Here is a 70000-nt window from a genome sequence, read left to right as displayed (position 1 = left end):
ACTGTTGTTTAATGGGATTCATTCGTGTGGACAGGGCTGTGATCTTTGAGTTAGCCGTTTTTCTTTCGCTATCATTATTTTGGACCAACCACAACAACCACGATCAACACCAACCACGATCACCTCAACCACCAACCACGATCAACACCAACCACAACAACCACGATCAATACCAACCACGATCGCCTCAACTACCAACCACAATCGCCTCAACCACCAGCCCCAATCAACACCAACCACCAACCATGATCGCCTCAACCACAACAACCACGCCGCCTCAACCACCACGCGTTTTCTACCTCGGCACACGGTTGCTAGAGGCCTGGCCTTCATCGAGGGAAAGCAGGCGGCCCCTCGTTCCCCCCTCCCCCGAACGAATGGCGTCTCCACGGTGGATTTATAGGCGTGAGGAAGGAGAGACAACTACCGCGGCAGCGCGCGTCCCTAATTTGGCGGGAAAACGCTTCCTTCTGGAAGTTTCCCGCATGTTCTGGAAGGAAGGGTGGGAGTTGAGAAGGGGTGGGGCGTGGGTATGAAAAGGAGGAACACGAGCGCGGAAAAAAAGTGTGGGAGAGTCGTCAGCAGGAACGCGAGCGCTGAGGAGAATATATATATATATATATATATATATATATATATATATATATATATATAAAAATCTATCTCTCTCTCTCTCTCTCTCTCTCTCTCTCTCTCTCTCTCTCTCTCTCTCTCTCTCTCTCTCTCTCTCTCTCTCTCTCTCTCTCTCTCTCTCTCTCTCTCTCTCTCTCTCTCTCTCTCTCTCTCTCTCTCTCTCTCTCTCTCTCTCTCTCTCTCTCTCTCTCTCTCTCTCAGGATTGTGAGCGAGGTGGTGCTCCGGACCGAGGGCTCTCTGGGTCGGTCATGACGAGAACGGGCGAAGGAGGACGGAGCCCCAGGAAATCACCACACGGTCACGTTTTCCTTCCTTCTTTTTCTTTTCGGGGTTTTCGTATGAGAGATGTGGCGCCGTGTCCTTAACTAAACCTGTTTAATTGTACATAATAAATAGACAACGGTTGTAGTTCTTCTTCTTGTGCTTTTGTTGATTGCATTGCTTTTCTTTGCCTTGCATAAATGCATGCGTGTTTCACCTTTTCCATTGCATTACTGTGTACGTGTGTAAATAATAAATGTGCGTGTTTAAATGTTACCCGTTCGTTGTGTCCTCTTTCCCCAATTGAACCGCCGTATTGCTCTCGGAATTTAGCGGGCTTTTAAATAGCCGATAATAATAGAATCGGGTCCAACGAGGCCTGGCGATAATACACCGCTCGGTTATCCCAGAACGGAACGAACCGCTTAAGTGGTTCGTGTCCAAGCAGGCCTTCGTTGAGGTACGGTCTCTCGGTAGTCTGCCCGCGCGAATACTTAGGTATATCGACAATTCGGTGATTGACCCTGTCGCGCACGGGTAGAGTGTTGACGAGGCCGTGGTGTGCGCTTGGAGCACACCCGTGACTGGTTTTCGGCGTTGTTCCAGAAAGTCGCGACTGAATTGTCCGTCCGGTGGGCGAGACGGCCGCCATTCGCTAAAGCGGCTGTTCGCACGCTGGGTGGGCGGCAAATTCGAAACAATATGTTTATACATCTATTTTTTTATTATTTATTTATATGTATATATATGTGTAATGTATTTCTATAAACACACACACACACACACACACACACACACACACACACACACACACACACACACACGTTTACAAGAAGATACTCAGGTGCACCCAACGTGCATACATACATAATAAATATCACCTGAACATATATATATATATATATATATATATATATATATATATATATATATATATTTATTTATTTGATGAAGGGGATTGTGCAAGATATTTATTTATTTGATGAAGGGGATTGTGAAAGATATTTATTTATTTGATGAAGGGGATTGTGAGAGATATTTATTTATTTGATGAAGGGGATTGTGAAAGATATTTATTTATTTGATGAAGGGGATTGTGAGAGATATTTATTTATTTGATGAAGGGGATTGTGTGAGATATTTATTTATTTGATGAAGGGGATTGTGAAAGATATTTATTTATTTGATGAAGGGGATTGTGAGAGATATTTATTTATTTGATGAAGGGGATTGTGTGAGATATTTATTTATTTGATGAAGGGGATTGTGAGAGATATTTATTTATTTGATGAAGGGGATTGTGAAAGATATTTATTTATTTGATGAAGGGGATTGTGAAAGATATTTATTTATTTGATGAAGGGGATTGTGAAAGATATTTATTTATTTGATGAAGGGGATTGTGAAAGATATTTATTTATTTGATGGAGTGAATTGTGGTTGCATTCTACAAACAGCTAAATAACTCAAGTAAATCAAGAATTGGTGATGAGAATGAGCTGTTTGTTTCAAAGTTTATCACTCTCGTAATTTTTTAATGTAAATCCAGTAAAATGTATAAAACAAAAGGTGGAAGAGGTGTGTGTGTTAGCGTTGCCTTACAACCAGTTTCAATGTAAATGCCATTGTCATAAATATATTAAATAACAAAAAGGCTCTTCCGAACTGAATACAACATGATGCTCACGTCATGCACATATGTGAACGTCATGCGCATATGCACAGCATCTAATGTATAAAGCTCTTTCAAACCAGACCGTCTCACTCACTCACTCACTGACTCACTTATATAAATGTTTAGTACCTCATAGGTGGGATAGAAAGTTTGATTTTGCATACTGATGCAAATCAAAGCCAATAACATGGAAAAAAAAAATCACAAAAACATCGGAAATTGTTCGTAAACGAAAATATCCTCGGATAAAAGTCTGCTGATGCAGCCACAGTCTTCACACTGCAGGTCACGTGAGCCAAGACAATGGAGCTGACAATGGAACTGGTTGTCAGGCAGCAGTAACAAGTCCCGCTTCTTATTTTTTTTAAATAACTTTTGCCATAGTTACAATTAAAATTACTATGTCTGTAAACTTTTCAAGAAAGACTTCATTCTAATCAATAATTGTTGATTTACTTGAGTTATTTAGCTGTTTACAGAATGCAAGCACAACAGGCTTTTAAAACAGTCGAAAGAGATTCCGGACTTTTTACATGAGAAAGGAAGCAGTTTCAAGTGATTTGGATGTCTGTCGCTTAAGTATTGATATGTTATAAAATATTGCTAATTTCGAAGTCGTCGTAGTAATTGGCAATTTGTTAATTACCAAATAATCGTTGTAATGATAGCACACTTTAAATATTGCATATTTAATTATCACTTGGCAAAAAATATATTTTTTGACAAGTATGTTTATCACCTCCGTTTGTTTGTTAATTGCCGGAATCCTTTGGATTTCAGAAATTATGTTGGTCGGTTGTGTGTGTCATTCTGTCTGTCTGTCTGTCTGTCTGTCTGTTTGTTTGTGTGTTTGTTTGTTTACCCTGGAGCAGCCACACCGTTTCAGCGATCATGACCAAACTGGGTGCAGACGTCGGCCATGGTCCAACTTAGACACTTGTCGTTTATGGTGAATCTCGGTCAAAGTCAAGGTCATCGAAAAACCAAAATTCTTTTCGCAATAACGTCCGCTAAAATTTTCGTATCGACTTCAAACCAAATCCAAAATGTGCATCTTCCAACACTGCATCCAACCATACGTCTCATTGGGGTGTCATACCAACACCGTTCTTAGCGGTTGGGGGTCGAATGTCAGGGGGGTCGGGTCAAAAATTTCACATTGCGATAAAAACGCCATTTCAAGTCCGATTGACTTCCAAGTTATGATCATGACCAAACTAAGTGCTACAACTCATTAAACAGTAGCACTATCGACTTATAAGAACCAAATTGATTTCCAGGTTTTTCTTTTTTCAGAGATCATGGAGATATGACAGTTATTCTGGCAATTCCTTGCTCAACGAGAAATTTCATTTGTTTGTTTGTTTGTCCGCTCGTCTCCAGCCCAAACAACTTAACCAATTGTTCTGAAAATTTCAGAGATTAATGTCACCGATTCTGCCATGGTCCCACAATGAAGTTTCGTAAAATTCAGTAGATCAAAAAGGTCTACATGGGCCAATAGGCGAATTTGAGCCAAATTTTCTAAAATCCTCAAATTTCATCCGATTGACTTGAAATTTGAACAGGATTTTCATATCAGGTCAATGAATTCAACCAGCTGTTACGTATGAGGGTAACAAGTCAAAAGGTTAACATAGGCCACAAAGTCAACCCAACATCGGCCAAATTTTTTTATTGTTTCTAAAATTGTCAATTTTCATCTGATTGACTTGAAATTTGAAGACCATTTACATATCAGGTCACTGAATTAAACCACCTAATATTTTTGAGGTCACCATAGGCCAAAAGGTCAAAATAGACCAAAAGGTCAACATAGGCCACATTTCTAAAATCCTCAATTTTAATCCGATTAACTAGAAATTTGAAGAGCATTTGCATATCAGGTCACTGAATTTAACCACCTATTATTTTTGAGGTCAATATCGGCCAATAGGTCAACATAGGCCACATTTCTAAAATTGTGAATTTTAATCTGATTGACTTGAAATTTGAAGAGCATTTGCATATCTATCAGCTTACTGAATTTAAGCACCAATTACTTTGAGGTCAGCATAAGTCAGAAGGTCAACATAGGCCAAATTTCTAAAATTGTAAATACATATCCGATTGACTGAAATTTGAACAGGATTTTCATTTCAGCTCACTGAATAAAACCACCAATTATTTTTGAGGTCAGCATATGCCAAAAGGTCAACATAGGCCAACGGTCAGCAACTTACGATCACCTTCTAAAATCCTCAATTTGCATATGATTGACTTGAAATTTGAATAAGATTTGCATAGCAGGTCAATGAATTCAACCACAAATTATTTCGAAGGTCAAAAGGTCAACACAGACCCAATTTGTAAAACTTATAGATGGGGCCAACTCTATATATATATATATATATATATATATATATATATATATATATATATATATATATATATCACTGATGAGCCAAAACATTATGACCACTGACAAGTGAAGTGAGTAACATTGATTATTTTGTTACAATGGCACCTGTCAAAGGGGTGTGATATATTAGGCAGCAAGTGAACAGTCAGTTTTTGAAGTTGATGTGTTGGATGCAGGAGAAATTGGCAGCAGAAAAGACCTGAGTGACTTTGACAAGGGCCAAATTGTTATGGCCAGACGACTGGATCAGAGCATCTCTGAAATGGCAAAGCTTATGGGGTGCTCCCGGTCAGCAGTGGTGAGTACCTCGCGACAGTGGTCCGAGGAAGGACAAACCACAAACCAGCGACAGGGTGTTGGGCACCCAAGGCTCATCGATGCGCAAGGGCAACGAAGGCTATCCCGTCTGGTCCAAACCGACAGAAGGTCTACTGTGGCACAAGTCACAGAAAATTTTAATGGTGGTTACGGGAGGAATGTGTCACAATCCACAGTGCATCGCACCCTGCTGCGTATGGGGCTGCGTAACCGCAGACCAGTCAGAGTGCCCATAATGACCCCTGTCCACCATCGAAAGCACCTACAATGGGCACGCGAGCGTCGGAACTGGAACTTGGAGCAGTGGAAGAAGGTGGCCTGGTCCGATGAGTCCCGTTTTCTTTCAGATCATGTGGATGGCCGTGTACGTGTGCACTGTTTACCTGGGGAAGTGATGGCACCAGGATGCACTGTGGGAAGATGACAAGCCAGTGGAGGGAGTGTGATGCTCTGGGCAATGTTCTGCTGGGAAACCCTGGGTACGGCCATTCATGTGTCAATTTGACACATGCCTCCAACGTAAACATCGTTGCAGACCAGGTACACCCCTTCATGGCAATGGTATTTCCTGATGGCAGTGGCCTCTTTCAGCAGGTTAATGCACCCTGCCACACTGCACATATTGTTCGGGAATGGTTTGAAGAACATGATGAAGTGTTCACGGTGTTGCCCTGGCCTCCAAATTCTCCAGATCTCAATCCGATTGAGTATCTGTGGGATGTGCTGGACCGACAAGTCCGATCCATGGCAGCTCCACCTCACAACTTACATGACTTGAAGGATCTGCTGCTAATGTTATGGTGCCAGATACCACAGGACACCTTCAGGGGTCTTGTAGAGTCCATGCCTTGGCGGGTCGGCACTGTTTTGGCGGCACATGGAGGACCAACAGCATATTAGGCAGATCGTCATAACGTTTTGGCTCATTAGCATATGTTTAATGTATATATATATATATATATATATATATATATATATATATATATATATATATATATATATATATATATATAATCATCATCAAGACCCAACCACATTTCTCACCTGTGAATGGAGGAAATAGCCAATCGGCTCTCACCGAATCGACTTCACCTTGGAGGCTAGGATTATTTCAATAATTAACTCCACCCACACTCCTAAAGCCAAAGCTGCTGCATAAAGCAACCCAAGAAGGCTGACACAAGGTAAGCGCTTTGCTGTTTCAAACCCTTCCCAGAGTTTCAAACCCTACACCTTGTGTAGGTCTTCTTGGGTTGCTTTACACAGCTTCTTTGGCTCGAGGAGTGTGGGAGGGGTCAATTATTTATATATATATATATATATATATATATATATATGTCATTATATCTCAAAAAGTTTGGACAAGTTGGTGAGGTGACAAGAAGAAGCGGATTAGATCTTGGTTCGGATCCAGCCCATCATATGCCTGGTGTTGGCTTAATGGTTTGGGTGGTTGGCTTGTAATCCTAGGATCCTGAGTTCAAATCCGACTTGGCTGTTAAATTAAATCCAGGTGGGGTTGACTCGGCCTGTCATCCTTCTGAGGTTGGCAAAATGAGTGCCAGCATGCTGGTATACTGTGTCAGAGTGGTGACCTGTCCAGGATTATATCCAACAGCCAAGGAGACTGCTTTGGCAACACCAACGCTCTGTTCAGAGTGTGGTCCCAATGGATGGATGGATGGAAGGATGGATGGATGGATGGATGGATGGATGGATGGATCCAGCCCATCAGTATAATACAAAATGTGAACTGTTCAATCTGGCAGAGGTATGCGCTCTGCCGAATGCTGTTCCACTTCGTTCTGTTTTGCCAAGTGTCGCTCTACGAGTGATTTTTCATTTTGCATTCTTGTTCACATGACTTGCCATTATGAATATGCAACATTTTTAGTTTGTCTTTTGGCTTGCATATCATCGTAACCTGGTGCTCTTGAATGTAAAGATCTTTCACAAGCCATATAATCAAATATATTGTTACAGTTGTGGGGGTAGATGGAGGAATTTCATCGCAAAGTTAGGATTGTATAGAGTTGCTTGATCCGTGGACATGCAGGAGACATCACAATGTAAATTAAGTTGGGAAACTGTGAGCTTATGTGGTTCTTGTCATCACATGGGGGGGGGGGTGGGGCGGTGCTGTGTTAATTAGGTAGGGATTAAGACCAATTTCCCCCATATGTGATTGCCCCCTGTGACCTTCTCCTGCATTTTTGTATTTACAAGTCAGTCATGAAGTGTGTTTTTATCACAACCACAACCATAGCAAGAAGCAAGCAAAATGTTCCAAGCAGGCAGAAGCCCCGCCTTCCCGGTTTTCTTGCCGACAAGTCACACCCGGAGGTGGAAGAAGGGTGAGATTTGGAGAGCAGAAAGGAGTTGTGAGAGGAACGTGGCTGGGACAGAGGATCTCGCTTTGCTCTCCTCTCGGCACGATGAAATGGCTGTGTGGTTCTCATGTTCGTGCTGGTGAATTTGCAGCATGCTGGGTAAGACGCTAGCCATTCCTGTTCAGCTGAGTAGCGAAGTTGTACGATGATAAGAAAGAAAGGAAGAGGAGTGCATCTCTCAGTAAACTCGTCGTTATCCCGTTGTGTGTTGAAAGAGGAAGGTCGGCGATCGTTGTGGGCAGACCTTGTGTAAGAGAGGAACATTCGCACATTCCATCGATGAAATGCCTGGTGTTGGCTTAATGGTTAGGCTGGTGGGCTTGGGATCCTACGATCCTGAGTTTAAATCTTGTTCGGCTGTTGAATTAATAACAAGTGGAGTTGACTCTGCCTGTCATCCTTCTGAGGTTGGAAAAATGAGTGCCAGCTTGCTGGTTTACTGTGTCGGAGTGGCGACTCGTCCAAGATTGTGCCCAATAGCCGAGGAGACTGCTTAGGCAGCACAAACGCTCTGCACCGAGTATGGTCCCCAGGGATGGATAGATAGATCGACGAAGAGGCTGCACGGCATTTTCTGAGCCTGGCATTGAATACTGCCTCACAAATTACCTCACATACGTTTCTCGCGCAGGACGAGGCGGCTCGATCACAGAGTTCAATCGAGACCATCTATGGACTAAGCTAAGTGGCAGAATAAAGGGAGGATTTTCTTTTGTTTCATTTTTTCCTTTGTCTGTATTCAAGTCCGTGTGTGGAGGCGCCTCGACTTTAGGCTTAATTTACTTCACATATTATTAGGGTACCCTGTCATTCTGACAGGGAACCTTATTGTTTTTCTTCTGTTTATTTCTTATTTATTATTTTTCTTTTTCCGCCGGCAATTTTGCGGGTTCTTTCGCTTTAAAAATCATTTTCTCAGGAACGGTAAGTCCGATCGACACGAAATTGAAATCGACGTAAACTTCACAAACCTATTGGCCACGAGTAGGGAATATAAGTTTGTTAATTTCTAATTGATAGGTCACATGGTTTGACAGCCATGTTGGATTCATGAAAAATATTAAATAATGTTTTCTCTGGAATCACATAACCTATCGAAGCGAAAATTTGCAACTATCATCCTCCATGATGTCTGCATTCATAGTAAAAATTAAAAATTATGACATCACAAGTCACATGGTTTGGCGGCCATCTTGGATAGAAAAACTGACCTTATCCGATTTATACGAAACTTCACACACTTGTTAGGGTCCCCGATGGGAAGCTGAATGTAAATTTATGATGTTATAGGTCACATGGTTCGGCAGCCATCTTGGATTGAAAATGAATAAATTTTAAAAATCTTGTTCTCCAGAACGGCAAGACAGATTGAGACGAAACTTTACACATATATTCCCCATGTGGTGCTTTCTCAAGTTTGTTAATTTCTTCTTGATTGTTCACATGGTTTGGCAGCCATCTTGAATTTACCCTAAAACCTTCAAACATCTTCTCCAGAACGGCTGATCTGATCAAGGGGAAACTTCACACACATATTGCACATGAGTAGGGAATACAAGTTTGTTAATTTCTAATTGATAGGTCACATCATTTGGCAGCCATGTTGGATTTAAGAAAATATTAAATAATGTTTTCTCTGGAACGGCTCAACCTATCGAAGCGAAAATTTGCAACTGTCATCCCCCATGATGTCTGCATACATGGTAGAAATTATGCCTTCACAAGTCACATAGTTGGGCAGCCATCTTGGATAGAAAAACGAACCTTTTCCGATTAACACGAAACTTCACAGACATGTTCCACGACACAGTTGAAAGCAGAATCTAATTTTTTTGTCATCTCATGTATCTCATGTTGTATCAAGGGCCAAGGTCTGGGTAGTGCATACGAGTAGTGAATATAACTGTTAATTTCTAATTGATAGGTCACATCGTTTGGCAGCCATGTTGGATTTAAGGAAAATATTAAATAATGTTTTCTCTGGAACCGCTTAACCTATCGTAGCGAAAATTTGCAAATGCCATCTTCCATCAATTCTGCGTACATGGTAAAAATTATTACATCACAAGTCACATGGTTTGGCGGCCATGTTGGATTTAAGAAAAATATTAAATAGTGTTTTCTCCGGAACGGCTTAACCTATCGAAGTGAAAATTTGCAAGTCATCCCCCATGATATCTGCATACATGGTATAAATTATGACATCACAAGTCACATAGTTGGGTGGCAATCTTGGATAGAAAAACGCACCTTTTCCGATTAACACGAAACTTCAGACATGTTCCACGACACAGTTGAAAGCAGAATATAAATTTTTTTGTCATCTCATGTATCTCATGTTGTATCAAGGGCCGAGGTCTGGGTAGTGCACACGAGTGGTGAATATAACTTTGTTAATTTCTAATTGATAGGTCACATGGTTTGGTGGCCATGTTGGATTCAAGAACTATATTAAATAATGTTTTCTCTGGAACCACATAACCCATCGAAGCGAAACTTGGCCAATATAATGTACCCCCATGCCTGCATGCACGTTAAAAATTATGACGTCACATGTCACATGGTTTGGCGGCCGTCTTGGATAGAATAACGCACTTTGTCCGATAAAGATGAAACTTCACAAACGTGTTCCACTACACGATTGGAAGCAGAATTTAAATTTATGATGTCATAGATCACATAGTTCGTCTGCCATCTTGGATTGAAAATTAATAAATTTTTAAAATCTTCTCCAGAACAGCCATACAGATTGAGGCAAAAATTCACACAAACTTTCCGCAAGACATCCTTTCACAAGTTTATTAATTTCTAATTGATACGTCACATGGTTTGGCAGCCATGTTGGACTCAATAATTATGTTAAATAATGTTTTCTCTGGAACCACATAACCTATCGAAGCAAGACTTGGCTACTATAATCTAGCCCCATGCCTGCACATATGTGTCCAAGAGCCGCATTCTAAAGGTTTTGTCTTCACCAGAAGAAGAAGAACAAGAACTTAAGAAGAAGAAAACAACTTCCGATATTTCATCACATGCCTTGACGGAGCCAATCGCGAGACCAGTCATGGACGAGCGTCGTTCATGAGAAGAAAATAGTGCATTTACGAAATTACAATACATAAAATGGAATAATCTTTAAATAGTAACGTGAACTTTTCGAAACTTTAAAGCAAATGTCCAAATATATTTAAAAGTTCATGATAGACGCTCTCAAAAGGCACCCTCAATGCGAGGATGTGTACAAGTGTTTAGTATTTAAGGAGATACGGATCCTGTATATGAAATAGTCGAGTCCTAAAGGATCTGGAAGAAGAAGAAGAAGAAGAAGAAGAAGAAGAAGAAGAAGAAGAAGAAGAAGAAGAAGAAGAAGAAGAAGAAGAAGAAGAAGAAGAAGAAGAAGAAGAAGAAGAAGAAGAAGAAGAAGAAGAAGAAGAAGAAGAAGAAGAAGAAGAAGAAGAAGAAGAAGAAGAAGAAGAAGAAGAAGAAGAAGAAGAAGAAGAAGAAGAAGAAGAAGAAGAAGAAGAAGAAGAAGAAGAAGAAGAAGAAGAAGAAGAAGAAGAAGAAGAAGAAGAAGAAGAAGAAGAAGAAGGCCAAGCTCTCAATTTAATTTAACAGAAGAGTAATAAAATGAAGAAGAAGAGTAATGAAGAAGAAGAGTAAAAAATGAAGAAGAAGAAGAGTCGAAGAGAGAAAAAATGAAGAAGAAGAAGAGTAGAAGAGAGAAAAAATGAAGAAGAGTAAAAATTGAAGAAGAGAAAAATGAAGAAGAAGAGTAAAAAAAATGAAGAAGAGAAAAAATTAAGAAGAAGAGTAAAAAAAGAAGAGTAAATAATGAAGAAGAAGAGTTAAAAATGAATGAGAAGAAGAGTAAAAAAATGAAGAAGAAGAGTAAAAAATGAAGAAGAAGAAGAGTAAATAATGAAGAATAAGAGTAAATAATGAAGTACTAAAATAAGACATGCTAAAAATTATGACGTCGTCACATTGTGTGGCGGCCATCTTAGATAGAAAAACACACCTTTTCTGATTAACACTAAACTTGACAGATGTGTTCCAACACACGGTTTGAAGCAGAATATAAATTTGTGATGTCATAGGTCACATGGTTCGTCAGCCCTCTTGGATTGAAAATTTATAATTTTTTTAAATCTTCTCCAGAACAGCCGGACAGATCGAGGCAAAAATTCACGCACACTTTCCCCAAGACATCCTTTCACAAGTTTGTTAATTTCTAATCGATAGGTCACATGGTTTGGCGGCCACGTCAAATTTAACCTAAAACCCTCAAACATCTTCTTCTCCAGAACGGCCGGTCAGATCGAGGGGAAACTTCACGTACATATCGCACCCGAGCGGTGAATATAAGTTTGTTAATTTCTAATCGATAGGTCACACGGTTCGGCAGCCACGTCGGATTCAAGAACAACATTAAATATTGTTTTCTCCGGAACCACTCATCCTATTGTCCCGAAACTCTGCGACCGTCGTTTAAGTCTCACGTCGTATCGAAGGCGTCGTGTACGGGTACCCGGTCATCACTGCCAGCAGTTATAAAGTGGCAGTTCTAGTTATTATTACATTTTGAATTACCCTTGTAAATATTTATAGTTTCATTAAATCCCTGTGTTTATTTTACGTTGATCGTGTCCAGGTGTCTGTTGTGTGGTTAGAGTATAAACCCCTTGTGCTGTGCTTCCATCACTCCGCCAGTGCCGCCCTGCCCTACCCACGCGCGCCATAATCTCTGAGGATCACGTGTCCGCCTCCTAAGGAAAACCGCTCGTCGATCCGGGCTGGTTGGTGTTAACTGCCCATCCACCACAATTGGGCTGGGGGAGGGGGGGATTAACCGAACCGCCCAGACCTGCAACAATATTAAGATTATATTTATGACTAGCGGATGCTCCTGCTCTCTGGGTCAGAGTGCCCTTCTCAGCCGACTCTCGGTGGACAATGTGCGGCGGCACATTCCTATAAATACAAAAGTTTTGTCATATGTGAAATAAATTTTATTGATCACAACAGCATACTTCATATAATTTTGAGAAATAACACCTATGAGAATCAGAAACAAACATCCAAAAATTAAAAAACAAAAAGAATTTCAATTTTTTTTTATTTTTATTTCTTTGAAAAACACTTCACGGAAAACCGAAGTGGGGACCCCATGAGTATACCCTGAAAAATTCGGTGTCGATCAGCCCAAGCAAGGGTCTCGGAGTAGTTACCGGACAAACAAACCGCTCTGTTTTGTATATTAGATGTCCGCACGTACAATACACCCAAGTAGGACCCACTAGTATGCATAGAAGGTTCATGGATTTCAAACATTTACGGTACACCACAACTGGACACTCTAACTGTTTGAGTGATGTTGGCAACGATCGTTCCTCATGGGAACGTGTGCTGTTGGCCACAATCAAGGTCCCCATCATTGTTCAACAATCTGTATTGTTTGTTCCTATTTAAGTGTTTGTTAAATTGGATTATTTAAGCGTTTGTTCCAATGGTTGCCTCTTATGGATGCCTTATAAACAATAGATGTTTTATTCAGTTTGTCTGAAAAAATACCATATTTTCGTTTTGCATACTTGAAAAATTCAGCATTCAAACAGTTAAGGAACCTATAGACCACATTAGCATAACAAAAGGTACAAGTTGAATTAATTGATTATATCAAGGCCTTTGTGATGTGTTCAGATCAGCGCTGCATCGATTGAAAGTTCATGGCTTTGTGTGAGATGATTCATCATGAGGGCTCCATGGGTACAGAGATTCAATCATTAACTTTGTATGCATTTTATTCCGAACATTAATAATTATAATTGCCCCTAAACTCTTTCCTTACGTACGTTCTACCTCTTTGGTGTCACATTTCACAATTAATCGACTGGATAAGTTAAAATATAAAAAAAGTCAACAATATATTATGCGCGATCGATAACAAACATTCCTTTTGATGCTCTGCATTTAAAGTTTTTAAAAAAACTATCATAGTTTTGCATATGCAGGGAGGGCACAAGATCTATCTATCTCGAAGGTGACAAAACTCACAGGGATGAATGCAAGTGTTCAATCAGCGAGTGTGGGTGTGTACATGTTTCACATTACACGATCTTTTCAATTGTGCTAATATATAACTCAACTACTCTTTGTGAAAGCCACCTTGGAATGTTTAACGAGCACCAACAACCAATGTTGCAAGATGGGTCCTCCAGCTTAACGGCTATCCCATGTACGGCACACACAATGATCGATGTCTGTCTGTCTGTCTGTCTGTCTGTCTGTCTGTCTGTCTGTCTGTCTGTCTGTCTCTCTCTCTCTCTGTCTGTCTCTCTCTGTGTCTCTCTCTGTGTCTCTCTCTGTGTCTCTCTCTGTGTCTCTCTCTGTGTCTCTCTCTGTGTCTCTCTCTGTGTCTCTCTCTGTGTCTCTCTCTGTGTCTCTCTCTGTGTCTCTCTCTGTGTCTCTCTCTGTGTCTCTCTCTCTCTCTCTCTCTCTCTCTCTCTCTCTCTCTCTCTCTCTCTCTCTCTCTCTCTCTCTCTCTCTCTCTCTCTCTCTCTCTCTCTCTCTCTCTCTCTCTCTCTCTCTCTCTCTCTCTCTCTCTCTCTCTCTCTCTCCTGGCTTTGGTCATCCGAAGAACGTTTTTTGCCCACGTCATTAATGAACAGGCTGTCCATGTCTGACGTTATATTGAAAGTTTCCGTAATTTGTTCAGAGTACCAGCAATAACTCACGTTCTGTTGAAGAAGGACATCATGGGATCTTTAACACCTACCAACTCATGCTGGCAGATGGGACGCTAAGTTTAATGTCCATCTGAGGGATGGCACACGCATCTAATAAATAACATTCGTTGTCTGTCTGTATGTTCGTGTTTTTTTTTTACAAAGACCGCGGGGCTGACGAACAGCACATTTGGCACACAGACCAAGTCCGGCTTGGGGATTGTCTTAAGGGTATTTTGTTCCACCACCTCAGACTTTAAAGGCAACTTTTCCCTCTTTTTTATTTATATACAATCTGATTGGTGAACAGCTATCATGTGACACATAACACGGGCGAAGGTCAGCATATCCCATTAGCTGAGCTGTGTCTTCCACCCACCGAATGAACCACTAACCTGACTCCATCCACAATTGGGTGGTCGCAACACTACCGTTATTCTCAGGTTTTCTGTCTGTATGTTTCTATGTAATGGACAGCTCTGGAGGCCAGAGGAGTAAACCGATTTTGATGAAACTTGACTGGTAGGTTCATACCAGGATCTAGTTGTATGCTTTTGAGCACCGTTGCTATGGACGCCACCGGTGACCAGCAACGGGACTTTGACATTTTTGAAAAAATCCGAAAAATATTTATATATATATATTTTTTCGAAAATCAAAAATCGGCTTCCACGCTTTTATGCGCACTATAATCAACCTCTTTGTCAAAAATGTTCAGCCCGATCCGTCAAAAACTGTATGACTAGTATGCAATTATATAATATAGCAACCACCCATGTCGCCTCCCGGCTTGTTATAATCTAACTAAATAATACGTTCGCCATTTTCGTGCTGCGGTATGCTAAAACTATCTGCTACGGTAAGTGTTGTGGAGTATTCACAATCACCATGCCTTTCCTATGTTTTCCCTTCATTGTAAAGCAAGCATGAGGCCATATTTGTCTGTATATGGTGGGGTTTACAGCCCTTGAGAAGGCCCTAGCATGTGTTGGCCTTAGCCTTTTGGCTTTCAGTCCCCAATCGAGGATCATGCTTATACACTGCCTGGGTTTTTTATTTTCTGGGAGCGACCGTTTTCCCTTGACAAATTTTTCCCCACCTCTAAACTTCCATGTCAGTTGCATGGAAGCTTCACAGCCTCAACTTTGGCGACCTCGTGTGATCACTGGTGGTATGAACAATCAGAGATTTTTACTGCTGCGTTTAGCAGCATCTATCTACCCTTAGGCTCGAGCAGAAGCCGGCGTTATTACATTTTATGAAATGTGATGAATACTACTTATGTCCGACAGTACTATGCTTTGAATAGAGTTCCCAAATGAGACATCCAGCTCTTTGTGACAGGCCTCACGCACAATAAATAGAGATCTCAACAGTAGCAACATAAACCTTACATATAAACAGAATTCTGAATTAAACTTTCCAAGGTAAAGCCACAGGTTTTCACGAGTTTATGGATATTGCGGAGTGGTGCAGTTTTACAATAAAAGGTGTCATCAATACTTACTAATTCTTTCTGTTCGTAGAACGGGTATTCCAGCTAGATGATGAATCGCCATACACGTGGAACACCAGGGTGATAGTTTATAGCTGGGCCGAGATTCAAACACAGGTTAGACAGCTTAGAGATGAGTGAAGTACTCAGTTCTTAAAGACTGAGATGAAATGGTCATAAATAAATAAATGAATGCAGAATGCTGTTTTTAATTTTTTTGATTAAACAAATAATAATAGGCGTCCACAACTATCATTGATCATGTTGTGGAACGTCACCCAAGGCCTTCACTTTTAACTTTGTTTTCTCTACAACCACTTGAGTGGTTGATACAAAACTTTCAACATAGGAGCACCTACCCATCGATAATTTTTTAAAACAAAGTTTTATCATTCTTGGATGGAAAATACGGCCAGTGTTCTAAAAAAAAAAACTAATTTTTTGGTATAAATGGCCTCAACCTCGATTTGCTCGGCCTCAGACAAATTATTTTGTGCAATGCCATCCTGACGAGCTCGAACAAGGAAGGGCGAGACACGGGTCGTCGGCTCTGCATTCATCTACTTGTGACAATTTGATCTCAGCTTTGAAGATCTGAATACCCCACAGAGGCCACGAGCTTGGAGGCAATGTGTTGGCTTATTCATGCAAACGACGTTTGTGTCATGTTGCACTCAGGGTTGGAAGAGTCATTTTTGAATCATTTTATCCTGCCTGACTGCATTTTCTGCTATGTGACTCAATCTGTGCCTTGCTGCCTCATGAAGTTATGGGGATCAAAAAATAAAAATGTATTGTTACGGTTGGGCACCTTCAACGACTGTCATGTCGCCCAGTGGGTATGGGATAAAAAAGGTCCCTGCCACCGCTTGGTCAATTTACCTTGAATTGGCATCCACAAAAGCAATGACAGTGGTAGATCCGCAATGGATCCCGCTCCCGATACCCGCACACAATTTCATCAAACAAGGGTATTAAATAATACAGAAAAAGGGAGAAAAGCATGGCCAGGCAACGCTGATCTTAAGCAAATAAGGAACTATATACAACATGTCTCCAGAACCACAACTGTTCTCAAATATGCCTTATTCATTCATTCGGGGAAACACGGAACTCAGGAGGGATCGACTGGATAAAAGAAACCTGTTCCACACGGCAATGCCCGCACACGTGGTGTGGGTGGTGGTCACTCAACTGCTCATTCGGGCATGCAGCGGTTCAGTGTGGATCTCTGCTCACAGCCTTTCCTGGTAGAGGCACCCGGAAGATGGAGGGGAAAGGACCGGCAGCAGGCACTAAGACCTGGATGCAGACCCCGCTGCCTGAACCAGACCCAGCAACACGAACACAAGCAGCAGGTAGTGAAGGCCTGAACGTTGGGAGGAGAGTGAGAGTGAGTGAGAGAGAGAGAGAGACAGAGACAGACAGACAGAGATTTCTGTCCATGCATTTATTGTCCTGTGGGGCCCCTTGAAGCACTCGTGGGGCTGCTCATTGGACAGCCACCTTCGTGGCCTTTGGAGGAGCGGTGAATCTGCCTTTTCACTTGCCCTGCAAATAATCGTGGTCCTTGCTTGTTGGCCGTTGACAGACAAACAACAGGGAAGGGTTAAGAATGTATAGGGAGGTGAGGAGTGGGGGGGGGGGGGAGGCAAGGGTTAGACACAGAAACTTGAGCAGGGGGACTATATATATATATATATATATATATATATATATATATATATATATATATATATATATATAATTGACCCCTCCCATGTTCCTCAAGCCAAAGTAGCTGCATAAAGCAACCCAGGAAGACTTACACAAGGTAAGTGCTAAACACTGTTTCGAACCCTTCCCAGAGTTCCTCAACAATTATAAAGACATTACATAAATATAATATAAAATTATAAAGTACACACAAGACAATCCCAACGCTATACACTCCCCTCAGACACTGGACCGGTTTCATCACTTATTGGCGAATCATCGGCGATCGCGTCGATAGCAATGCATACCAATGAGGCTCTCAAGCATGTACCACTCGCAAACGTCAAAAGCAGTCAATATATAAAGAAAGACCCACCCACATCTCTCACCTGTGAATGGAGGGAACAGCCAATTAGCTCTCACCTAATCGACTACAACCAGGTGGTGAGGATTATATAAATGATTGACCCCTCCCATGCTCCTTTAGCCAAAGTAGCTGCAGAAAGCAACCCAAGAAGACTTACACAAAGTAAGTGCTAAACGCTGTTTCGAACCCTTCCCAGAGTTCCTCAACAACTACAAAGACATTCACATATAGTACACACATGACAATCCCAATGCTATGCACTCCCCTCAGCTACCTTGGGGATTGACATTCAACTCATAAAATACCCCTGGAGTTTAATATTTCCATTGTGATTCTGTTTAGTTCGGTTACCCATCCCTGTGTATCAGGAACAGGGAAATACATTGTGATTGTAGTTAGAACCTTCCCCATTGTTCTCCTCCTCATCCCCAAACCCTCAATCTCCAACTCGGTATTCAAACCTCATTCCCAAACCCTCAATCTCCAACTCGGTATTCAAAGCACATTCCTAAACACTCATTTTCAAACACCCATCCTCTGACACCCGTAACTGAAGCTCCATTCTCGTGCTTCATTTCCAAACCACATTCTCAAACCACTTCACCTCACCGGTACTTCAACCAAATAATTGCCATTCCAGCATTGTAATTGTCGTAACTCTCGCCGTTCCAGCACCCTATTAATTGCGGAATCAAGCAAAACACTCCCAAAGTGCCCTGCCCCCACACTCCGGGGACAAATCCCAGCGGCTGAATCACAGCGTGCCGCAGCCAATTGGTGTTGGATGCCGAAAGTAGATGTGATTGGAAACACAATCCAGGGACAATAAAAACCCCTAATGGAGTAGTTTGTGGATAGCTCATGTGCAGGTCAAGCACAGTGCAGTCCAGGAGAAGAGAGCAGTTCAAGCATGGTGCAAAGTGGGCCGGCGCTGAGGGCTGAGTTCCGAGTCCAGATCCTGAGAGAGTTCACGTCGTGAGCGAGGGAGACCTGGCCAGGTTGACCGGGCTTCCAGAGCGCCAGGCAGAACGAGAAGGCGCCAAGCGGAAGGTGAGGAGCTCCTAGCAAAATGCAAAGGCACCAAGCAGAGGCCGAGGCACTCCTAGCAGAATGCAATGGCACCAAGCGAAGTGTTCACCAAAGCACCAAGCGGCACGGGCGCTGACCAAGCTGCGATAGAACTGAATCTCACACACACCATGTACCCTTCCATCGTCCAGTGCATACACCTCATTGACTCACTGTTGTGGAGCATCAACTTGAGTCCAAACAGTTTTTTTCAGAGCTAGTACCATACAATACCCCATGACAGCACCCTTCCCACCTGCACCACTCACTCAGCTGCATCTACATCTTTTTGGGACCCACGTGGGCCAGCCGGCTCACGTACGGGTGAGAAAGGGGTCGTCCGTATGCCCCGACTTCTTCTTCTTCCTTGTTCTATCCCCTTTTCTATCCAATTTACTGGATGTATGAGGCTCCTATATATTGTTAGTGATAAGGTTGACTGTATAAGGGGTTCTTTTGAGTGCTCAGGGCGAAGACTGCTAGCATTCGGGGAATTGTCGCCAAGATAACAGTAGTGCAATGTCTGGCAGATAGGTCCAAAGATAAGAGTAGAGGGTGTTCAGCAAAGAATACCTCACAGGGTATGATATAGGAAGTGAAGCTGAGTCTCCACAGAACAATGCACAGTGAGTTGAAGTTGATCCGTCGTAGTCAGCTAATAGGCGAGTCACTGAACCTGTCCCGGTTTGCATACAGAAGACTCCCATTCCTCCTTCATTGGGTATGTCATTTCTAAAATTATATGCACCATTTGAAACAGAGCGTGGCAGCTCGGAATAACGTGTCAATGCTTTCTTGCTCTCCTCGTCCTCCTTCCATTCTCATACTGTCCTTGCATTTTTTTTTTTTTTACTGGTATTGTTGTTATTGATGTTGTTGTGACTTAACAATAAACTTAACAGCAAATGTAACCTTTTCCAAGCACAATTAAATGAATATACTGGTCCGTAACACTTTCAAAACACTTCTGCAGCACAGTACTTGGACAAAATATGACAGCATTTTACGTCATCACAACCAATCAAATTCGCTGCTCACAGACCCTGCCCATGTCCTTGTTTCCCATGACAGTGTGGGGGTAATGTGTTCTATGAACTCTCTAGTTATGATAATAATAATAATAATAATAATCATAACAACAACGACAATGATCAGTCTTCTTCGTTTGTATGCAGCACAGTAGTTGGACAAAATATTGCGGCCTTTTACGTCATCACAACCAATCAAATTTGCTGCTCACAGACCCTGCCCATGTCCTTGTTTCTCATGACAGTGTGGAGTAATGTGTTCTATGAACTCTCTAGTTATGATAATAATAATAATAATCATAACAACAACGACAATGATCAGTCTTCTTCGTTTGTATGCAGCACAAGGCTGCGGTAACATCATTGGCTCAGGGCACGGTTGGGCCCCTGATGCAATTGTGCCGCCCTCTGTAGGTTAGGGCAGGAATTTGGAATTTGGCGAGGGTGCTGGTGATAGCTCGCCTTCTCTTCATGAAGGACACCGTTGGATCTTTAACGTCCACCAAGTAATGCCGGTGGACGGAACGCCCAGTTCAACGTCCATCCAATGGACGGCACACACATTCATCAATCCTGCCTGTGAAACACCAGGATGACGGTTTATATCTCAACTGAGATAAGGACCTAAGCTAGACAGCTTAAAAGAGAGTGTGCGTACCTCTCGGCCCTCCTGCCAGCCTAATGAATCAGTGAAACAGCTGTTTGCACTTTGTGCAATCCATCATCACTCGACATTTGCATCACATCTGGCTGCCCTGGGCATGTCAAGACAGTGTGAAATCTTCCACAGAGATAAATAAACAAGGTGTGCGTGTTTAATCCACCCCACCCTTAATCTCGCATGACACCTTATTGCACACTCCCTTTCTTGTGCTCGATTCGTTTTCTTGTGGTGCCAGGGTCACATCCATAGATTACATATGTAAATATAGCAATAGGTGTTTTCCCTCTCCCCTCCTTCCACATACTGCATGTATTAGTCAGAACAACCGACACTCACTCTTGTATGAGTTGCTCTTTGTAAGTTAGTCTCCATTATTTAATACCACACTACCAGAACACCATCTGCAATTATATTTAAGCTTCAGACAAACAGAAAGCAGTTCTCTCTGATAACAGAGCAGGTAGCTTGGATATTAAATAAATAAATAAAAAACTTTTATATAAATTACAAGAATGGTCACATTGGGGTCACAACCTGCGACAAAATCCCGTTTCAGGCGATTGGGAAACGCGCATTTAATGCGCCATGAAAATATGAACTCCAGACACCTCTCATCCATGTCAGCCTCCGCCAACGTTGTATCAGAACGAGCCGATTCATCGCGGGTTGTTTAACCCCAACATGGGGCCGTTCAAAAACTATGTAATGCTTTATATTTTTTTTGTAATTTATGTAACGTAACATAACGCTTGATTTGATTACCGTGCATTCTGATGGGCTTGATTAAACCTTACTATTATTTGACATTTCATTAGATTTTTCGGGGTCCCTCATCATGATTAACACGCGACCCAAACAAAACCAGGGGAAATCTGATGCAACAAAGCCGGACAGTATATAATTAATCAGCAGAGGCCTATAGGCCTAATTTGTTTGGTGCACCAGAAAACCAAGATGGCAGCTGCATAATTTTGTCTCGGCGCTATGGTGGGTGGAGTCAAGTGACATGTGGGTGTGGTCCGGCAGCTGTCTGACCAATGGGTGCACATTTCAAAAATCGATCCCCAACAAGAACAGCAACAGGAAGCCCTTGTCGACCTGCAATATGTCGCAGGTAAAAACTAGAAGGGCACTCGGTGGAGCGCATATCTCCGCCATGCAATGCCCGATCCACGAGAACATATCAGGCCCAATACATTTTTGAAATATCGTGCTATATAACATTTTTGGCCAAATCTCTCAATGGTAAAAAATCACGTTAAAAATGAAAACATTTTCATATCCGGATCTGGATTCAGATCTTCACCAAAATAGAATCAATTCGTCCTTGTTACACACCCAACGTGTCCACCAAGTTTTGTCAAAAAAAACGTCAATATTATTTCAGAAATCTTGCTATATATAGTTTTTGGCCCAATCTCTCAATGGTGAAGAATCACTTTAAAAATGGTATGTGCTGCTTCCTTGTGTGGTCTTCAGCATTTAAAAAAAAACTTAAGAGCACGAACAATTCCCATCGGTTGGCATCCATGGGAGGAGGAAATTCCTCCTGAGGAAATGCCCCGCTGAGCGTGGTAAGAAAGGCGACGCCATTGTTGTGACATCGCCAGTACCCAGAGTATTCTGGGAAGTGACACTTCCCACCAAGCTCAGTTGGCTGTGTTTCCTTCATCAGTATGTCCGTGTGTGTGTGAAATGTGTGAGTGACAGCTTCATCACGAGCCTTAGACCTTGTATTAGAAAATAAATTGAAATGTGTCTTGATGAAGACCTTTGCCAACTCATACCTCAGTGTATGTTCTCTATCTATCACCATATAGAGAACATAAACAACAACTAAGCCTTATTCAAGGAAATAAATAAATATAAATCAAAAAGAACACAGATCAAAAAAATCAAATAATTCTGCATATGATCATGTTGAAATTTAAAGCATATATTCCCCATCATGACTACATCATAATTGTGAAGTTTCGCGTCGATTGGTTAAGCGGTTCAAGAGAAATAATTTAAAAAAGATTTTCACTCAATCCAATATGGCTACCAGACTATGTGACATCAATTATTCGTGAATACACTGGTATCCCCAAGGCTTGGGGAACATTTGTGTGAAGTTTCCCCTCGATCTGTCCAGCCATTCTGGACAAGATTTTTTTTATAGGTTTTAGGGTAAATTCAAATGTGGCTGCCAAACCATGTGACTTACGACATAATATTGTTCCTCATGATTAGGCAGTCATATATGTAAAGTTTCACCTCTATCTGTTCAGCCACTTCAGAGGAGAAGATTTTTGTAGGTTTAAAAAAACACAAAAAACAATATGGCTGTCAAATCAAGTGACCGCTGACGGCATCATTTTTTTGTGGACAATTTTATCTCGAGATGACCCTCAAAATTTTTCATACTGACCAGGTGTAGCATTCTGCATATGCAATTATGACATAAAAAAAAAAAATCACACTCATTCCCCATGAGGAGTACTTGTTATGTGCCAAGTTTCAATTTTTTCCTTGGTGCAGTTTCAGAGATAGAGGTCCAAAGATTTTCTGTTTTTCCAACATGGCTGCCACACCATGTGACCTAGGAGATCATAATTATCATTAAAACATTCTGGTGAAAATTTTGTCTCGATCTGACAAGCGGTTGCGGAAAAAGACACTAAAGTTCTGTGCAGACAAACAAACAAGTAAAAGACGTGCAGAGCACGATACTTGCAAAATCCACCCCCTCCTCCAAAGGTTACTATGGATACATTAAATTGTCCATTTTGTTAAGAATAAAATTGACAATGTTAATCAAAGCTCAGGTCAATCAGATTAAAATTGATTTTTCAGATTAAATTTGATTTTCGAAGTTTGACCTTTGATCTTTTGACTTGAAATCGTTGCTTTCCCAATTCAGTGATGGCCTACATGCAATTGCTCTTTAATTTCTAAACAAATTAGATTAAAATTGAAGATTTTTCAGATAAAAATTGATGATTTTTGAAGTTTGACCTTGAGTTGACCTTTGACCTTTTGACCTCAAAAATAGTTGCTTTCCCAATTCAGTGATGAAACATGCAAATCCTTTTCAAATTTCAAGTCAATCAGATGAAAAATGACAATTTTTGAAATTTGACCTCAAGATGATCTTTGACCTTTGACCTCAAAATCAATCGGCTTCTCAGTTGAGACGACCTCTACAACTATATAAAGTTTTGTGAAGATCAGTTTAAAATTGTGACCTGTACGCGATTGACAGACAGACAAACAGACAGAATAACAAAATTGACTGACCAATATACGGTACTTGAAAAACCTTCAATTTTGCAAGTAACAAACAAACGACATATAAACAAACAAACGGACCGAAATGCAATACCCTCTCCTTCGGCGAGGGCAACAAGTACCCTGAGATGCTTAACACCACTTTTGGAGAATTTGGGATTTCTTCCTCAACTGCTTCGATTGTCCACAGTACTAGTTTTGCATATCCTCCCCAAGAGTTTACATGCAACTCATCCTGAAACATTAAGTCCCCAGTCAGGATGCAATCTGCTGCATGAAGTAACCTTCACTAGCTAACAATTTGATTTTCATATACTTGTCATGTAATATTTACTTCCCAGGAGCCATAATATTCACCAAACATTCACCACACTTCAATTATATTGTTGGGAATTCGCGCCCGCCGGCGTGCGATCGGCCACGTGACTCGAATAGCGGCACGTCGCCCACCGGACGGACAATTCAGTCGTGACCTTCCGGGAACTAGCGCTCGGAGCCAGTCACGGGTGGACCTTTCGACCTCACCACAATCGTGCCAATCGGCCACCCGCGTAGGATAGGGTTGTTCGCCAAACTCGACCTACCTAAGTACCCACGCGGATGGTAAACCGGGCGATCGTACCTCGCCGCAGGTCGACTCCGGACACGAGCCGCTTGGGCGGCCCGTTCCGTACTATTGGGATGACCGAGCGGTGTTATCGTCGGCCTCGACGGTTCCGATTAATTATCGGGCGTTTTAAGCCCACTACGAACGAACCCTTTACGTGAAGCAAGATGGAGGTTCAATTAAAGAAAAGACAAAGCGAAACGGGAAAACAGTTCAACATAATGCACATTTATTCCGCGGCACACGGAGAGCACACATATACAGCCAAATAGAATGCACATATATCAAATGCAACAAAAGAAACAATGACGCAGAGATACTACCGAATACGCGTACACACGGCAGCACTTATACGGTTTTACTTCACAGACGGCGCCGACACACATTTACTCAAAAGCAAAGGAAAGAAGCCACCCTCATAGGCAAGGGGGCAGACGGGCCCGTAGGCCAATGTGTGCGTGGGACCCGAAGGAACGGTCAGGTCCGCGAGACCGGGGGGGTCCTACCCACGTCCTCGTGACGAGCCGCAAATGTGGCTGCGCGGCGGTGCCCCAACTTCGTGCTCCTTCGCGGGTTTCGTTGGCACCGCTTGGAGTGGGGTGGGAACGGGGCCCCATTTTTGCACTATCTCAGCGCTGGGGAAAGGGGGGGAATTGTTGATGCCCTGGGGGAAGGAGAATGGTTGGCTGGCTTGGGTCCCACGACGAGCGATCCCACCGCGACCTCGTCGCCGACCGCCATCTTCCCTGCCTTGGACCCGAGCTCCTTGGACTCTTTCCCCCAATTCTCCTCAGCCGACTGCAGAAAACCACCTTGACGCATTCGCCTCCCGACTCCACTCCGCTCTCCAACCCGACTTGACTGCCTCGCAACAACTCCAACCAAAAACTAACTCTCTGCACAACAACTCTTCTCATTCGCCTCACGCTCGCCGTTTTATCGGCCGGCAGGAGAAAACAATATGCAAATTTCCGGATCAGGATCTCCTCGAGGGCGGAGCCACGCTCACCGATTGGACGGAGGAAAAGGGGCGTGAATCTCCCCTGATCCAAGAATTTGCATATCTCTATTCCAGACAGACGCGCCTGGAGGCGGGGCTAAGCCGCCCCGCGCTTCCTAATTGGACGGATCGGAAGTGGGCGTGTAGCATTCCTGATCCGAATTCTCGTCAGAAAGGCCGCTATTTGCACTCGCGGCTCGGCGCGTATCTTGTACGAGCCCAGGACAGCCCGATGCTCGGTGCTCACAGGTGGTGCGGGAATGGCCGTAGAAGGAGGGAGGTGAAGGTGGTGGAGGGTTTCCGGCGGTGGCCGATGGCCATGGTGCCGTTTGGAATGGCGGTGATGCGATGTTTGCGGGAGCGAGTTGTGAAGGTAAAGGTCGTGGCTGTTGGCGTTGTTGTTGTTGTCTGACGGTTGGAGCGTGGATGGTTCAAAATAAAGATAGAACAGAAAAATAGCTCTCAAAGCGTCGCAGCCCGAATGAATCACATTAATTCCCTCTAAACAACGGGTTTGGGCCTAACTACACATGTACTTAAGAGATATCTCACCTATGGGACCTGAATGGTAGTTTGCGAATTTCCACAGCCGTAACAATATCACCATCTATAGTTTTGTAATAATGTGGCAATTTCTTTGTGTCCAACGAGCGGTTGCTGAGAGAGATTCAAATGAGATTTGTTACCTGCATTGTCCGTGAGCATGAGCTGCGGCTGAATGGACATGTGGCTCGTTTTCCTGATGCTGATCCTGCTCACCAGATTCTCTCAGCGAGGGAGCCTCGTGAGTGGAGGAGGCCAATGGGCCGACCACGTGCCTTGTGGTTGCAGAAGATTGATCGGCATATCAAGATGTAGATGAGCCAAGCATCTGCCTGGGGAATGGCCAGACAGTGGCCCCTGGAAAGTGGACGCAGCGACGCGCTGATCCAGCGCATACTCCCATACCTGACCTGACTTCCTGAGAGCTTACATGACAACCAATCACAGTGAATTATATAAAAACAATGAATGCGCTCGGTAATATTTCATTTCTACACAAAAATATGGCATTCTACCATGTGCTATTGGTATTTTATGTGCTAACATGTGCGAACAAATCGTCCTTCACGGTGAGATCACTCGCCCCAGTCAGAGCATATACAGAGTCCAGGGAAATGACACCCAAGGAGTGACGAATCCTTCATCTCATAATGCGCTCGTTGACTGGTGATACCTCAATTATCATTGGAGTCAGCTTATTTGACACAGTTACAGCAATTCCTTGGGCATGGTAACCATCAGAGCAACCAGACTGATAGTAGGTGTTACCACCCAACATGTATCACCACTATCTGGTCTCCGAACCTCAGAGAGTGCTGGAATACCGATGTTCAAAAGCTTGAGCTCTTGGTGATAACAGACAGGTAATTATCCTCTCTTCGGGATCGGACATTACAGGCACCCACCCGAAGAGACCGCCTCAGATTAACCCAAGGAGACCACTGTCTGGTGGACAACACCGAAGCACCACTCCGCCACACACCACCGCAATATGACCCAGGAAGTTTACCCTGTGCTTTTCCTCCTATCTTCAAGGAATGGGGGTCCTGAAGGCTTTACCTCAATCCCGTCCTCTGGTGAGCTGTCCTGCGAAGGGCAGCAGCACAGGACGTACTCCCACTGTTTGGGTTTTCAGTTTTCTTTACGTTTGTGGGTTTTGAGGAATGAAGGGTTTTATAGTGGTCGGAGTGCAAATCCTATAATCAACCTCCTAAAAACAGTGATCCAGCTGCAGGAAACATCCGCAGACACAGTTGGGCACTAGATATGGATGGCCGTTGGCTCACAAGGAGCTGTTCCACCTTTTGACAGGTTTTGTTTTTAATCCTGCTGGGTGTCCATATCCTTAAACCCTCCTCACCAGAAAACCTGATGAGGGTGACTTTTTAGTTGCCGACAACCCAACCATGAAACAGGTTAGTACAGGTTCACATGGTACCTGTTGCAAGTCGCAGATCCAATCTGGCTTGACCTGAAAATATTTTGGAAAAGTGTGCCAGAAATCCAGAGCCACAAGGACAAGGGACAACAACGTCCAAATCAGCCATTCTTCACATGGTGCTGGTAGCAGGTACCACTCAGGTCAACCTGGAAAGCGCACCACTTATTCAGATCGATGTCTCAGTTTTTGACGATGACTCCCTTGGACAAGTTACTTTTCTGCTTGATACTCAATACTTGGGCCACATTGAAGTCACGGTTATTGGTCCTATGCATCTGATGCTGCTGGATATCGACATAGATAATCTGGATGATTTTCCTGGTGATGTGAGAGTTACCGGTGCAGATGGTGCCTCGATGTAGTGCCTGGGAACAATCCACACGATCCCACTTGCCTAGAAACCAGGTAAAATCCGAGTTGGGTGGCATGTCGAAAAAAGGCATCTTTGCATCGATGGGCAGTGAACCATCAGGATGGTGCCATCCCCTCGTCATCACACCCAAGGCTAATGGGAAGATTAGGATGTGTATCGATTTCCGTAATTCTAACCGGCATGTCGTGCAACCCATACACCTGATGACGATGCCAGCAGAAGCAATATCACATGTCTCTGCTTCCAGATTCTTCGGAATGGCTGACGTAACCCACAGTTACTAGCAAATCCACCTCGAGGAAAACAGCCAGCTCACCACATTCTTCATCACACCGTGGGGTAGATACAAATACCTAGAGGTCCCAATGGGATTAAATGCTAGTGGTGACGAATATTGCTAACGTGGTGACATCGCCCTGGATGGTCTACGCAACACTGTAAAAGTGGTCGATGACATCCTGATGTTTGAAAATTCGTTCCCTGAACACGTACAGCAGGTACGACAGTTCTTGGTGCACGGTCGCATGCACGGGATCACAATGAATCCTGAGAAATTCCAGAATGCTCAGGCCGAGGTGAGGTTCTGCGGATATGTTGTAGGACGGAACGGTATTGCTTCAGATCCTAATAAACTGAATGTGATCGCAGATTTCCCTACTCCAACGAACATCCCAGATCTTCACTCGTTTCTCGGCATGGTTCACCAGCTGGACAAGTTTTCGGCAGACATTGCCAGTGTATCAGAACCGCTACGTGGATTGCTCAAGAAAGGATCTGTCTTCGAATGGACTGGTGATCATGACAAGGCATCCATCGCCATTAAAAGCATTCTTGTGTCACCACCAATCATGGCCCATTTTGATCCAAAGTTACCCACCGTGCTTCAAATGTACGCATCTCGGTTACATGGCCTCGGTTTTGCTCTGTTGCAGTTACATGGTAAGTGTCATAGACTGTTCCAGTGTGCATCACGTCACCTTCTTGACACGAAATCCAGGTATGCCATGATTGAACTCGAAGCATTGGCCATAGCTTGGGCCACATCGAAGTGTAAGCAGTACCTCATGGGACTTTCATCGTTCAACCTCGTTGTGGACCATAGGCCCCTGGTGCATGTCTTCAACTCATATACGTTGGACGACATTGAGAACCCTCGTCTGCAGCATATTGTGGGAAAACTGACACCATACAACTTCACCACCACTTGGCAGAGAGGTACGGAACATGCACTTCTAGAAAGAAGCACTTTCATGTCATCCAGCGGATGAACCCCAACCCCAGGATCTACTTGCGGAAACGGAGTTTTCCATTCACCACATTGTTGCCTTCGCTACACATCAAATTGACGATCGTCCATCTGGCGACCCCTTTTGAGATCCCATTCTCGAGAAGCTACGGGAGGTTGCTCGCAGTGACGTTACCTATCATCTTTCTGTGCAAACTGTCACTGACGGTTTCCCCTCAAACAAAGGAGCCATTGACCCTCATGATAAGGAATTCCACAGTATTCACTGCTGGAGTCGAGTAACACTCCACGTGTCAGTGGCCGTTCACCTACCCAAATTGTATTTGGTAAACCTACACGTACTGCTATACCTACCTGGTCACCACCGTGCATTTGTACCTGAGTGGCAGACAGCAGCAGATGAGGCTGAACAGACAGCATCAACATTCCATCAGCAGGCTAAGTGGCATTATGATAAACGTGTTAAGCATTTTAAACCTCTCGCTATTGGTTCTGATGTCATTGTTCAAAATCCCATCAATAGGAAATGGGATCCTGCCGGGAAAATAGTGGGAAAGGGACATACCGGTGGGATCACCTTATCAAAACTACTTCTGGTCGAGTTGCCTGGAGGAACTGACATTTCCTACGCATGTATTGTTGTGGTGCCGGGTTCGGTGGCGAGGACGACCGCGAGATGGAGCAGTTGGGCCGTCTCCCACTGAACACCGGAATTGAATGTCGCAACCTTCGGATAACTCCGAAGGTCACGGGTCTCTTAGTGGACCGTGGACGCCAATATTTTGACGGCGTGGGGTAGGGTTAATTGTCTAATTACAATTTACCTAAGTACCCACGCCGTCCAACGACCGGGGAAGCCACACCCTCAGCCGGCTTTGTCCAAACCGAGTCGCTGTTACCGACTCGGATCCGGCGTAACGGAGCGGAAATTACCAAAGCCGCGCCGGACCTAATATCAACTTACGCCACAAACGGCCTCCCTAACTGTCAAGCCCACACCGTGCTGGGTCAATGGTAGAAACGACAGGCAACGAACTGGAACATTTAACAGGGGTTTCTTTACAATAATAAGACACAGTGTAGACTTATTCTGAATATACAGGCATTGTAGAATGAGCAATCAACACCTATACAATTTCTACTTGGAGGACGGCACCACCACAAACACATGCACACCAAAAGAAAATGGACCCGGATTATCTATATTTTGACCCTCACAGCCAAGGGGATAGACAGGCTGGAGGTCAGAATTTGGTCGGTACCTAGCCGCCTCGTGCGGTTTGGCCTGCGACTGCAGGTGTGAAACTCGGGGTCGTCGGCGAGCCCAGACACGGTATAGCGGGGTCCATGCGGGGGCCAGGGTCACTCCTCACAGAGGGCCAGTGGAGATTCCTTGCTCAGACTTCGGGTTATTGCTTGACAAAATGAGAGATGGAAGTCGACGGCTGTGGAATAGTCAGAGGACCAGCTTGAGATACGGCAACGACGACCACGACGCACACCAAGAGCAATGGCGACCCCTTTCTTCTCCGACATATTCCAACCCAACTGCAGCGAGCACTAAGGGGAGCCCGGCGATTCTTATCCCTCCCCCGGGCGGGGTGGGGTGATCGGTCCTCTGAGGTAATCTTTTCCCCGATTGGACAGGGTTTCGTGGGGTGATATCTGTTCCCCTCTGATTGGACAAGGGGGGAAACCCTGCCTTTCTGGGGTGGAGTCGGAGCTCTGAGGTAATCTTTGCCCTGATTGGACAGGGTTTCGTGGGGGTGATGTGCTGGCCATCCGTGATTCGACAGGGGGGAACCCCCTCCTTTCCTGGGCGGAGTCGGTGTTCTGAGGTGAGGAAACCTCCGCCCACGTCCGTGGTCGAACGCACGTAGGCAATGGCGTCGATAGTGCGGAGAAGTGAAGGATTGATTAGTTGGCGTTGGGTATTGCAAAAATCTAACTGGAAAGAAACTTTGCCGCGCACACATGTAATTCCCTTTAGACATCGGGAGGAATCTAACTATACACATACTTATTGAAATAACTAAGCTTAGGGACTGCTCTCTGTTTGTGTGCAGGAAATCTGAAAAAGTTATGGACAGATTTGGACACAACGAGATGGACAGGGTGGGTGTGTGACAAGGAAGAAATTATGAGATTTTGGTGAAGATCCAGATCAGGGTGTGAGAATTTTTTAATGTGATTCTTCATCATTGAGAGAGAGGGCCAAAACGATATACAGTACTAGCAAGGGGGTGCCCGGTGATGCCCAGTGGGTACCTGACGTTGCCTGGTGCTGTTCTAACCCTGTTGGCAATTTGAAGAAATCAATTTATTTTGTCTATTTTTTGTGGGTGCTCAAAACACTCTTCCTTACACCGACTAAGGAATGGAGTCGGGGATCATATAATATTACCATTCACATTACTACAAAGGCTTAGGCAGGATAGAGTGATTTAAAAAACAATAAAATCCAAAATAATAAACCTTTTTTTCAAGAATTTTCGAAAACTTTTTTTTGATCTGTTTTTTTTTTTTGACATTAAAAAAAACACTTCCAGACACTCACTGATGAACCTCTGAAAGTTTGACAAAGATCCGTTCAGCCATCTCTGAGAAAAATGGCGACACACACACACCTCTCGTAGTATACAGTGGGGAGAACAAGTATTTGATACACTGCCGATTTTGCAGGTTTTCCCACTGACAAAGCACGTAGAGGTCTGTAATTTTTATCATAGGTAGACTTCAACTGTGAAAGACGGAATATAATACAAAAATCCTGAAAATCACATTGTATGATTTTTAAATAATTAATTTGCATTTTATTGCATGAAATAAGTATTTGATCACCTACCAACCAGGAAGAATTCCGGCTCTCACAGACCTGTTAGTTTTGTCTTTAAGAAGCCCTCCCATTCTCCACTCATTACCCGTATTAACTGCACCTGTTTGAACTCGTTATCTGCATAAAAGACAGCTGTCCACACTCAATCAATCAGACTCCAACCTCTCCACAATGGGCAAGACCAGAGAGCTGTCTAAGGACATCAGGGACAAAATTGTAGACTTGCACAAGGCTGGAATGGGCTACAGGACAATAGGCAAGCAGCTTGGTGAGAAGGCAACAACTGTTGGCGCAATTATTAGAAAATGGAAGAAGTTCAAGATAACAGTCAATCTCCCTCGGTCTGGGGCTCCATGCAAGATCTCACCTCGTGGAGCCTCAATGATCATGAGAAAGGTGAGGGATCAGCCCAGAACTACACGGCAGGACCTGGTCAATGACCTGAAGAGAGCTGGGACCACGGTATCAAAGAAAACCATAAGTAACACACTACGCCGTCATGGATTAAAATCCTGCAGCGCACGCAAGGTCCCTCTGCTCAAGCCAGCGCATGTCCAGTCCCGTCCGAAGTTTGCCAATGACCATGTGGATGATCCAGAGGAGGAATGGGAGAAGGTCATGTGGTCTGATGAGACCAAAATAGAGCTTTTTGGTTTAAACTCCACTCGCCGTGTTTGGAGGAAGAAGAAGGATGAGTACAACCCCAAGAACACCATCCCAAATGCGAAGCATGGAGGTGGAAACATCATTCTTTGGGGATGCTTTTCTGCAAAGGGGACAGGACGACTGCACCGTATTGAGGGGAGGATGGATGGGGCCATGTATTGTGAGATCTTGGCCAACAACCTCCTTCCCTCAACAAGAGCAATGAAGATGGGGCGTGGCTGGGTGTTCCAGCATGACAACGACCCGAAACACACAGCCAGGGCAACTAAGGAGTGGCTCCGTAAGAAGCATCTCAAGGTCCCGGAGTGGTCTCGCCAGTCTCCAGACCTGAACCCAATAGAAAATCTTTGGAGGGACCTGAAAGTCTGTGTTGCCCAGCGACAGCCCCGAAACCTGAAGGATCTGGAGAAGATCTGTATGGAGGAGTGGGCCAAAATCCCTGCTGCGGTCTGTGCAAACCTGGTTAAGAACTACAGGAAACGTCTGATCTCTGTAATTGCAAACAAAGGTTTCTGTACCAAATATTAAGTTCTGTTTTTCTGATGTATCAAATCCTTATTTCATGCAATAAAATGCAAATTAATTATTTAAAAATCATACAATGTGATTTTCAGGATTTTTGTTTTAGATTCCATCTTTCACAGTTGAAGTGTACCTATGATAAAAATTACAGACCTCTACGTGCTTTGTAAGTGGGAAAACCTGCAAATTCGGCAGTGTATCAAATACCTGTTCTCCCCACTGTAGATAGCAAGATATCTGAAAAAGTTGTGGATGGATTGTGACACAACTAGGTGGATGAGTAAGTTAGTTAACTAGAACAAGCCCATTCGATTTTGGTTCACGTCCAGATGCAGGTCCAGCCTATCAGTGGGATGCAAAACGTAAACTGTTCAGTGTGGCAGAGATATGCGCTCCACCGAGAGTGCCATTATCGTTTGCTCATCTTTGATGGAGTCAAGATGACCCGTTGAAGCCATAACGATGTCCTTCAGTCAGTTAGTCAGCCAGTCCTTCCTTCCAGCAATGGGTCCATTAAAAATTTTTGTTTGTGTTCCCTATTCCTCCGAGGCGGGGGTACGCAAAAACGAATGGAACCCTTTTTAAAAAAAAAAAATTCCATCCAGGTGGTGAGATAATTAGCGAATTAATTCAAAATGTAGTCTATGTTTGCAAAGATCCATGAAGATTGCCCAACGTGTGATCTCAACAGATCTTCCATCAAACAGAAGTGTGCATGTGGGGCTGAGGAAGGGGGGGATGTGGGGCTTAGGCACAGACATTTGGGTGAGAAGACTGGAGCTTTCTAAACATATGGGGTGAAAAACACTGTTATAACCTCATAATAAAGCCTGGTGTCGGCTTAACAGTCAAGGTGGCTCGCTTAAGATCTTAGGGTCTCGAGTTCGAACCACTGTCGTGTCATTAAATAACACCAGGTGGGTTGACTCAGCCCGTTATCCTTCCGAGATTGGCAAAAACAGTACCAGCTTACTGGAAACGAGGGACTGCATGAGCAGCACAGCTGTGCCCCACAAATGACGCAACCAGCAGTGTACGTGTATGAATATGTACGACTATGTGTATGCAGAATATGATGATGATGGATGCCATTATCTTTTCAGGGCGTTGGTGTTGCCGAAGTAGTTTCTTGGCAAAGGTTATTGGTTTGCCATTGCCTTCCCAGCAGTCAGTCAGGGCAGGAATTTGGAATTTGATCAGGGTGCTGATGATAGCTCGCCTACTTTTCATGAAGTACACTATGGGAACTCCAACGTCCACCAACAAATACTGCCAGCAGACGTTGGATGACAGGCTGCTCAGTTTACCGTCCATCTGAGGGACGGCACCATGATGACAGTTCATAACTGAGCTGAGATTCAAACGCAGAGGATACACAGCGAAGTGCTGAGTGTGCATGCCTCGAGGTCTAGGATATCCTGGCAGCCAATGTAGATGCATATACAGTGCAGGTCCACGTGCATCAGAAGCAGCGAAGACGTGATTCGTACCTCTCCAAAACTACAAATGTAACAGAGACGTACATTAAAATAGCATAACAGTTGCTCCCTCCCCCACGTGTGTACCCAAATATTCCTTTCCCCTCCACCATCCAACTTCAGTGCATTCTCTTTTCCTCCCTGTACTTCCCCAATGTCTTCCTTTTGGAATTTTTTTTCGTCTCCTCATTTTATTTAATAGGGGTTAATATCATGACATCTAGTACCAAAGGACAGATCTGCTTCCTCTGGCTGGGTGAAACTGGCCGTTGGATGGTATCGGCTGTTTCAAATAACTGAGGGTGGATCATAGGGAGAGACAACGCACCAGCAACAGCTGAAGAGTTCACGAGATTTAGGAAGAGCAGGATTTAAAGAGATTCATGGAAAGTCGAAGAGGTGAGCAGTGAGAGCACTGGTGTACTAACGGGTGTGGGGAGGGAGTGGGGGGGGGGGTCCACCCCAGGTGACAGCCGGAGAGGGTGCAATTGGGAGAGTTGTTATACTAGTACGATGATATATCGATGGTTTTAGTTGCAAATGACATAATATTGTTGCGGTTTTAAGAGACCGCGATTGTAAATGTGCACTCACGACACGTATGTCCTTCAGTGTAGTTATTTCCGTTATAAATGTTTAGAATAGTCCCTTACCTTCAGAAAGGTCAAAAGCGTACCAGCACAGCAGAGGCTTTTGACGGAAGGTTTTCTCACCTGGTGTAGATAAGATTCTTCCATGATAATTCTGATATACAGTACTGTGATTTCAAAATTTAAGTATACAAAATTAAGTTTATGAATTAAAAGAATATAATTTATATTATAACTTTTAAATTAGAAGATTTTTTTTAAAAAAAAGAAGATAGATCTAAGGAGAACACGCGAGCAAAGAGGAAGACGAGGAGGCCCAGGAGCATCCAGAATGAAAAAAAAAAAAAAGAGCGCTTTGTGAGCGTCTCATCTGGAGTGAACGTTCTTGAGAGAGCGTTTACAGAGGAGTAAGATGCACACAAAGCTGAGAGGTGCATTAAAAATCGGAGTGGCGATTGGGAAAGCAGACGAGCATGATCGAAGCTGGAATTTATTTTTTGTGTGTGTGAGTACCAAACCATTTCTGCTGGTCCTCATTGGAGAACCTAATTAAAAATAATTGTGTGAACCCCTGGATAGAAAGCACGATCCTAGAAATACTTTGTTTTTGTCATCAGCTTTCTCCACCAATTAGAAGCAAGCTTTCATAAGCCACCAGGGCATTGTGCATTGTAGGAAAGGTCATGATTCGTTCTTTGGTTTGACGTCGGTTTAAACTCATTTGCATACACGTCTCGGCCACGATGGCCATGGCCACAACCACGTCTCGGCTCTTTCATTCTGAAAAGTTAATCTCCTCCATGAAACAGTTAATGGTCAGGAAAAACATGGCCACAGAAATGACGTCGTGCAATCGCCGGGCGTTCCTTGAGGCTGGATTTTCTGTTACCTTTTTTGAAAGTTCTTACTGGTGATGTTTTCTCTGTGGTTGAAGATGTGTTTTTGTGATATCAATGCCAATTAGTATTACCTGTTTGCTGAATTTTTTAATGTCCTGCGTTTTTCTTATTTCCAATTTGCTTACTAAACGTACAGTACTGTAATCCGCTTGAAATTTTACTTACAAACATGATATATGGTTTCTGTGTGTTTAATTTTAAAAAATTATTCATCTTGGGACGGATGGGGAGGTTGCCAAAGGAAGGGTCCGCCCCAGGTGCCAAATACTCTAGGTACACCCCTGAGTGAGAGAGATCCAGCACTACAAGTACGACAGAGAAGAGGAATGACGGGACAGGCTTCTCATTCAGATTTTAGAGTTGGTTACTCGAGCTGTTCTTCTCACTGCATGCTGCAAATACCCCCCAGGATGCTTCCAGTGCTCCAATGGCTCATCATTCACCATCACAGCTTTGGAAGTAGCCATGGTCGATATCGTCGATAACGATAACGTGGTCTCTCCCCCGACGTGTTCTTCCAGCTCTTGCTCCTCTTGTCTTCCCGCTTCCAGCACCCTCATATCAGCTCCAAATTATCTCGGTCTTTTAATTCTTCCATTGTTTTGTTTTCGTTTTCATGGTTCAGGCATTCATTCGCCTTTGGACTCCACTTACATTATGCTGCACAAGGTGGCCGCAATGTCTGATCAGCCCTCGCAAAAATTGACATGACCTTTTATCATATTAGCTGACAACACTGAAGGGTTCTACAAGTTTCTACCACATACATTTGCAGTACTCTTTCACTTTATGACACATTTTACAGCAAATGACGCAAGACTCAAGCGTCCAGTGGATCCGTTTGTGCTCAGCTACGTCATTACAGAGAATTATTTTGCGCCATGTTCTGTGGGAACATTTTCAGTAGCATCGGTAAGCCTGGTGTTGGCTTCGTCACTTAGTGGTTCAGGTGGTGGCTTGGGATCCGAGGGTCCTGAGTTCAAGCCCCGTTGGGCCGCTGAATTAATACATCAGGAGGTTGACTCAGCCTGTCATCCTTCCGAGGTCGGCGAAATGAGTACCAGTGTACTGGTAAGGGGGACACTGCATCAGCGGCATAGGCGCATCCCAACCAATGATGCAACCAGCAGCCACAGGCTGAGAGAGAGAGAGAGTGAGAGTGAGAGTGAGAGTGAGAGTGAGAGTGAGAGTGAGAGTGAGAGTGAGAGTGAGAGTGAGAGTGAGAGTGAGAGTGAGAGAGAGAGAGAGAGAGAGAGAGAGAGAGAGAGAGAGAGAGAGAGAGAGAGAGAGAGAGAGAGAGAGAGAGAGAGAGAGAGAGAGAGAGAGAGAGAGAGAGAGAGAGAGAGAGAGAGAGAGAGAGAGAGAGAGAGAGAGAGAGAGAGAGAGAGAGAGAGAGAGAGAGAGAGAGAGAGAGAGAGAGAGAGAGAGAGAGAGAGAGAGAGAGAGAGAGAGAGGCATCGGTGGGGTGATTACATGAAAAGGAAGCCTCACTTCACATGGTTATGTTCACTCAATCTGAAAAAAATAAGGGAACAAGGAAACGAATCAACACTCTGCACACAAAGGCAATGCGTCACCATATTGTTACGGCTGTGGAAATTCGCAAACCACCATTCAGGTCCCGTAGGTGAGATAACTCTAAGTACATGTGTAGTTAGCCCCAAACCCGTTGTTTGGAGGGAAATTATGTGATTCATTCGGGCTGCGACGCTTTGAGATAGCCGTTTTTCTGTTCTATCTTTATTTTGAACCAACCACGTCTCAACCGCCATCACACAACCACCTTAACCACCACGCCAGCCATCGTCACCAACTACAACCACGCTCCAACCCTCAGACAACAACAACAACGCCAACAGCCACGACCTTTACCTTCACAACTCAATCCTGCAAACAACGCATCACCGTCATTCCCAAACGGCACCATAACCATCAAACCACCACCGATAAACCCTCCACCACGCTCACCTCTCTCCTTCTACGGCCATTCCCGCACCACCTGTGAACACTGAGCGTCGGGCTGTCTTGGGCTCATTCAAGCAATACGCACCGAGCCGCGAGTGCAAATAGCGGCCTTTCCGAGGGAGAATTCAGATCAAGAATGCTACACGCCCACTTCTGTACCGTCCAATTAGCAACGCGGAGCGGCTTGGCCCCGCCTCCAGGCGCGTCTGTGTGAAATCGATATATGCAAATTCTAGGATCAGGGGAGGTTCACGCCCACTTTTCCTCCATCCAATTGGCGAGCGTGGCTCCGCCCCCGAGGTCATCCTGATCCGGATATTTGCATATTGTTTTCTCCTGCCGGCCTATAAAACGGCGGGCGCAAGGCGAATCGTGGCAGAGTGTGGCAGTAGCAGAGTGTGGCAGTAGCAGTGTGTGTTGGCAGGGCAGAGTGAGTCGAGTCATCGGTGTGGTAGAGAGTGGAGTCGGGTGGCGAAGGCATCGAGTTGGGTTCAGCAGTCGGCTGAGGAGAGTTGCGGGAAGAGGCAAAGGAGCCCGGGTCCGAGGCGAGAAGGACGGCGGTCAGCAACGAGGTCGCGGTGTGAGATCGCTCGTCACGGGACCCAAGCCAGCCAGCCATTCTCCTCCCCCAGGGCATCAACAATTCCCCCTTTCCCCTGCGCTGAGATAGTGCAAAAAGGGGGCCCCGTTCCCACCCCACTCCAAACGTCGTGCCAACGAAACCCGCCAAGGAGCACGGAGTCGGGGCACAGCCACGCGGCCACATCTGCGGCTCGTCCGCCAACGCGTCACGAGGACGCGGGTAGGACCCCCCGGTCTTGCGGACCTAGCCGCTCCTTCAGGTCACGCACGCATATTGGCCTACAGGCCCGTCTGCCCCCTTATCTATGAGGGTGGCTTCTTTCCTTTGCTTTTGAGTAAATGTGTGTCGGCGCCGTCTGTAAAGTAGAACTGTATAAGTGTTGCTGTGTGTACGCGTATGCCGGTAGTAACTCTGCGTCATTGTTTCTTTTGTTTTAACTGCTACATGTGCATTTTGACTGTTTGGCTGTATATGTGTGCTTTCCGTGTGTCGCGTTATAAATGTGCATTGTGTGAACTGTTTTCCCGTTTCGCTTTGTCTTTTCTTTATTGACCCTCCATCCTGCTTCACATAGAGGGTTCGTAGTTGGCTTAATACGCCCGGTAATTAATCGGAACAGTCGAGGCCGACGATAACACCACTCGGTTATCACTGTAGCACGGAACGGACCGCTTAAGCGGTTCGTGTCCGGAGTCGGCCTGTGGCGTGGTGCGATCGCCCGGTCGACCATTCGCGCAGGTACTTAGGTAGATCGAATTTGGCGAGCGACCCTATCCTGCACGGGTGGGCAATTGGCACGATCGTGGTGAGGTTAAACCCCCACCCGTGACTAGCTCCCGGCGTTGGTCCGAGAGGGTCACGACTGAATTGTCCGTCCGGTGGGCGACGTGCCACGATTCGAGTTGTTCATGCTTTTTCACATGGACATTAATTTAATTGAATGAACTCGCCTGAGAGTTCGTATCTCGTGTGCCATGGTACATGCTGACCCCGCCAGCCTGGGGAGGGCACGGACAAACAACATTATCAAGTTGGTAACCCCAGACCCACACAACACTTCGGAGCAACCCTTGCGTCGTGTCCCTCTGGCGGTTGTATGGCGGTATTGCACACGTGACTGAGCGCTGCGTCGTCCGGCGGAAGTTCGTCTCCTGTTTTTAAAACTACAATGTTCGGCAATAACCTTTGACTTTGTTGAGGGACCGTGTTTTGCATCGGCGCCACTTCCATGACGTATGTCGAGGTACGTTCTTTGTCTCTTCTATTCTATTCGCTGCAGTCGACTACTGCCGTCCGCGTCCGTTTCCGAACACGGCTGCGAGCTCGTCTGGCCGCGGACATTGCGAGAGGTCAAACAATACGTTAAACATCCACTCGACGCGTGTGGATCCACAACCCTGTCAGTTATTATCTTTTTATTATTATTATTTCGGTTTAGCTTTTCGAATTATTATCAATGCCGAATATCCCTTCGTTGCGTTTCCTGCCCCGTCGTTCAAAAAAAGTTTCGAGATTCATTTAGTTTTCACGATCAATGTTTGGAGCGGTGTATATGTCTCAAATGAGCAAGTCAATCTATTTCTTGCATAATTTTCCATTTGTTTAGATGTTGAACTATTATGATGATGCAGATTAATGGCATACACAAATATTTGAAAATAAAGAAGCTGAAATCTTCGCTGCAGGTGTTATTATAAGGTGTACGTAATATAGACGTTGGGGTGTGTTCTGTAGTTACTCCGCAGCGTGGCTGTTGACGACCAACTGCGCCATTCTCGAATCCAATCATCCTTTAAAAAAATTATTTTTAAGCGAATGTAACATAAAATGCAATTGTGTGGCGACATGTGAGCAGTTTTCTGGTAAAATGAGTCACCTGTTCGGTAACTTGGTTCACTTCATTCGGGAACCTGGTTCACGGTAACCAAGCGGCTAGCTGGCGCTTGCCAAGCCAGCCGTTCCGTATCAACGGTTTCGAATGGAGTGCTTAAGTCACTCAGCGAGCGCTTTCCCAAGAAACTTAGTAAGTGAGCACAACCTTGGTGATGACTCGCCGACTCTTTGGGATTGACTGGCCCAAGTCTTTCACGAACCAGCTGGCCAGGCCTGAAGTTCGGCCAGTGGCTGTTGGTTGCGTCATTTATAGAAGCGCGGCTGTGCTTGATGGAAGAATCCCAAGATGTCACGTGGCATCCCAAGATGCGATGGGAATCGTAACTGTCTATTAATTACGTACTATTCAAATGTAATTTTTGGACGTTTACACCCTTTTTAACCTTTGGACCCATATCAGACCTTGTCGGACGCCTTTAAACTCCCGAGACCCTTTTCAGACCTTTTTGACCTTTAATGTGCAAACAACACCCACCTTCAGGGTGGGATGGGGTGTGGGGGGGGGGGAGGAGGTCTGGTTACCTGGGTGACGCCTCAATGGACCCATTTGAGTAAGTATTAATTATATACTGTCTGAACGTGACGTGGACCGTGATGACGTCTATTATGTATTATTGGATCATTCCTACATCCGATAATTCCATTACATAATATTGGAATGCAACTTTCAGACTTTAAGACCTCTTAGACCCTTGAAAGACTCTTTGGACCCCTTAAATCCCTTAGACCCTTTAAACACCCTTTATACCCTATTTAACCCTTTAGACCCTTTCATACCCATTTAAGACCCTTTAGACTTCTAGTCCCCTTGATACTCCTCAGACCTTTACACTCTTTAGACCTCTTCATACCATTTTGACCTTTTTCCAGCCTATAGAGCCTTTAAGACCCTCTGGAGACTTTAAAACCCTTTGGACCAAATTTTCTCTTTTGCATTTAGACCCTTTAAGACCCCTCAGACACTTTAGACCTCTTTATGGTAAAACCATTAAGACCCTTTTAGACCATTTTAAAACCCTTAAGATACTTTAGACCCATTAGAAAAATGAGAAGAAATCCCCCCGAAAATAGTTTTTGATGACTTTTTGTGCACCTTCGCATCACATCACAAGTTACAATCGGTCTGATGCTGACTTCACGGTTAAGGTGGCTGGCTTAAGATCTTAAGGTCTTGAGTTTGAGCACCTTTTGTCCGTTGATATTGTTGCGGGGCCGGGTATCGGTGGCGAGCATGACCGCTAGAGGGAGCAGTAGAGTCGGCTCCACCGAACACACCGGAATTTAGGTCGTGACCCTCGGATAAGTCCGAAAGGCACGGGTCCCTTACAGGACCATGAATCGCCAATAATTCGACCGCGTGGGGTAGGGTCAATTGCCAAACTTCAATATACCTAATTACCCACGCGACAAAGCTACCGGGGAATTCACACCCTCAACGGACCTCGAGCGGAACGAGCCGTTACCGTCCCCGACCATGTGTAACCCGAGCGGAGATTACCGAGGCCCGTCGGTCCAAATGAACAATTTACTGCCTTGCTATTTCTCAACACACACCGTGCCAAGCCAATGAAAGAAACACAGAAACGAGCTGGAACATTTAACAGGGGTTTATTTATAACAATAATCGGGGAGGGGAAGCACAAAAAGAGCAGAGTTATCACAAATAAAAGGCAGGCAATGTACAAGCAAAGGAAAGCACTCACACAATTCTACTTAACAGACTGGGCCCACGGACACACACACACACACACACACACACACTCACCCAAAAGAACTGGACCCCATGGGTCTTATCTCGGTCAATCCGGGCCGGGGTACCAGTCCACTTCGTGTGGCCACACCGACTCCGAAACCACCACGGTGGGACCCGAACCCACGACCCGAAGTTCACGGTCCACGAACGAGGTCGCTCAACCACTATCACCACTGTCTCAGATCGCTCCAGCCACGAGCACACCCTCTCCCTCTCGCTCGTCCAGACAACCACCGGGCCGAACACTCCATCTGGCTAAGGCGGAGCCAGCCTGAGGTGATAGCTTCACTGATTGGGTAAGGGGTGGTCTGGTGGGAGGGGCAATGACCACCTTCCCACCGTGCGTGTCTGAGAACCCAAAGGCAACAGCCAGGGGAGCACCCTATTCTCCACCTCACCCCTGTACGTGACACAATGCATGTGGGCAATGGCGGCGATGGTTGTTATTGTTGTAGTTGTTGATGTAAAAACCTTGCTAAAAAAAATAACCCGTAGCGCACACTTGTAATTCCCATTAGACAGAAGGGGATGGATTCTAACTGTACACATACTTATCGATATAACTAACTTTGGGACCTGAATGTTGAGTGCACATGGTTTCCAGATTCGTAACAATATAACACCAGGTGGGTTGACTCAGCCTGTCATCCTTCCGAGGCCGGCAAAATGAGTGCCAGCTTACTGGCAACAGGGGCGCTGCATCAACAGCACAGCTCCACTTGCAGAAAATGATGCAACCAGCAGCCGCAGGCTGCATACGAAATAACAAGTCACAATGACGAGTCAAAATTGATATCCCAAAGCAAAACTGATGTTAGAAAGTGAAACCGAAACCACTGATCTGTGGTTCATCAAATGGGAAACCAGAATGAAATAGCTGTGAGAAATACCAAATGGAAATTGCCAAAAGCAAAGCGATGGGGAGTCGGAAGAGAGGGTGCAGGTTGTGGCTAAACAGGTGACATGGAGAGGGATAGGTGCCTGGAGGTGGGCGGTTGGCATGGAAAGAACTCCGATGAACTCCGATGATCTTCGATCAGGCGGTAGGCTCAAAAAGTTCCGAAATCCATTTCCCAGCTGAGCTTCCATAATTTTACCTTCGCTCCCAAGCAGTACTTCGGGGATACAGCAAGCACGGATTGGAAATCTTCACTGGGTGGAATGGAACGAGCTTTCCAAGGTTACCGGTTCCACCCGCTGTGATATCTGCTCATTGAATATTTCTGCTGAATTCCCTTTTCTACCAATACACACTCCAAAAAAAAAAATGCTCATTTGAGGTCAGACTTCTACGAACCTGTCGGAGATGGGTACCCTGCTAGTACTTACAGAAATCTATATCGGACTTACGATCCCCTAGCTTTCAGCCTATCATTTTTTATTTATCCATTATTTATTTGTAAAGCACTTTGAGATCATTATCCTTTGAAATGAAAACAGTTATACACTATAGGGAAATTGATTGTTGGATTTTTTTATATATATATATTTTTCCATGTTTGGTGTACCTTTTGAATCTGCTGCCATTGGGATGCAACACAGATGTGAAGAGGGTGAATGGCTTTTTTTTTTAATGGAATTTGACTTTTGTGGAACACATTTTCTCGTCTATCGAAGTGCACGCGGAGGCATGATGAGACCTTTTAAGATCCTCAATAAATATAACGTTAAAGTCATGCCTTGTCCACAGCACAGAGCTGGCAGGATGACCTAGACCGATATATATATATATATATATATATATATATATATATATATATATATATATATATATATATATATATATATATATATATGCACACTTACCTCTGAACTGTTTAGCCTGGGTTAGAATCTCGACCCAGCTATAAACTGTCACCCCGTTATTTTGCAGACAGGGCGAGGCATCGATCTGTGTGTCATCCCTCGGATGGACGTCAAAGGTTGGCATCTTGTCTGCCAGATTTGTTGGTGGATGTCTAAGATCCGACGGGGTCCTTCGCGAAGAGTAGGCGATCTATTGCTGGCATCCTGAACAAATTCCAAATCACTGCTCTAACCAACAGTGGGTACCGCATTGGTGGTGTAGCTGTACTGCACACCCAGCAAATGATGCCAACCTCAGCCATTTGCTGCATACATATATAAGAAGAATATGATCTACAGCACAATGCTTCCATAACCAGAGGACACTACTAAAGCCGAGAACCAATATGAACGTTTGGAATAACTTATTTTGGCTGAGAATCATAAAACTGTGGAATAGCCTCCCAGTAGTTATAGTAAAAGCAGATAGTGCACTGCAAATTTAAAAAAAGACTGGATCTGAGTTGGCACATGCTGAGTTCAAATTCCAGTGGCCCACCCCCTGAACTTGCACACATCCGTCCAGAAGGATACCTTAAATAAATCAATAAATAAATAATTTTTAACCACTGTATAACTATCCATTCATTCCATGGCATATTTACTGACAACATGACATTTAGAAAACTGCCCAAAAGCTTCAATTGTACGTGGGAGTGACCATGAAGGATGAATGCTATAGGCTGTGGGCAGGAGATGGGAGGGTGAACGGGCAAAGTTTGCGCTCATCCAAAGCTGACTCAACATGACCAAAGCTGTTGACATTTTCAGTCAGTTGTTGGTGTCTGTGCTCTTCATTGTTTTGTTTGTTGTTTTTTTTTTTTTTTAATTTAATGACCTTTTCCAAGTGTCACGTTGTTACCTCTATTTGATCTAAAATGAATGAATTATTTTTCCTTTCTGTTGACTGTGAGCGGCTAACGAGCTTCGATAAGATGACATGTACCATGCTCTTTCGGTCTTTACAGACCGCTGGTGCTGCCGAAGTAGTTTCTTGGCACCCTTTAAACACCTAATGATGCTGGGAGGTTTGCCACTGCATTCCCAGTAGTGAGTGAGTGCAGGAATTTTGAATTTGTTCATGATGCCGGTGATGACCCATCAACTCTTCGCGGAGGACTCTGTGGGATCTTTAACATCCACCAACTATTCTTCTCTTTGACAATATGCCTCCAAGTATCCCTGATCTGTTGTGTCCCTCTACCTTGTTATTGGTGTGTTTCCCGCTCTTTCAACTATGCTCCACTTCATGTGTTATTCTGTGTTCTTGCTCTTCCATTCGCCGCAACTTTGTATGCAAAATATATATTTTTTGAAATGTTAGCATGTGTTATGCTATATTGAAACATTCTCAGTGGTGACTGACCCAAAATCGTTTGCTTTGCGTTAAGTGATTTAATGACTTAAGTTTAATGTGACCTTGCAGTTCATCTCAGGCGTAAAGCCGGTGAAAGTAAAAGTGACATGATCAATTTTCAAAGTTGTCTGCAAACGATGATTTGTGAAAATTAGCAGGATAAGTTCCCCAAGTCAAATCAAACTGAAGCTGGAATCGCTGGGAACCCATTCGTATAAACTAAATTGAGATATTGTTGGCAATCTCATGAGTTCAAAGAACGGAAAACTATTTGGACTGACGTCTGGAAAACAGAGGAATGAACAGCATTTTTGGGAATATCACGTGCAATGAAATATTCATATGGTGGATACAGTCCAGCGTTTTGATCTGCGGTTGAAATTCAATCTCTTAAAATTTTTCCAAATTTTTTTTTTCTATTTCGTACCGCACATGACCTCCTTAAAGATTGTCCCATTAAAAAAAGAATTTGTCCTTTAAATATCTATTTTTTTACATTGAATTCGAAGCATTTGCTCATGCTCATCCAAATCCACCCCTGGTTGATGTTTGTCTGTCTCTCAGCAATAGACCCCATAATATTTGTCTCTTTCAAGCAATTCTTTTTTTTGGGGGGGGGTGATTTAATTTTTCCGGAGCGTGCACGCGAAGCGAAAAGCAGGGTTAAGCAATTGGTTCACTTCTGTCTGTAATGAGGTGTTGGTGCTGAATAAGGAGTCTGATCCTCTGGGATTACGGGTTTCCTGGGTCAAAACTAAGATCCAGGCTTTCAATGGCATCTTGGATGCTGCTATCTTGTCTGTACCTGTTTGTGGTAAGGATGTTGAGGTCACTGAGAGATTCACTTACCTTGGCAGTGATATTCATGTCTCTGCCGGCTGTGACCCAGATGTAAATAGATGTCTGGGTCGGGCCTGGGGAGTCATGGATTCACTGGATCATGGGGTGTGGCGCTGTTGGTACCTGTGCAGAAGGACGAAAGTCCAAGTCTTTTAGTCGATCCTTCAAGTCTTGCTCTATGGATGCGGGACTTGGACTCTGACCAGGGATCTGAGATGGAGACTTAATTCCTTTGGTACCAGGTCTCTTCGGAGAATCCTTGGCTATTGCTGGTCGAACTTTGTGTCCAACGAGCGGTTGCTGAGAGAGACTCAAATGAGATTTGTTACCTGCTTAGTCCGTGAGCATCAGCTGCGGCTGTATGGACATGTGGCTCGTTTTCCTGACGCTGATGCTGCTCACCAGATTCTCTCAGCGATGGAGCCTCGTGAGTGGAGGAGTCCAATGGGCCGACCACATGCCTCATGGTTGCAGCAGGTTGATCAGCATCTCAAGGAGATGAGGATCGGCCAGGCATCTGCCTGGGGGATGGCCAGCTGGAGGCCCCTGAAGTACCAGCGGGAAAGTGGACGCAGCGACGCGCTGCTCCGGCACATGCTCTCATATCTGACCGGACCTGACCTGACCTGTCTGTAAGCCTGGTGTTAGCTTTGTAGTTAGGGTGGCAGGCTTAGGATCTTAGGGTCCTGAGTTTGAGCCCTGTCGGCTGCTGAATTAACACCAAGTGGGGTTGACTCAGCCTGTCATCTTTCCGAGGTCGGCAAAATGAGCACCACTGAATTGGTGGAGGGGCAGAGCAGCAGCGGCACAGTCACGCTTCCAAGAAATGATAGCTACCTGGCAGCCAAGCTGCCACATGCAAGATCAGAACAGAACTTCTGTCTGTCTGTCCATCCATCCACAAATGTCAGTTTATGATTGAGGAACAACTTGATTTCAATTGAATGTTATATTTTGAACATGAATCGGAACATGAATCAGTAAACGAACCTGCAGTTTCACAGTACTTTGGCTCTGAATTTTACAAATTGCATGGAGTCTCATTCCGAGCGTGCAGCGCAGAGAGGAGTAAAGTATTTTTTTTACTCCGCCTGTCTGACAGTCAAACAAATTTGAAAACCATTACAAACATGAAACATACTGTTTTAAGGATGTCATAAAGGACACAAACAACAAAACGAATGGAATGTGTTAAATAAAGTGATGTTCCCATCGTGTGCTGCCTTTTTGGCTGCTGGTTGCATCATTGGTTAGGGGCACAACTATGCCGCTGATGCAGTGCCCCTATTACCAGTATATTGGTGCTCGTTTCGCCGACCTCGGAAGGATGACGGGCTGAATCAACCCCCTGGTGCTAATTCAGTGGCCAACGGGGCTCAAACTCAGGACCCGAGGATCCCAAGCCACCATCCTAACCGCGAAGCCAACACAAGGCTATAAGTGGTATAAAACACTGCATCAACGGCGATAAACTTCCGACCAAATTTTCTACAACCTTTCAAACCAGCATCATATTTCAGTTGAATTATGTACTTGAACACGAGAACACAAATCGCCTTGTTGGCATTTCCAAAAAAAATCCATTTTCACGGTACTTGGATAACATATTATGCCATCTCGACCAATGAAATTTGCTGCTCACGCTCTCAGCATTTGTGAATATTGAGATTCAGCCAAAATCGCAGCTCATCGGAAATATAGATTGTGCTCAGAAACCCAAAGCAAGAGTTGAAAGGACTCTTCCTATGTCCTTTTTCTCAAGACTGCAAGGGGTAAGTTGTTCCATCAACTCCATAGTTCTGACTCTCATTCTTTCCTTTTCATACATTTTCTCCATTACTCACCTTCTTTGCTCTTTATGCTACCTGTCGGGAAACTCTCACCATCAATGCGGTCAAGATTAGACTCAAAGTATGTTCTTTGTTTAGTTTCTAAATCGCCAATGGTTATTTTCCTTGTGATTTGAAAAGTGCGGAATTGAGGTGTGAGGGTATGGACTCCTCTTATTAATTTTCCTTCCCCAGTCTTCCCTCCCACCCCCATCCCCTAGCAACCTCCCCACATTCACTTTCTTGGTACACATATCACACAGCACAACCTAATCTCCCCAATGTTCTTTTTGTTCCCCCTTTTTTTCCCCCCTGCATGTACATGATATAGAGATGAATCGCCAATTACACCACCAGCAACCCAGCATATTTAGATTGGGATGTGCCACGCCTCATTAAAAAAAAATGACGTCGGTAGCATTCTGTTTATTACCCCCAGGTGACTGTGCTGTATTTCGCCAAAAGTTCCGAACTTGCTGGAACACGTCAGGAATTGCTGACATTACCGGAGCAACTGACTTCACTGGAATTGTGGCACACGATTGTGCAAAGACATCCACGGTACGACTGCCACCAGTTAACCCTGCACAGGATGCAGGTGATGGGTTGCATAGAAAGTGGAAGTAAACTTGCGATCTAACTTGTTATTTTCAAACAGTAAGGTATGATGGATGTCTCACTGATAAAGTTTGGGTGAGCTTCATCTTCAGCCTTTGCCCCTCCATACCCACAATCCCCCCTTAGCCTGGAGAGCATTCGGGGACAAACTGTCCTGGCTGTCGGGCAGCAGTATGTGGAGCTGGGTCAGCAGGTCATGTGTTTGAGACATGGAGAAGAAGTAGCTGTTGTACCACCTCTCAGCGGTGGATAGCCTTGAATTTGGTGAAACTACTGTGGTCATCGGAGGATAAAACGCCGCAGTGTTTTGCCGAGATGATATTTGTTTATCTTTGAACTACAAGAAGCCTGTTTCCATTTGTTTTGGCTGATGAGTGTATCTGGGCAGCCTAAAGTATTTCATTTCGTCCAATAAATGAGCCAAGGTAGGTGACTTTATTTGGGTTTCTTCGTTCCCATTTGAAGAAAATATTTGTGGCCTTGTGTATTGATAATAGTTCTGGCATTCATGTTTCATCAGGAATAACGATATCTTTCTCTTTAGTTTACCTTTAAAGTATAAGGGAGTAGAGAGGGTATACTCTTCATAAAAAGTCAGGAACAAAATTTCAAGCTTGTATTTTGTTTTTCATATCCCAGAGAATATGATTTTTGTTTTCACGTCACTCGCACAGAGAGAAATGGTGTCCTCGCCCAACCCTGAACCCCAAGGACTATGAAGTTTTTTTTTTTTTTTCTTTTTTTTTTTTTTCTTTAACATCCGAAACCCCCCCCCCCCCCCCCCCCGTGCACCCAACGAGTCCAACCACCAGTTTTCATCCAACCCATTCCATCGAGCTGTTCAGAAATGCATCGAAGTCAAACAGAACAAAAGAAACAACAGAGAAGAAGGGAAACACCAACCACAGAGCCAAAGGCCAAGACAGAGGGAGGCAGACAAACAATGGTGTGTGGAGGAATGAGGGGCAGGAGAGGTTGCATCGGGTGGACAAGATGGATACAGACGGAAACTCTCAGGAGGGAAAACTAGAAATTTGAAAGGAGGAATTGGGGTGGGTGGGGAGAGGGGTGCTTAATGAGGGAAGAAAAGATTTTGGTTTTGGATTGAGGATGATCTGACATGGTGGTGAACAGCTATCTTGAAGACCTGGAAGGAAGAATGAGATTGAAGAGGATGTGAAAGTTGATTCCACAGACAGGGAAAAGAGGAAAAAAGAAGAACAAATAAGTGAAGATGAGCAGTGATCCTGGATTTGGTTAGTTTAACTAGAAGAGGGTTGATGGTGGACCATGTGTGCCCTGCAGAAACCTGGGGGAGGGGGGGGAAGACAAAGCATGGAAAGAGCAAAGGGTGCAAGATCAGAAAGGAGGTGCTGGAAGACAGACCAGCAACCTCTCTGTGATGGTGAAGTGATAGTCCAGAGACTCAGCTTCATCATAGACTCAATAATCTTAAAGGACATGGTTTCCCGAGCGTTAAGCTGAACAAGATGTGAGGCAAGGGTGCCTAGCTCAGAGTCCAGAGCAGTACTCCATCAAGCTGCAGCTCAAAGCCTTATAGGTGTATAGGAGTTCAGGTGTGCCAAGGAAGGAATTCGTACGATGGAGGATGCACAGTCAGCAGTTGGCTTTGGAGGCCAACTTTGAAATGCGGTTTGCTCAAGAAAGATCATGGCTGGTTGTTCCCATCATATGCTGCCTTTTTTTTGGATGCTAGTTGCATCATTGGATCGGGGCGCAGCGATGCCGCTGGTGCAGTGCCCCTATTACCAGTATACTGGTGCTCATTTCGCCGACCTCGGAAGGATGACAGGCTGAGTCAACCCCCTGTTGTTAATTCAATGAAAAACGGGGCTTGAACTCAGGACCCTAGGATCCCAAGCCACCATCCTAACCACTGAGCCCAACACCAGGCTACATGGCTGATGGCGAGATTCTTGTTAATTGCATATGACCAAATATATACTTTTTTGACATTCAGCAATTTGTTTGGTTGAACATTACTTTTTTATTTTCTTTGATCTTAATATGGCAGTCGCGTTGCACCGTTTTCTTTGGCCAAATAGCAGAGGAAGTATGGCGATGTGCTCTTGTATCAAAGAAAAATTATTCTCTCCAGTTCTGTCCTCCCCAGTATAAAAGGGAATTCAATTCTTATCCTTAAACAATTAATAAATAGATAACAAACATCCTGCTTGCATCAAAGTTATCCTACCAGTTTGGAGTAATGCCTCGGCCTGCATTAGGACTGGAGAGAGCAGCCTCAGAGCTGTAATGCCGGAGGCAGTTTTAACAGCGAAAGACAAATTGCACATGATGTCAGCACAGACACACTGCCGTCATTAACAAGTGATAGTTGTTGGTTGCAGCTGCCATCATGAGCGCTTGCTTGTGATCTGCAAGTGACATCACGTCAACACCACTTCACTCTCTTCCTGGCTGCATCTTAAATGTCCCCTATTGCTTGAGGGATGACTTACAACTTGCCATACATCTCCGCCAGATCAGCATCATATTTGCCCCATGAGGGTAGGCATGATCGTGCAGTAAAATAATGTCTTGAGACAGCACACCTGGCCGTCTTCTGCGTATTTCTTGTCTCCCTTCATTGTGGAACAACTCGCTGTTTATGTTTTTCCCATCTTCATTCCCCCTGAAATATTTGACCAGTGTTGACGTCACTCCCTTTATAACTTTTTTGGGGGTAGAAAATATCATTGTATGTATATATGTATATATATATATATATATATATATATATATATATATATATATATATATATATATATATATATATATATATATATATTTCAGGATTTAGCCATTATTTTTTTTACCAATTCATTATTATTATTTTTTTTTAAGTCCACACAATCTTGAAGCATTCTCATAAATGTATCTATTGGTTATTTGATAATTTTGATATCTTTGCCTTTCCTAAAATAAATGTCTGATTGTGTTGCGTTTTGGTTGTCGCAGTAGATCCATTGTTTAGTTAGAAATCACGATGGCAGCAAGCGAAGTGCCTGGTGCAGATCACGTGACATTGTCCCACGAGCAGCTTAATGTGAATGCAGCCGTGGAAGCTGTGACATCACCGTCATGTGGGGCTGTTTCTTTATTTGTTGGTGGGTATGACACAATCCCAAACTTCAGTTGTCACGCAAGTTATGGCCCCTTGATGTTGATTGTTCAGGTTCGATTTGATTACCGAGTCGAATTGATCTTCAGCATTGTGAATTACGTTTCACAGCATCTTGGGGTCAGTGTATTTGTATGCATTGTAAATTTGATTGCATTATTGATATAGTAGCTGCTTATCATGTTTCAAAAATATTTTGGGGAAGAAAAAGCCATCGACTTTGATTTGCCCAAATATGTGGTCTAATTAAGTTTGTGGTTTTCAAATTTTGATCGAGAGCTTGACAGGGAGACACCTTTGCCCCTTACTTCTTTGTCAGTGCTCGATTATGCACTCAGAAATGCTAGCAAAGGCAAGGAGGAGGAATCGGGGTTCCAACTGGAATAAAGGAAAAGTACAAGATTCAAACCGGAGGTTCTTGCTGATCTCGACCCTGCCTATGACATAGTCTTGTGGTTAGAAGACATTGAACAAGTGTGATAACTTCTTAAGAGAGTCTAAACGAGTGCCGGCAACATAGGGCAACCAAGTATTGCTGATAAAATTAAAGTGATGGCATTCAACCAGTATGCCTGGTGTTTGCTTAATGGTTAGGGTGGTAGGCTTGGGATCCTTGGATCCTGAGTTCAAATCCCGCTCAGCCATTGAATTAATACTAGGTGGGGTTGACTCTGCCTGTCATCCTTCCGATGTCGGCAAAATGAGTACCAGCTTGCTGGGATGATTGAGCCATTCGAGTATCCTGTGTCAGAGTGGCGACCTGTCCAGGATTGTGCCCAATAGCTCAGGAGACTGCTTCGGCAGCACCGACGCTCTATACAGAGTATGGTCCCAATGGATGGATGGATTCAACCAGTCCAGAGAGGTCTCAATCATACTGCATGATAGAATAAAGCTTGAGACAGTCAATGACGTCAAGTATCTTGATTCCTGGGTTAACACAACTGCTCAGAGGATCAAACAAAGGAAAGAGAAATCTCCCAGGAACAACCCAGAGATCCCTCACATCTAAGATGTTGTGTGGAATGGTAAAACAGGGTGGTGTAATGTGGTGTATGTTAGTGCAGAATGACGTAACATCATTGCTCTAGTTAGTACAGCATAGTATATGTTAATACAGTTTTGTGTAGTTAATATGGATTCATATTTTTTTCTTGATGACCTATTCTTAATTTATATTAGAAACAAAAGTCAAAAGCTGATTTATGAATGACATGATTTGATGTGTGTAATCACTCCACCCACCCCTACCTCTGACCACACCCGGTTTGACACACAAGGCGACGATGAAAATGACGTTAGGTCTCCCTGTCTGCCTATTGTAGTCACGCGATTCCCTCTCCCATTGGGAGGATAATTAACGTGGGTTGCACAATGCTTGCACATTTCTAGATGAAGACCCCACAGCAGTCTAAACTTCAGACTTGCACCAGCTTGCCTGCTGGGCAGCTCTAACTAGTTCGTGGTGCCGTCATTTATTGAACATGCATCTTCATAATTACAACTAGATTTTTTTGCGAACTATCCAATAGCACAATATTACCTGACTCCTTTGATCTTTCGGAAATTATATACAAATGCATTATTAAGCATGAAATCCAACATTCGCGAATTCCCCATTATTTTCCGTGGAGGTGGTGTCAACAGCTAACCGTGTAGTGTCAAATGTACATCCGATGTCTCAAAAGGCCGAAGAAGCCAAAACTCTCAAAAGCTGAATGATGTTGCTGTGGATGTTTTGTTGGGGAGTTAACATAAATTTAATTAATAAAGTTTTGTTAGACAATCTGGATTGTGGAATGAAAAATACACAGAAAGGACAAGGTTTGGCTGATATTAATAACAAAGATACAGGATGGGAGTTCCGAGTGTAACCCCAAAATGTTTATTCGAAGTATAAAATGAAATTGATTGCAGTTACTGTAAATGCTTCAATGTGCGTTTATGCAGGTATGACCCGAGATAATTTTGAGGGACACCGGGTCGTCAGACTGGAGTATGAAGCCTATGAATCAATGGCCCAAGCTGAGATGAAAAAGATCTGTGCCAGAGCACGATGTCTGTGGCCTTCTGTGGGAGGCATTGCCCTGCATCACCGCCTTGGGTAATTCAGCGCAAGTGACAGGCACCACTCTCTTTTCATTATTATTATTATTATTATTATTATTATTATTATTATTATCCCTTTGGCATGCAGATTCTCCAGAGGCAGAAAAAGGTTCTTGCCATGCCGAGTGTATGGGAGGAGAACAACTAATGTATTTGCCGAACCTTTTTTATCCACTTTCTTGCAGTGTCGTTCCAATTGCCGAAGCCAGTGTTGTGATTGCCGTAGCAGCACCACACCGCCAAGCTGCTTTCGAAGCAACGGCCTTCTTGATTGACACTCTCAAAGCGACCGTACCCATTTGGAAAAAGGTTCCTGGCTTCTGCAGTAGCCGTACCCATTTCCTCGGCAATCCCTATGAATTCATCATAAATGTTGCTTAAGTCGATTATTTATTTATTTATTTATTTATTTTTAAGCTGGAGCCGAGAGGAGCAGTTACTATCACTTTGAAAAATGATAAGCTCTTAATTATCTGGAGTACAACATTCAAAGTGTGAGGAGCGAATGATGAATAATAGCACGATGTGCACCTTTGCTGAACATAATGAATGTTTGTATATATTGTTGGACCCCGACATTTGTGGATTTGCTATTCGAGGACACCATGTATTCGCGTTTGATAAAATGCGACCTGCTTCTACATTCGTGGCCCTGTGCTTTGCGTACTTGCTATGTTTCTGACCTGCTTCTATATATGCAGCCCTGCGCTTCGTGTATTCATGGTTTTTTGCAGGCATATTCACGTTTTTTTCACGGGATTTTTGATTTTTCCCTTATGTATCATGTAGCGCTTGCCAAGCCAGCCGTTCCTTATCAACAGTTTCTAATGGAGTGCTTGCTTGAGTGCTTAGCCACTTGGCAAGCGCTCTACAAGAAACTTGGTAACTGAACACACCCCAGATTCATTCCATGGCGTTGAGGATAAACATCGAGAGCATCATTATTTCAGCCATATCGATGAATTTGTCCCTCAAGGGGTGGGGTTGGAAGAGGGATCTGACGTTGCCATGCAATGCTGGGTACCCCTGCTACTCCATATATACATACATATCTATGCATGACAGTACCAGTTAAAAGTTTGGACACACCTATTCATTCAAGGGTTTTTCTTTATTTTTATTATTTTCTCCATTGTCGAATAATAGTGAAGACATCAAAACTATGAAATAACACATATGGAATTACGTCGTAACCAAAAAAGTGTTAAACAAATCAAAGGATATTTTTATATTTTAGATTCTTCAAAGTAGCCACCCTTTGCCTTGATAACAGCTTTGCACACTCTTGGCATTCTCTCAACCAGCTTCATGAGGTAGTCACCTGGAATACTTTTCCATTAACAGGTGTGCCTTGTTAAAAGTTAATTTGTGGAATTTCTTTCCTTCTTAATGTGTTGGAGCCAATCAGTTGTGTTGTGACAAGGTAGGGTTTGTAGACAGTAAATAGCCCTATTTGGTAAAAGACCATTATTTTTGTCTGTATTGTAGTAGTTCATATTATGGCAAGAACAACTCTTCTAAGCAAAGCGAAACGACGGTCCATCACTACTTTAAAACATGAAGGTCATCAATCCGGAAAATTTCAAGAACATTGAAAGTTTCTTCAAGTACAGTTGCAAAAACTATCAAGTGCTCTGATGAAACTGGTTCTCATGCGGACCACCACAGGAAAGGAAGACCCAGAGTTACCAGCCTCAGAAATCGCCAATTAACTGCACCTCAGATTGCAGCCCAAGTAAATGCTTCACAGAGTTCAAGTAACAGACACATCTCAACATCAACTGTTCAGAGGAGACTGCGTGAATCAGGCCTTCATGGTCGAATTTCTGCAAAGAAACCACTACTGAAGGAGACAAATAAGAATAAGAGACTTGCTTGAGCCAAGAAACACGAGCAATGGACAATGGACCGGTGGAAATCTGTCCTTTGGTCTGATGAGTCCAAATTTGAGATTTTTGGTTCCAACCGCCATGTCTTTGTGAGATACAGAGAAGGTGAACGGATGATCTCTGCATGTGTGGTTCCCACCGTGAAGCGTGGAGGAGGAGGTGTTATAGTGTGGGGGTGCTTTGCTGATGATACTGTTGGCGATTTATTTAGAATTCAGGGCACACTTAACCAATATAGCTACCACAGCATTCTGCAGCGATATGCCATCCCATCTGGTTTGTGCTTAGTGGGACCATCATTTGTTTTTCAACAGGACAACGACCCAACATACACCTCCAAGCTGTGTAAAGGCTATTTGACCAAGAAGGAGAGTGATGGAGTGCTGCATCAGATGATCTGGCCTCCACAATCACCTGACCTATACTCAATTGAGATGGTTTGGGATGAGTTGGACCGCAGAGTGAAGGAAAGGCAGTCAACAAGTGCTCAGCAAATGTCAGAACTCCTCCAAGACTGTTGGAAAAGCATTCAAGGTGACTACCTCATGAACCTGGTTGAGAGAATGCCAAGAGTGTGCAAAGCTGTCATCAAGGCAAAGAGTGGCTACTTTGAAGAATCTAAAATCTAAAATATCCTTTGATTTGTTTAACACTTTTTTTGGTGACTGCATAATTCCATATGTGTTATTTCATAGTTTTGATGTCTTCACTGTTTTTCTGCAATGTAGAAAATAGTAAAAATAAAGAAAAATCCTTGAATGAGTTGGTGTGTCCAAACTTTTGACTGGTACAGTATATATTGCAACTTATTTGACAGGATGGTGCAGAGGTAGTGTACTACTTACCTTTGAGTTGTCTCGTCTGGGTGCGATTCTAATCTTTCAGATTGATGCTTCCCAGGTGGGACTTTGTGTCATTGAGTGCACTGTCCCTTGTATGTGCGTTAATTTGGGACCCCTTTACTAGCATTGATTGCTGGTGGACGTCAAAGACCCCCGGTATCTCTCAACAAAGTGGAGGCGAGTTTGTGCCATTTCTATATGAGGAAAGAGTACACCATTTTCACATCACATCCTTCTCTCACTCCGCTGGGGGATGCAGATAACCCCAAACAGAATAAAAAGCTTTTTCTGGTTTTCGTTGGTACCGTATTTTGAAATTCCCACTTAACTCTTATTGGTCCCATTTTTTTTCTCCCTTGTGATATAAGGAACACCTTTTTTGGTTTTAAACGTTTATTGCAATCTGTATGTAATTGTTTTCAATTTAAATCTACACGATGAGACATATAAACCAGGTTGTACATTCATTTTAGTTAACTTTTATTAAATGTACATTTCATAAACTTTGCCTTGTTGAATGTTGTCATGGTTCATGGCTTTTCAAAATTCTTATTTGTGTATTTATATTTGTGCAGGAGGTGTATGAGAAGGGCCAATGCATGTGGAAAGAGAATAAGGAATGTTCATGGAGCAAAACTCAAGTGAGAAAAGCTGTTTTGGTGTCGTCGATGTTGAGGGAGCACACCTCCATAAAATGTAGAGGGAGTTGGGTTTTTATTAAAAAGGAAATTGACAAAAGGATAGGGGAGTAGGCGTTTAGGAAGGCTGTACTGCTCATGGTCCACTTTTGTGCTTCTATCATGACTTGGTGAACATTACTTGGTCCAGCATGCTATGGAAGGAATTTGAACACAACCATTAAACTGTTCCCACATTTTACTGCAACATTTTAATAATTATGTGTCAACAACAGATTGTAAACCTAAAAAAACCTGTCATATATATATATATATATATATATATATATATATATATATATATATATATATATATATATATATATGCAGACATAACTATAAGAAACTGTTCGGCCCTAACCTCTTTGGATGCCTATTTGCTCTTTCTTTAAAGTGGCTTCATTTGCAAATCAACACATTTGGTATTATTTGTCAAGTCAAATCTTTTCTCAAGTATGATCAGCTTCTTGGTGTTTACACGGCTTTAATTTAGCGGCTCGCTTTCGAGGCCAACTTTGTTATCTGGTCGGTCCAAGGGGGGTCATGGCTGATGGTAAGGACTAGAATTTCAAGATAATGAGCCTCTTCCATTGGTTGACTATAGAAAGAGACATGTGGGTTCATTTGACAATCCTTCCAGAGTGACAGCATGAAACTCCTTTTTCATCTTATGAACAATGTGAGAGATGCAGTGGAGTGAAAATGTGCAATTTCTATTTTTTCCTACTTTCTCACTTTCCTCGTTTTTTTTTTTTCTTCTTTTATCCCTCCTTTTTCCACTTCTAGACACTCAAATTCTTATTGTATTGATAAATTGTGCTCACTTACCATGTGGTTGATTCCATCTTGAGAGAAGAAAGCAACAGTTCATCAACAAGATTTGTTTTATGCTATTGTTATTTCACAAACTTATGAGCATAATTGATTGTTTTTCTTTATCCATAATGATTTTTTTTTTCTTCAAAAAGATTTCTTATTAGCAAGTGAGATGGATATTTTACAAGTATAATTTGCTAGCAATAGATGCTATCCTCCTTTTCTTTCCTTTATAAGGGGTGAGGACTAATGGTACTAATCTTCTTCCCTGTCTTGAGCACAACACTCCTCCACTTCCCTCTATCCCCAACTCTCTCCACTCTCCAGACTCCAACCACCCCCACATTTTTGATATCCCTTTATACTACCCATCATTGATATGCTTCCGGTTCAGGGATTTTTCCACGTGTTGGTCAAATCTGTTTCTGCTGCTTCAACCTCATTAAAAGGGATTTTTTTTTTCAGAAACATGTTTGTCATGTTTTTCTGTTCTCTTCATCCTTGTGTTGCTGTTGTATCCCATCCAATTTTCCATGTGAAATCATACCTTGTTTGTGCTGTACTGTATTCATCTTCATGCTGTTACTACTTTCGCCACTCTACTGGTAGCAACTGTCAAAATTTGGTGTCCCTTTTGTCTCTGTATTTCACGTTTTGCTTTTTTTTCCCCCAAAATATTTTACTTCTATCTCCTCAACATTATCCCATTTCTCCTCACTTCAAAAAAAAAATGAAAAAAAATTGAATTTGTTTTCACTCCACAATGATCTCATTCCACTTGAATTTCCTTCTGCTTGGACTTCCTGTTCTCCATTCTCTCCCCCCCGCCCCCTTTCACAATATCTCAAAACTGAATCTTCATTGAATAAAAATGCTTCTTCCTTCTTTTTGAAGCATTTTAAAACATTTTTTGAAATGCTTCACTTTGTTTTTCCATCAGGAATACTCCACATGTTCTTCCTCGTCACCATCAGGTGTATGCCACGTGTTCTACTTCTTCACCTCAATCTATTTGTCCTTCTTACTTCTTCTTCACAAATATTATTTTCCAAAACCGTCCGTCAACTAAGCGCTTGGTCCACCAACCCTCCTCCTGCATTGACAGCACCACCTTTCTTCGTGCCTTCAACAAAAATTCTCAAGTTAATGTCCCCTCTCTCTTTCTGCTCTCCCCCCCATCCCATCCCCTCAAAGATTCATGCAATCCTTTCTGCATTCCCTCCTCACCCCACCCTCTCAATGTTCCCCCCTCATACCACTCCGTAAGTTCTTCCTCCTCACCCTAACCCCTAAAACCTTCCCCTGTGCCCCACCCCCTAAATTCTTCCCCCTCACCCCACCCATTCAAACCTTCTCCTGCACCCACTCAAAGCTCCCACCCCATCCTGCACCCTCCCAATGCCTCCTTCCGTGCCCCTAACTGCGTAGACGTCAGACATCCAAGGCGTCCGCTCCAACGTGACATCTCTAAATCCATACCGCTACTGATAAACTGGACATCATCTGTTTAACAGAATCCTTCCTCCCACAGGACGTCCCTAGTGTCTTTCCCCGGCTATTGTCTCCTGTGATGTGATAGGCCTGAACCCCACCCCAGCAGCGGAGTTGCACTTTACATGAAGAACTCAATTTCTCGTTGCCCTTGTACTGATCTTACACTTCCTAACCCCAGGAGTACCTTTGGCTGTGACTTCCCCCCCTCCCATGTCTTGTTTGGTTGTGTTGTACCATCCTCCAAACAGTGATGACTCCATCAACATCTCTCTCCTCTTTCTCTTTCTCTTTCTTTCTCTGACATGGACCAACTTTTAACCACTAATCCCCACTCCCCCTTCCTTATATGTGGTGATTTCAATTGTCACCATGCAAATTGGCTGGGTATGGGGATCATTCTCCCCAGTCATGGTACTTCGGCAAAGGACTTTGTGACTCCAAGGGACCAACTCGATCTGTGAACTTTCTAACCCAGATTTTTCACAATGGTAAATTCTCTCTTCTGGACTTGGTGATGACAAACTTCCCTGCAAATGTCTCCTGCTCTTCCTCTGCTCCATTTGCTTCTCTGATCATATGCTTGTGAGAGTCAACATCTCTGGCATTTCTCAGAGAGCTGCCTTGACGCCGGCGAGTCTGGCATTTCACTCAAGCAGATTGGCAGGGCGACTCCAATCAGCCATCTCACATCACGACTGGTCTCCTATATCTACTGCCCCGATATTAACTCTGATATTAACTGAAATTAACTCTGAGCCTGGAAATTCTTCCACAGAAACCTGCTCTTTATGTACGGATCCATCCCATCACATCTTCAGTTATCCTACCCTTCTTCCTGCCAATGGTACACTGAATCCTGGATGAGGCAGTTGCTCTGAAACAACTTGCCTTCTCTTCCTGCAAAGCAAACCTGAGTGAAGGCTATCTCAGTTCATTTCACAAAGCCCACAAGAAGTGTTTGTGTCCACTCTCAGGAGAGGCAGAAAACAACATCTTTCCAACCTCAACAATGAACATTCAAACTTGTTTCCCTACTCTAAAACCTGGTAGTGCCTTGTTAAGTCTGTCTCTGGAGTACGCTCACCTTCCATCCCTTCCCTCTCTTCAAATGACACTCCAGCCAACTCTACTTGTGAGAAGGCTGAATGCCTCATTTCTGTGTTTGCTTCCAAGTCTTGTGTCCCCTACCCCTTGCTCTCTGTACCCACTCTACTCGGTCACACCCAACTGCTCCTGGACTCTGTGTCTTTTCCACCTGAGAGGGTGGAGAAGTTTCTTGCAACCCTTGACCCTGATTCTGCAACTGGACCGCACGGCATCAGCTCACATGTCCTAAAATCCCGCTCTGCTGCTCTTCTCATCCTCTTTCTGCTCTTTTCACCCTATCATTTGCCCTTAGCTTAGGCCTAGGTCCTCTTCCACATGCTTGGAAATCGGCCAACATCACTACATGATATAAACAAGGTGCAAAAAATCGATCCCCTTGACTACAGACCTATCAGCTTACTTCCAATCATCAGCAAGGTCATGGAATCGATCATTGCACTTGATATAATTTGAAATCCTGCCTTTTCTTCAACAACCTCATCTTAGATCACCAACTTGGATTCAGACCTGGTCACTCCACCTTGTACATGCTGCTTCTACTCACCCAACAATGGATGGAGGTCCTCAATGTCAGACATGAGTTCAGGGCCGTCTCTCTCGACATGTCTCACGCTTTCGATACAGTCTGACATCCCGCCTTGCTCTCTAAACTCTCTGCATGTGGCTTCCAAGGCCAATGCCACACACGGCTCACTGACTTCCTCTATTCTCGTAGCCAATGTGTGGCACTCAATGGAATCCTTTCATCTCCTCTCCTTGTCAAGGCTCGAGTGGCACAAGACAGTGTTCTGGGCCGAGTCCTACTCCTAAGCTTCATCATCCACCTCTCTGATTCTGGAGAATTCCCTTTATCTATTTGCTGATGACTCCACCCTCTGCCCTGACATCCCTCATACTTCGGACAAGCCTCTTCCCTTGCTTCAGAACTTGACAAAAATCACAAGCTGGTCAAACACTTGGAATATGCCTTTCAATTCTGACAAATCTCACACTCCCACTCTCTCTCTCTCAGAAAGGACCATCTGGAAAACCCTCCTATTTACTTTCTCAACAATCCTCTTGAGGAAGTTCAGTCATTCAAACTCCTGGGTCTCACTGTCAGCCTTGATCTTTCTTGGATAAACCACATTTCAAAGTTGGCATCCTGCATTGTACAAAGTCCTTCCTTGGCGCATCTCAACTCCTATCCACCTTCAAGTTTTGCATCCACAGCTTGATGGAGTGCTGCTCTCCCCTTTGGGTTAGCGGCCCTGTTTCACACCTTTCTCAGCTTGACTCCGTGGAAACCAAGGCCTTCAGGCTGAGTCTATTGGCCTATCACTTTCCCATCCAAGACATCTCGGTGGTCTCTGTCTTCTATGCTTGGTGTTGACTTAATGGTTAGGGTGGCGGGCTTTGGATCCGAGGGTCCTGAGTTCAAATCCCGCTGAGCTGTTGATTTAACACCAGGTGGGGTTAACTCGGCCTGCCATCCTTCCGAGGAGACTGCTAAAGCAGCACCAACACTGCACAGAGTATGGTCCCAATCTCCTCCTCCTCTGTCTTCTACCACCTCCTTTGTAGTGTTGCACCCACTGCTCTTTCTGTGCTTTGCCACCCCCCCCTCCTTGAATAAATCTTGAATGACTGCTCACCTCCTCTCATTTGTTCCTCCTTTATCCTGGCTGTGGAACCAACTTCCACATTCTCTTCATTTTCATTCTTCCCTCCACATCTTCAAGACCGCTGTTCACCACCATCTCAGATCATCCCCCGTTAACCCCCTTCCCCATCCCCAAGCCCACCTCCTTCCAAATTTCAGGTTTTTCATCCCTGAAAGTTTGCTTTTGTATCCATCTTGTGCACCCCATGCCTCCTCCCCTACCCCATTGTGCCTTCCCACACCCTTTATTTGTCCAAGTATATGTCCAGCCCACTTCAGCCAGCTTTTTACCAATTTCCCCATCAAGCTTACTTGCACACCAATCTCCTTCAATCCATCCATCTACCTTATAATCCACCTTTTTCACTCCTGCAATCCTCCTGACCCAACTGTTCTCGTAGACCTGCAGCCTCTGTTGGCTCTCTACCAGTGCCACTGTCTTCAGACTGTACAGGTAGGCTAGCATTACACAAGACACCAAAACTTTCCCTTTCAATTCCCTTGATATTTTTCTGTCTGTCATCAATCCCTCCCTCCCTCATCCATGCATTTGTATCCACCTGAATCCTCCTCCACAGCTTTGTCTCAGACCAAACACCTCTGGTGACTGTCCCCCCCCCCAGATACTCAAACCAATTTTCCTGTTTGATCTTCTTCCCCTCAGATGTTAATTTATTTCCTCTGTTGCCCAAACCACATCATCTCAATCTTCTCCATACTTATCTTCAGTCCACGCTTCCAGAATCCCTCTGTCCACTCCCCCAGTACCTCCTGCATCTACCGCTTACTCCCCACCACAACAGCCAGATCATCTGCATACAACATCCTCACCAGAATACCCTTCATTTTTACCTTCCTGCTTACCATCTCCATCACCGTGATAAACATGAGTGAGCTGAGAGAGCTTCCCTGCCTCAAATCGATGTTCACGCTGAACTCCTCCAACATCCTCGGTCCAAACCAAACTCTTCTCTTTGTTCCCCTGTACATTCCTTCCATCAACCTAACTTCTGTTTATGGCACTCCCATCCATCTGTGTCACTATCAACATCTCTCTCGGGACAGTCATAGTCCTTCTCCAGGTCCACTAATCTCAAACCGCTTCTCCACCAGTTGTCTCAGCATGAACATCCCATTCATTGCCCACTACCCTTTCTAACCCCCTGTTGCTCTTCATCAATCTTCATCTCCACACTCTTCCTTCTACTCCAGCTATATTATTACATTAAAAGATAAGAGCAAGGATGTCACAAAATGAGTTTGAACTGATGCAGTTTACTCATCTCACCCAGTATTACAGAGAAATATCTTCATTTAATTACAGTGGTGACTTATGGTTTCATGTCTTTCTCAGGAATGAAAAACTGAAGATTACCTGCTGATTGTGATTTCTGATTGTTTGAATTTTCAACAAAAAGAAACTCATTGTAGATTGGCCAGAGTAGATTGTATTGTAGATACAACTTGCCATTGTAGATCAGCTGAATTATTACTTTGGATTTCTTGTAATGGAAGGACAATAAAATATTGTATCAATGTGTTTTGTGACACTGAATGTACTTGTCATTTGGCTGAATAGATTTATTTGGTGTTGAAGCATTATCAATTTCCGGCTGGCAGCTAACCTCGAGGTATCAGCACTCGTCTTTGAGCTGTCTAGTCTGGGTTTAATTGTTGGCCTAACTCTAAACTGTCATCCCAGTGATTCGCATTCAGGGCGAGGCATCAATGTGTACGCCGTACATCAAAGGTGGGTTAAACCGGAGGACCTGTCTGCCAGTGCCTGTTGGTGGATGGTAAGTAACATCACCGGCACCCTTGCCAAATTTCAAATTTCTGCCACCCTCAGTCTAATGTCAGGTCTGGCCAGCCAGGGAAAGACTTGTGTCAAAAACGTTACCTGCCCAAACCCACAAGAAGGTGGGAGTAAGAGCGGCCACTAAAGAATTGCTACTAGTCGTAAGGTATTTTTGTTGACACAAAAAAAGTTTAATATTCAGGAAAGTTGTCGGAACTACAATGGAGAAAACGCATAAGAACAGCTAAGGGGTACTGTCTGGGGCCGTCTGGTCTTTGAGCCATCTGACCTGGGTTTGAATATTGGCCCAGCTACAAACTGTCATCCTGCTGTCTCTTAGACAGGGCAAGGCATCAATGTGTGCGTGTGCCATCCCTCAGATGGATGGTAAACTGGGTGTCATGTCTGCCACCATTATTTTGTGGTCCTTTAAAAATCCCTGTGTCCTTCACGAAGAGGAGGCGAGCTCTTGCCAGCACTCTGGCCAAATTCCTAATTCCTGCTCTAACCTACGTTGTATCAACGACACAGCCTCACAGCCTTGTGCAGCAGACAAAATAAAAACAACAGCCGACTTAAATAAAAAATACGAGTAGAACAGCACTCGGTAGAGCACATACTTCCGCCAGGCTGAACAGTTTACATTTTGTATCCCACTGATAGGCCGGATCTGCTTCTCGACCTTAACCAAAAACTGATCAACTTGTTCTTGTTGCCGACCCAACTTGTCCACCAAGTTTTGTCAGTATCCATCTTCAACCTTTTGAAATATCGTGCTATATATCGTCCCCCGCCCCCCCCTCCATCTTTCAATGGTGAAGAATAACAAGCAATTCTCATATCCAGATCTTCACCGAATTCAAATCAATTCGATATTGGCAGAGACACAATCTGTCCACTAAGTTTCGCTTGAATCTGTCTAACTTTGAGATATCCTGCACACAGACAGGCATGAAAACATAACCTCTGTCCATGAGTGGCTTTCAGGGACCAACCAAACCGGTCATGTGTGCTTTGATCTGAAATACCTTCCCAGGGTAATTGAAGTGACACAAGTCTGCAATAGACCACGAGACAGGGGCATTAAGCCGACTCAAATTGCTGTGAACAGTATGGGTAGGCAGACAGGATTAATGTGGGAATCCTAAAAATAGCCTGCCTTGCGTAACATGGAAATATCACCCATTAACTTTATGTGACCATCAAACACAATGTCTCGTGAGCAGTGATGAAGTGGTTGAGGTATAGAAGAAACGCCATTATGATCTGCTGCTGATTTGCCAATCGTGATCATGTGAGCTCCTTGCTGAGACATGAATGATTACTTAAATCCATGGGTGTGTGTAATAACAAATAACGACTCACTCCAGGTTTAATTTAGATCTGAGACCAGAAACTGTTGGATTTGTGCTTTGCAAGTGCGATGTTTCATCAAACAGTGTTCCGCCTGTCTGATGAGCCATTCAAGCCGAGGTCTTAGCTATGCAAGATAGTAATAAACCTTTTGATAAGTATGGAAATATTCATATTTATGATGAAATAATCCTTTGCAGACATTGGAATACACTAATTTAGAAGATTCCAGATCTCCATGGATCACCAATTCCTTATTGAGAGCAATAAATCTGAAAATATTTGTCTTATTTGTATAAATCTAATCCCAATGAACAAACCTGGCTGAAACACACTAATTATAAAAATGTACTTACAAGACTTTGGAAAAAAAAAATGTAAAAAGAGATTATTTCTCGAGGCAGATAAATTATATAAATGTCATTTGGAAAATTATATAATGGCATTTTAAATAAGAGTAAGAAAGAAACTTTGGTTAGACGACTTAAGATAAATAATGTTGAAGTTGAGGATAAATGTTATTGTTGAATATTTGAATGATTTTTTTTGTAGATCGTGGACAAAATTTAGCCAGGAGTATTCCTGTTACAGATAGTTTTATTGATTTTTTTTTTTTTTTGAATAATCCGAATACAAATTCATTTCTTTTCCCAACTCGTGCAGCAGAAATTATGGATATTGTAAGTCAATTTTTAACTGGAAGAACACTCGGTTGAGCATATACCTCCACCACGTAATGCCTGATCCACGAGAACATATCAGACCCAATACATTTTTGAAATATCAAATTATAAAGTACTATATCGTTTTTGGTCCTATCTCTCAATGGTGAAGAATCACTTAAAAAAAAATTAAATAATTCTCGTATCCAGATCCGGATTGGCATCTTCACAAAAATCAAAACAAATCTTCCTTCTCACACACCCAACGTGTCCACCAAGTTTCATCCGAATCCGTTCACAACTTTTTGAGATTTCGTGCTATATATCATTTTTGGCCCTATCTCTCAATGATGAAGAATCATTTTAAAATCCTAGTAGTCGGATCCGGATCTTCACCAAAGTCTAATCAGTTCGTCCTTGTCACACACCCAAACTGTCCACCACGTTTCGGCTTTATCTGTCCACAACTTTTTGAGATATCCTGCACACAGACAGACAGACAGAGAGAGAGAGAGGGGTGAAAACATCACCACCTTCACCTTCTGTGGTGGAGGTAATTAAGATAATATATATTTATATACAGTATATAAATTCTTACTTGCCTCTGGAGTTGTTCCTGAGAAAATGAAAATCTCTAAAATGGTTCTTATTTTTTAAAAGGGGCAACTCCCAAGAGTTTTGCAATTACCACCCAATTTCCGTTTTAACAACCATCTCTGAAATTCTTGAAAAATTATGTATATTTGAGTGATTATTTTCTAATACCCTGTGTAATTCACAATTTCATTTCCAGGAGAAACATAACACCAATCATGCTTTATTAACATTCATTGATGAGGTTGGAATTGCCATAATCATACTCATCCGGTCGGTATTTTCCTTAACTTCTCCAAACTTCAAATACCATCAACCACAACATCATTTTGTATAAATTATCATATTATGGAATTCAATTAAAGGCAAGCCTGGTCTAAGCTTAATGGTGAGTATGGTTGGCTTATTGGGATATTGAGTTCAAGCTCCTGTCGGCTGTTCAATTAACACCAGGTGGGTTGATTCAGCCTGCCATCCTTCTGAGGTTGGCAAAATGAGTACCAGTGTGCTGGTAACAGGTGGTATTGCATCGGTTGCCCGCAGAAAATGATGCTGCATCTGAATAAATAAATATATCGACAAAAGATTAAAGGCTTTGAAGTGATTTGAAAATTAACTTACAAATAGAAAACAGTTTGTTGTTGTAAACAATTATGAATCAAACAAGAAACGGGTCACCTGGTGGCCGAGCAGGGCCCTATATTAGCACCTACCAATGTCATTCCTAACTTATATTAATGATTTCACTAAATCCTCCAATGAGTTGTCTTTAATCTTGGTTGCTGACAGCTCAAATTCTCTTTTTTAAGCAATGTTAACACTTAGGAGCCATTTCCACCACAATAAGTGAAATAAAAAATTTTCCCCCCAAAAAACAACTTCTTGCATTATATTCTACTCTGATTGTGTCCGAATTATTGTTTAATAGCTTGGGGCAATTCATTAAAGTTGCAGATAGATAAGATTATATTGATAAAAAAAACAAGTTATGAAATTTATTTGTAATTCTCAGGGGTACCTGGCATTGGCTGGTGCTGTTCTAATCCTCTTGGAATTTTGAAGAAATCTTTTCTTTTTTTTTTGCGACCTAAAACACTTCCCGATACCCACTGAGGAATGGGGTTGGGGCTTATTTAATATTACCTCTCCAATCAAACTTACATCTCCAAGCTGGCCTCCAAAGCCAGTCACCGACTGGGCAACCGGCATCGGGCAAAGTCCTTCCTTGGCACACCTGAGCTCCTGACAATGTACAAAGCTTTCATCCGCAGCCTGATGGAGTACTGCTCCCCACTTTGGGCTGGTGCTCCCGCCTCTCACCTTTCTCGGCTTTACGCTGTTGAAATCAAGGCATTTAGGATCATTGGCATCTCCCACGATGAGGCTGTCTTTGGGTCTCTCACTCTCTCACCACAGGCAGGTCGGTAGTCTTTCTGTCTTCTACCGTCTCACCCTCCCCCCCTGCTCTGTCTATCTGTTCCCCCCCCCACCATATTTCCGCAGGGCACTCAAGGTCTGCCAACAACCCCCTTCTGGTAAAACTACCAAAATCATGAATCACTGCTCACCTTCACTCTTTCATTCCTCTTTTTCCCCACCTTTGGAACAAATTCCCACACTCTCTTCAATCCCATTCTTCCCTCCAGGTCTTCAAAACAGCTGTTCACTACCACCTCTTATCTTCCCCCATCCAAAACCACGATCTTTTCTACCCCCGTTAATCCACCCCAAACCACCGACTGTACTTCAAATTCCCTGCTTTCCTTCCTGAAAGTCCCTGCAGTGTCCATCTTGTTTACCCCGTGTACCCCACCCCATCCCTGTCCCTCCCACAGATCTCCTCGTGTCTCTGTTACCCACTGTTTTGTGCTTCCCTCTCCCATCCCTATTGTCTCCTGTTCCCCTTGTTATACGTTCTGCGTGTTCGCTCTTTTCGAGCCTCGGCATTGTATAAAAATAAATAAAAAAACAGCATTTCTGATTATGCACCACCTTTCGCCCAGCTTGCAACACAGGTGACAAAAGGATACAGAAAAGCAGCTCAAATTTTAATAATTTATTCCCACGATTTTTAAAGGGTGAAAGTTCTTTTTTTTTTTCTTCCAGGTAACACTTTGAATTATTTATTAAAAATTATGAAGTCCATAGTTATTCCACAAGACAAAACCAGAATTAGTGGGGCAACTTAGCATAACAATTGTGCATTTTGTGAGGAAAGCACCAAAGTTGGCACACTAGTAGCCTATCATATTATGAACAGATTTGGATATTGGGCCATCTCAAAATTTTTGATGGCAGTGGAAAATGGCTGCCACAGCCATCAGCGGCTGAATTTGAGATGGCGCAATATCCAAATCTGTTCATAATATGATAGGCTACTAGTGTGCCAAATTTGGTGCATTCCTCACAAAATGCACAGTTGTTATGCTATATTTAGCTAAGTTGTCCCACTATATGCTCCACATTCCATGAGTAAGAACAAATTGTGCGAAGCAAACTTTTATTTTTTACCAAATCCCAATTTTGGAATTCATGAGATTTGAATCTTAAGTCACCTTCTGACTTCCTTACGTTTAAACGCACTGGTAAGTTGAAATGAGTATTGTTGAATAGGTAGAGGTTGATACATAGATCAGATTTTTATTCTGTTTGAGTGTTTCAAATCGGTTGAATTGAAGATAGACCTTCTGGTGTTATTTCTGTCTATTTGCTGGAATCTCTCCACCCCACGTTTTCCTTTTCTCGTATTCTTTCTTCCTCCTACACTCATTCTGTCTTTTACAAACAAGTGTAGGGTGTCCACAATATCTTATCAGATCAATAAAATGCTAACCGATGTTTCCTTCTTTTTTTTCAGACCCATTGAAAATGTGTGATGGCGTTGGCCATAGTTGACTGTCGGGGATGCATTTCATCTTGTAACCCCTCAAATTCTCCAGAAGATGTCGCACAGAACCTGGCCCAGAATCTTTCTCTGTCATTAGGATATGATATGAG

The 70000-nt window shown here is 43.6% G+C and overlaps 2 protein-coding genes across 5 annotated transcripts; both read left to right on the top strand.

The window, feature by feature from the left end:
• The first annotated feature begins 39830 nt into the window (after positions 1–39830).
• Positions 39831–49292, top strand: LOC147016678 (molybdopterin synthase sulfur carrier subunit-like). 4 transcript variants are annotated; one of them, XM_085845588.1, is made up of 3 exons: positions 39831–39986; positions 48700–48821; positions 49005–49292. In XM_085845588.1, exons 1-3 carry the CDS (start codon positions 39972–39974, stop codon positions 49129–49131), a joined length of 264 nt encoding a protein of 87 aa, XP_085701714.1. In that variant the 5' UTR covers positions 39831–39971; the 3' UTR covers positions 49132–49292. The 4 variants fall into 4 exon arrangements, with proteins under 4 accessions (XP_085701714.1, XP_085701713.1, XP_085701711.1 ...); XM_085845587.1 differs by lacking the exon at positions 39831–39986 and adding an exon at positions 40638–40766; XM_085845585.1 differs by lacking the exon at positions 39831–39986 and adding an exon at positions 41212–42665.
• A 2569-nt stretch (positions 49293–51861) lies between these two features.
• Positions 51862–64144, top strand: LOC147016677 (molybdopterin synthase catalytic subunit-like). The gene is made up of 5 exons (XM_085845591.1): positions 51862–52006; positions 53971–54124; positions 54315–54438; positions 57436–57501; positions 63951–64144. Exons 1-5 carry the CDS (start codon positions 51886–51888, stop codon positions 63954–63956), a joined length of 471 nt encoding a protein of 156 aa, XP_085701717.1. The 5' UTR covers positions 51862–51885; the 3' UTR covers positions 63957–64144.
• Positions 64145–70000: the final 5856 nt, after the last annotated feature.

Source organism: Eptatretus burgeri, chromosome 11 (genome assembly GCF_056783735.1).
Source record: "Eptatretus burgeri isolate ZD-2024b chromosome 11, Ebu_testis_v1, whole genome shotgun sequence".
NCBI lineage: Eukaryota > Metazoa > Chordata > Myxini > Myxiniformes > Myxinidae > Eptatretus > Eptatretus burgeri.
The sequence above is the reverse complement of the archived record's forward strand: the minus strand, read 5'-3'. Positions and strand labels throughout refer to the sequence as shown.

Excerpts from the sequence above, each read along its gene's own strand:
- LOC147016677 (XM_085845591.1), top strand. The coding sequence starts at position 51,886 with ATGGCAGCAAGCGAAGTGCCTGGTGCAGATCACGTGACATTGTCCCAC. Across the intron at positions 52,007-53,970 it reads GGCTGTTTCTTTATTTGTTG|GTATGACCCGAGATAATTTT; the intron begins GTGGGTATGACA and ends GCGTTTATGCAG. Across the intron at positions 54,439-57,435 it reads CCGTACCCATTTGGAAAAAG|GAGGTGTATGAGAAGGGCCA; the intron begins GTTCCTGGCTTC and ends ATATTTGTGCAG.
- LOC147016678 (XM_085845585.1), top strand. The coding sequence starts at position 42,420 with ATGGGTCTTATCTCGGTCAATCCGGGCCGGGGTACCAGTCCACTTCGT. Across the intron at positions 42,666-48,699 it reads TAAGGCGGAGCCAGCCTGAG|GTGACTGTGCTGTATTTCGC; the intron begins GTGATAGCTTCA and ends TATTACCCCCAG. Across the intron at positions 48,822-49,004 it reads ATTGTGCAAAGACATCCACG|CCTGGAGAGCATTCGGGGAC; the intron begins GTACGACTGCCA and ends ATCCCCCCTTAG.